Raw genomic sequence first — 72,089 nt, 5'->3', positions numbered from 1 at the left:
GACCAATTTGTGCAGAAATCCATATCATTCCAAAAGGGTTCACGTACTTTTTATTGCAACTGTAAGTTCATTTTTTTCCTCATTAATGTATACACAGCACCCCATATTGACAGAAAAACACAGAATTATTGATATTTTTGCAAATTTATTAAAAAAGAAAAACTGAAATATCACATGGTCCTAAGTATTCAGACCCTTTGCTCAGTATTTAGTAGAAGCACCCTTTTGATCTAAGACAGCCATGAGTGTTTTTGGGAAAGATGCAACAAGTTTTTCACACCTGGATTTGGGGATCCTCTGGCATTCCTCCTTGCAGATCCTCTCCAGTTTTGTCAGGTTGGATGGTAAACGTTGGTGGACAGCCATTTTTAGGTCTCTCCAGAGATGCTCAATTGGGTTTAAGTCAGGGCTCTGGCTGGGCCATTCAAGAACAGTCACGGAGTTGTTGTGAAGCCACTCCTTCGTTATTTTAGCTGTGTGCTTAGGGTCATTGTCTTGTTGGAAGGTAAACTTCAGCCCAGTCTGAGGTCCTAAGCACTCTGGAGAAGGTTTTCGTCCAGGATATCCCTGTACTTGGCCGCATTCATCTTTCCCTCGATTGCAACCAGTCGTCCTGTCCCTGCAGCTGAAAAACACCCCCACAGCATGATGCTGCCACCACCATGCTTCACTGTTGGGACTGTATTGGACAGGTGATGAGCAGTGCCTGGTTTTCTCCCCACATACCGCTTAGCATTAAGGTCAAAAAGTTCTATCTTCGTCTCATCAGACCAGAGAATCTTATTTCTCACCATCTTGGAGTCCTTCAGGTGTTTTTTTAGCAAACTCCATGCAGGCTTTTATGTGTCTTGCACGGAGGAGAAGCTTCCGTCGGGCCACTCTGCCATAAAGCCCGACTGGTGGAGGGCTGCAGTGATGGTTGACTTTCTACAACTTTCTCCCATCACCCGACTGCATCTTTGGAGCTCAGCCACAGCAATCTTTGGGTTCTTCTTTACCTCTCTCACCAAGGCTCTTCTCCCCCGATAGCTCAGTTTGACCGGCAGCCAGCTCTAGGAAGGGTTCTGGTCGTCGCAAACGTCTTCCATTTAAGGATTATGGAAGCCACTGTGCTCTTAGGAACCTTAAGTGCAGCAGAATGTTTTTGTAACCTTGGCCAGATCTGTGCCTTGCCACAATTCTGTCTCTGAGCTCTTCAGGCAGTTCTTTTGACCTCATGATTCTCATTTGCTCTGACATGCACTGTGAGCTGTAAGGTCTTACATAGACAGGTGTGTGGCTTTCCTAATCAAGTCCAGTCAGTATAATCAAACACAGCTGGACTCGAAGGTGTAGAACCATCTCAAGGATGATCAGAAGAAATGGACAGCACCGGAGTTAAATATATGAGTGTCACAGCAAAGGGTCTGAATAGTTAGGACCATGTGATATTTCAGTTTTTCTTTTTTTAATAAATCTGCAAAAATGTCAACAATTCAGTGTTTTTCTGTCAATATGGGGTGCTGTGTGTACATTAATGAGGAAAAAAAGGAACTTAAATGATTTTATCAAATGGCTACAATATAACAAAGAGTGAAAAATTTAAGGGGGTCGGAATACTTTCCTTCCCCACTGTATATGTACATAATATTGTGCTCCAAAATTAGTATATTTATTTTAAATATAATATTCAATATTTTTTTTCTAATACTTCATTTTTTTTTTTTTGCATAGGAAAGTCTAAACGTGGGAAACACCTTCAAGGATCACAAAAATCGCTTCTTTTGAACGATGTCAGTGTGCCACCCACCCGCCCCCAGAGTGCCAAGTCCATTGTTTCATTAAGAAAACCAGTATTAGATGCCCAGATACCTAGCCTCACATGAAACCCAACTTTTTCTATCCAGCACAGGGCATCAAGTTGTGTTATAGTAAAGTTAATTTATTGCACAATTAGTCTGTGTGTTGATTGGTCAGGCTGCCTTATATTACATAGCGAGTTGATAATAACTGGGGCAAATCTCCAAGGATGTTTCGTAGACAAAAAAAAGTTCATACAAAGTTCAGTTGTGTTAGGAGGCAGAGATGAAACTGCCTACAGAATAACTGGAGCTGAAAATGAGTCTTAAAGGCAGTGGCGGCTGGTGCTCAATATTTTGGGGAGGGCGGCAAACAAACCTGCCCTCTGGCGCTCGCTCGATCGAAAAAAGCTTGTTTGGCTGTACTTCTCCTGTGAATCACAGGAGTGCACTTCCTTCTGCACTCCTGTGACCCATTTTCAGCAGACAGCTGGCTGAAGTCCGCTGTTTGCTGACGTCGCAGAGCCGGTCCAGACTGGGGCAAGATCGCAACACTGGGGTCAGGATCCGCCCACATGCCTGGACTGGCACCTGGCTCAGCCTCTCAGCGAGCCGCTGAGAGCCTGAGTTGGCCTCTTCCACCCCCTCCACAGCCCAGCTCTCCAGTGAATGAGAAGGGGCAGAGCAGAGAGCAGTGACTGACAGTCAGCAGCTCTCTGCTCGGGGAACTGTGTCAACTGAGCGATCTGCGGTGTTTGATCAGCATTGGACCGATGCTGCATCCACCTAGATAAGTATAAATCTGCAAAAACCCAAACCCCATACTTCTCTTTTAAAGTCCAGTTCCAGCTTCCTTAAACATTAAATTGCCCAGTCATTGCTAAAATAAAAAAGCCCTTTTGGATGCAATACTCACCTCTTCTTCAGTGCTGTCCCCCTTCAGACTCACACTCTGTAATCCAGTGGTAGAAGTCTTCTGGGTTCAGTGATATATAGAATCACTCAACCCACTAAAGCTGGGTAAACACTGTTGGAATTTCCGCTGGTTCCTGAGGAACTGGTCAAAATTCACTACGAGGGTGGCTCTGTTAGCCACCTCTCACCAAACAAACACTCTTCAATTTAAAAATCGAAGGAGCCAGGCAAAATTTTTTTGGCTGAACAGCTGCTGCATCTAATAAAAAATGCTGCCTCTGCGGGTGCATCAACAGGTCACCCTGGACTCACAGGAGACTGTTGCAGAGATTGGTATTACATGGTACAGCGATCTGTAGCAGTCAGGATCTAGCCACCACCAGATGGGAGGAAAAGGGCCCGTATCATCACATACAAGAATAAAGTAACCTGGAAAAGAGTTACATATAAAGATTTAAACAAAAAAGGTGTGGGGTGCACAAAGGGGTGGGTAAGGCCAGAATAGTGCCTCCGGCATTAGATGTCAGTTATGTATGCACAACCAGAATGCAGAATCCTTTGTAATGGAAGATCATTCTACAAACATCCAAGTTGGCTCCAGGCAAACTTGTGAATGTTTGAACTCGGCAGGGGGAAATGCTGCATTACCAGCTCTCTTGATTGAAACATTTGTGATTGAATGTTAAAATTCATCCCTGCTGATTACATTTCCCATGTCACAGAGGTCCCTAAAAACATCTGAACAATTCCCAACCTTACTGGTAATTGCCGGCAATGTTCTGTAATATTTGTAGGCACCCTAAACTGGTGCCGCGGTCCTTAGATATGTCCCATTTATCCACATCAGCTTGCAGTCCTTGCTGATACAGCAAAATCCTGGACAGTTCTGGGTAAAGCTCTAGCACTTCCTGGTAGTGTCAAAATTTGCTGACTTCCTCTGCCTCCCACACATTTCTAATGGTCCAGCACTATGATGGGTTGCCTCACTAACCAATAAGAATGTGCATGAGAAACAATGGGGTGGGGGGAATATTTAACAGTACCAGTATGTGCTGGAGCTTTACTTGATTGACTAGATTCAGCAGTCACTACAAGAACTTCAGGCTGCTCTCATGCTCTTCTAGAGGCCTGAACTTTATACCTATTTTTTTATGATGAGTTATTTCTGGGTCCTTTAAATATATATAAGATTTGATCACTTACAAAAATGTTGTACTGTTGTAACTTGTAAAAGAAGGCCACAGCTCAAAGAATAGTATCCACTGTGGAGAATTAAAAACCTCAAACCACTTGTCTAAAACCTTTTAAAATATGTTAAAGGGAAATTAAGATATTGATGAACAGAGATTTAAGAAAAACTAAAAACATCTCACCTACACCCTCCTTCAGGCTCCATCACAAGGCTTAAAGCTTTTTTGCAAAAAGGGATTTCACCCTTTAACCAAGTCCACGCTTAATCGGCAGGAAAGAGTGGCCCTTGTTGGTTGGGATGCTCCAAAATTGCTCTCTAGCTTCAACTTCTCATTGTTATGCATGACATACGCTACTTGTGCTCTTGCACACTGAAATGCAAGGACTAAGCTGTGAGAGACTGTCAAGGGATCTTTGGGACTTCACCCACAAAAACAATTCACCTACAATTTACCTGTTATTGCTGTATGTGGTTCTACTCTATAACTTTTGATGACGTCTAATAACAATTACTTGGGGGGGGGGGGGGCAAAACAGTTTTAAACCACAAGGAGAAAGGGTCAACATGATTTTACACAATCGGGATCTTGGTCAAAACGTAGTCATCATTTTCTTATTCTGTCTTGTGCTGAAGATCCAGAACACGCATTAGAGGCTAAAATTAAGCTATTTAAAGACGAAAGAGAAACATTCCTAAAGCACTTCAGATCTTTAAATACAATCCAGAAAATGAGAGATTTAAACAAAATTGTGAATGCCCTTATTATAAACCTTTGCTAAAGAAGCAGAGTGAAGGGGAAGATTGTGTTTTAATCCTATATCTTTTTGAAAGCACTCATGACAGTTTTAGAAGATCTTATCATGTTTTAATTTTTTTTTTTTTTTAATAAGCTTCAAGTTTTTTCATGCTGCGAACAGTAACACTATGGGGAATAACTTCACTTCCATTTGCTCCTCCAATCTGCAGTCAACCAGCCATGTGACAGCACTCAGGCTTGGCATTTTGTGGAGTCAGGTGGCATCATATAATGTATTTCCCCACAGTGCTGCAAGGAAAATCTGACTGCTCTCAGCTACAGAATGTTGATAGGGAGCTTGGTATCCTCTTTTAACCATGTTCCTTGAACTGTCATGAATTGTAAACACTCCTCCACAGTCTGATAGACTTGAATTTGTTGTAAAGGACTTTCCCACTGTCAAAGATGGGGTGCTGATCAACCAAGACAAGGGAGATCTTGCTTGGCTGTATAAGAGCATTGAGTAGGTCAAGGGAAACAGCTTACTTTTTCCATGCTGATAGAATATTTTGTTGGAGAGTTCTTGAATGGAATTGGGTGAAAGGGTACAGCCTCAAAGGAGGCAACCATTAGACCATTATGGGGAATGAGATTTCTCTTGGATCTCAGTTCTCAAGCATGAGCTCTGAGAGAAAGAACTTTCTGTTCTGGAAGGAAGACTTTTGCTTAGAATGTATCCAGGACCAGACCCAAGTATTCCAGAAGGTTGGAGCACGTTATTTTTAATTGATCATCCAGCCAAAAGCCTGGAGCAGTTAAATTGTTTAGTGGACATTTTCTGTCAACTGGTCGGAGATGAATTCTTCAGCAAAAGGTCATCTAGATCAGGGGTAGGCAACCTTAAAGAGGTGGAGATCTACCTGAACAACATGGGACAAGGCAAAGATCACCAGACACAGTGTCACCTCCTCAAACCTGATTTAAACCTCTAATTGCCACACTGCAGTGTTGCAATAGCGTGCATTACACGGCAGTCATGGGTTTAAATAAGGTGGCGAGGAGGAAACATATCGCCTCCTCACCACCTGTCAAACATACTCGGAATCGCTTTTCAGAGGAGCAGCAGTGCCTGCTACATTTGTGAATGAGCCCTTAGTTGCATTGGGCAGCGGCACCCTTAGGGCTTGATCACACGTATATTTGGGGGTGGTAAAACCCTGAAGTTTAGTTGTGGTTTTACCGCCCCCCAGTCCCTACCCCCTTTAGCTGCTGAGCCGCAGCCAAAAGGTGTACACATGTCGCAGCAGCAATTAAGCCCCCCTTTTGCTTTTGGTGGGTGCAACATTCTGCCAATCGCGACCCATTCAAGTAAATATGGCCACTCTGCAAGTGCCCTGCAACTGCATGCTTCTGCGGGGTCTAATGGGTTAAAGCAGGTGGTGAGAAAGCAACACAACATTGCCTGCTTTAAGCCCTTGTTTGCTGTTCTGCACAAGGTTGCAGGGCACTTGCAGAGTGGCTTCATTCACTTGCATGGGTCATGCTTGGCAGGTGCTACACCCATCAACCATGACAGGGTGTAAAACTCCAGCTGCGACATGTGTACACCCCTGGCCACTGCAGCTAAAGGTGGTGCGGTATGAGTGGGAGTGATGAAAACATGTCTTAACTATGGGGTTTTACAACCCCCCAAACTGCAAATGTAAATGAACCCTTACTGTTCTGAGCTCCCTATAAAGCTGCCTTCACACTGATGTGCTGTGGTTTACCTGCACCATGGGTGCAGCGATGTGCATCTGCAACTTTTCTGGATTAGCGGTGCTTTGCCATAGACTTCTATTATATCCTGCAGGTGTGGTGCACTTTCTGAAAGTGCACCAAAACTTCTGCATTCAAGAAGTGCACCAAACCCACAGGATATAATTGAAGTCTATGGTTAAGCACAGCAAACCCGCAGGTACGCTGCACAGCATCCAAGGTGTGGGTAAACAGCAGCGCATCAGTGTGAAAGCAGCCTTATACCAGTGTTTCTCAACTCCAGTCCTCAAGGCGCCCAAACAGGTCATGTTTTCAGGATTTCTCCCAGATGAAACAGCTGTGGTAATTACTAAGGCAGTGAAACTGTTTAAATCACCTGTGCAAAATAATGGAACGTCTGAAAACATGACCTGTTGGGGCGCCTTGAGGACTGGAATTGAGAAACACTGCCTTATACTATTATGTCCAGTGTATTGCTTCACACTAACCTGAAGATCTCCTCTTTCCTGCTTCTGGCACCACTCTGGAGACCCCTAGCTGGGATAAGAGGTAAAGTGCAGTTGGTATTACTCTTCATGGGACAGGAGCCAGCACTACAGAGGAGGCATCAGCTTATGTGGCTCTTGCTCCCTACTACAGCCCCAACTTTACAAGAAGTCCCTCTGAATTGCACTCTGTTTGATGCTCTGGAATGGCAGGTCAGCAAGCCCAGACTGCAATCTGCCAGTCACCTGTGATCTACAGATTGCTGACCCCCCCATCTAGATGATATTCCATGACCTGAATGCCCTGGGTTCTGAGCAGGGACAGCAGAGGTGTTAAGACCTTTGTTAACACTCGGAGCAGAGGACTGGCCCAAAGGCAGTGCAACAAACTGTGTGTGATCTTCAAAAATCAAATATATGCAGTGCTACTATTGGTTGATCTACAATAAACTGCTTAATTGTAATACTGTTTGTTACCTCCTCAGTGCTATTTGTGATCCAATAAACAATTAAATCAATTCATAATATTACAGTGCTCCGTGACCATGTGTCAACTCATATATAACAATTTCATACAGTACATGAAATAAAGTGCTTTATGCCTAAAACTGATCTGCAAAAAGTCCATAAACATATATAAAATCTGTGGTGCTTCAAAGTGCCCTGTGATGTAGAATCCAAAACATTCAGTGTTCTATGTGCAAACCAACACTCCACGCTCCCCTCTTTTGTCTCCACACTTACCAGACCAAGATGATATGATCACTGTACATACAAACCAACAGCCTTCCCTTTGGAAACTCCCACTGCTCTTGTTTTGGATGGACAAGTACTTTTCTATGTTGCCCTGTCATGCATATAAATTTAAACCAGGCAATACCCCATAGCGTAATCCTGTTTTATTAATATTAAAAACTACTCACATTACAGTATTGCTCGCATCACATGAGCCGTAAGAGCATTCAGTATTGAATAACAGTTCTGGTATTTGGCGACCATCTGCGTTCCACAGACCGGAATTAAGTTGGCGTCACCTCCGCCTACCTGTTTCGACACAGACTTAAAGCTTGTGTGATGTGAGCAATACTGTAATGTGAGTAGTTTTTTTTTTTTTTTTTTTTATGTTATATATTTGTTTTTGGTTTGATTGGGATTGCCCCTTGGATGGGAGTGATCATTGTGCAGGCAGCTACACTAAGTACTTAACCCTTAGCGCTGAGTTTATCATATTTAACCACTAGACATCCGCGCTATGGCCGAATGACGGCCACAGCGCGGACCTGCATTCCCGGGAGGCCGTCATATGACGGCCTCCCCTGTGCACGCTCCCTGCGCGCGCCCTGCAGGGCGCGCTGTGATCACCGAGTCACTGAGACTCGGCTGATCACCGATCCGAGTAAGGGGCCGGTCCCGGCCCCTTACCATCTGATCAGCTGTCAGCCAATGACAGCTGATCACATGATGTAAACAGGAAGATCGGTAATCGTTTTTTTTTTACTCGCGCTGACAGCACGAGTAGAGAAAAAAGCCGATCACCGGCTCAGATGTCAGGGACATCGGTCCCGAAGTGGAAGCACAACACATTCCTCATCAGTGCCACCTAACAGTGCCCACAGTGCCACCTATCAATGCCAACAAGTGCCACCTACCAATGCCCACCTGTAGTGCCAATCAGTGCCACCTGCCAGTGCTGCCCATCACTGCCACCCATCAGTGCCCATCACTGCCGCCTCATCAACGTACATCAATGAAGGAGAAAAATTACCCGTTTAAAATTTTTTATAACAAAATATAAAAAAAAAAATTAAAAAAAAAAAAAAAAAATTCAGGTTTTTACATTTTTTTAACAAAAAGTAAAAACCACAGAGTATGCGGAAGATGGTTGGACTATACCAAGGACATCTCAGACAATTTTTCCAATCCCTAGTTTAGGTATATCATGAAAAGAGAGAAGAGAAGGGGGGGGGGGGAAATGAAGGGATCCCCCTCCCTCCTCAGTTGTAATGGGACTTTAAAGGAAAACACTGAGTTTCGTAGGTGAACATCAGACAAATTTGATAAAAAGTTAACAATATTTATTGAAATATGATTAAAATAGCATTTATCATATACATGTACAGACATATGACCATCCAGTAGTAAATATCAGAATTCATACGTGACTAAAGCCAACATGTTTCGCAAAAGGATTTTCGCTTCATCAGGGCTAGACACGATGTCATTGATTCATTTAAACTGTATAAACAATGAATAATCGCAAGTTACGTAATGGTCATACATGAAATCGAATCAAAACAATAGAAAAACATCAATTACATAGAATTATTGCTCACCTACTATTAAAATATCAAAGGAATAAGGCTATTCCCATCATTCACCGGACATCGACCGCTTAAACCACCGGCACGGATTGTCCCTGGGTGCCAGAACCCAAAGGGGACAATACCAGTAGGAGGACTGGACCGCACACTAAGGGCAATATAGGCTGGTGACCCGTACTGAAACAAAGACGGGAAACCCATAAGCTCCTCTAATTCAGAATAAATCATACATAATATTAAAAGGAAGGAAGGGAGCAGTCTAACCCAAATTCTGATAAATACTACATATATCAGCCCGTGTCTATAATGGCCCAATATAGTGATTTAAATGGGACAAATAATCCTAATGAGGCAATAGATTAAGGTACTGCAAAAAGGCAACAAACCTATAATAATGGGGGTGCAAGGGCTCTGCTACTTAAGTGTCCCTAAAATTATAATGGTCCCACATTAATGGAAACATCCACACAGGGTAGGGCACAGCAAGTTCGTCCAAATAAATCTCGACTTACCCCTAATTCTATAGATGGAGGGAAAGGAGCTATGATGGCTCCTAGTCGTATAGTTGTACGTCTGCCCGTCGCGATGGATGGTCGCAGGATGCGTCTATCAGATAGCACCGGCCCCTCCATCTTTTAAATGATGCGGTCCCACCGGAAGCAATCAGGTCAGGACTGACCTCCGGCATTGCTTCCGGTCCGGACGTCCCTGCCAGGATGCGCGCGCATCGAGGGGGTGGACGCATGCGCACTCCACCTCCCAAGATGCGCGCGCATTGCCCATATCACGCCAGCGGCGTGAAGGGCACAGAGGGGCGGAAGAGAGATAGCTCCACCCCCCACGCAGGGACGTCCGAGTCCTCCCACCTAAGGTATCCGTCGCCATAGGCAGCGGGAGTGATCCAGGAATAGGGGGAAAAAAGAGCATATACAGTGGTCCAAATGGGACAAATACCTTGAGTTATATAAATATCTATAAACAGCAGCAAACAATAAAATAAAACAAAGCACAATGTATGCATGGTGATATTCCAATCCAGACAGACACAATTGAGGTGAAGCAAAAGAAGATAAGGGAGCGGTCTATTGTTTTATGTAGATGTGGAGCTAGTCATCCTACATCTCTACCATCATATATGGAAAGTAGCGCCATCTAGCGGACATGAATATATTGTTTGTGAAACTGTGTAATTGAAAATAAATGAGGACCTGTCACCGGAATCGTGTATGTACCCTAGATAACAATTAGATGGATATAGAAACTCATAGCTTCTTGTGTATGTAATTTCAATTATTTGTTTGTGGTTTGGTAATTTACTACAGGGAGAGTCCTCACAGGAAGGGATTGAAGGAGAGCGCAGTGTTTAGGCCAGGCGGACATGTCGCACGCTGGTTGTATATCCATCTGGCCTCACGCTGCAGTATAATTTTATCCACATTCCCGCCCCTCTCTAAGTCAGGTATGACCTCTAAAGCAAAGAAGGACACATAACTGGGGTCAAAGCTATGTCGTAGACCAATATGTTTGCAAATCGGGGTGTAAAGTAACCCTGCGTCTAAATAATACAAGTGGTCCTGTATCCTTCTGGCAAATGGACGCTTTGTTTTGCCTATATAGAATGCGCCACAACGGCACATAGCTAAGTACACTATGCCCGTTGTGGTGCAATCGGCATAGCCTTTCAGCTTGTGAAAGCCTCCTCTTGGAAGAGGGCACCCGCTTCCTTCTTTTATCCATGGACAGAATTGACAATGTCCACATTTGAAGGTGTAAAACCCGTTTCTGCTGGTTGGGGACTATCACAGGACATATTGCACTTCTACTTATTTTTTTCTTTTTTCTTTATTTATGGTAAACCTTGAGTAATTTTGTATAGTTTCAGATTGTATGGTACCTTCTTCCTCTCTTGATCACTTTAGGTGGGGCCCTCCATCTCATTCTTTCCACGTATAGCCTAGTTCTTTGTTTCTAAGTAGAATCTTGTCCCTACTCCTAATAAGACATCAGTATCCAAGATGTCAAAATTTCTAGGATCTAACTGGGACCAATTCTTAGATAACATACAGAGTACATGTACCTCCCACACACAAACTGAAGTCAGTTTAGATGTCTTTTTCTTAAAACTAAAAAGACTTATGGAGAAAAAGTCCAACCTGGGTTGGCACATTCGCTTCTTTGACCGTTACTTAAAACATAGAATCAGCCCCCAGGGACTTAGAATTCATATATTCCCTTCTTTTGAGGTAACTGATTCCAAATTTAGAGAGGAATGGGAACAGAATTTGAACAGATGTTCCGCAGACCTAATTGAAATGCTAAAAAATAAATATAGCAAGGAATTGAATGACCTGGACAAAGAAATTGAGTCACTTAGAATAAACGGACATCAACTTACTTCAAATACGGACTTTCAAAGAAGAGAAAAAGAATTAATGCATTATTTGGAAAACTATAACAAAGAGATAGTCACGAAAAAAGAAAATAAATTCTATAAAGATAAACTTGCCTTCTCGGGAGGTTATGCCTATCGTTGGCCCAGGGGCCAAGACAATAGGCGGGGAAGATATCCCCGAACAAATAAGAACATGACAACATCATATAAATCGGATTCTGAAATCTCGGTGTCATCATCGTCAGCTTCATCATACAAACCACCATCTAAACCAACACGGGGGTCACATGGAAGGGGACGATTACCCAAACGAGGAAATATTAACGAACATCAAGGCCATGGAGGGCTAAATAAAAAACGTATGATGTCCCCCTCAAAATATCCGCCTACTAATCCGCATATAGATCAAGCGGAGGGGGCCACATGTGCCCCCCTTTCAGGAACTAACACACCACTTTCCATGTTTGAAGAAACAGGATCTCAACGGGAACTGGGTGCCGTACCCAAGGTTAACCAAGGTCGTAACTCCAACCAGGGCCCAGCCCCTTTAGGCAATACTCCCAATCCCCCTACCACCCCAATGATACAGCGCACGGGAAAGATGGATCCATTCGTGATCAAACAGACAACATTGGGTCGGGATTAGATGTAATCAACCTATCATCTTATCAACTTACATCAATTGAGCAGGAGGTTTTAAGGCTGGGACTCAGTTTTTGTCCCTCACAGCAAGTGGACAAGTTCACTCTTGTCAAGGATTTACATATGTTCGCAAGGAACCTTACTTATAAATACATATTTGACACTGACAAGGGTAAAACGTTAAATAGAGATGAAGACCTTTATAAGGGATTCAAGGTACAAGATTTTAGGGCACTCAAAACCCTAATTCAACTCTTGGATGAAAACGAGGGTTATGGAAACTCGGAAAGCTCCTCGTCCGAGGAGGAAGAAATAAGCCCAAGCATAACTTCAAGACCCTTGAAATTTAAAAACAAGTCCCAGAAGTTCCTGAACCTCCAGACATGCCCAGCTGTATGGGCCTTTCTAAAGCAAACCATGAAACAAATAGAAGCTATACAACTCCCAAAACATAATATAAGGAATCTGTCATCAGCACAACAGTCGGCTTTGGAAAATCTGATGAAGAGGGAGGAACTGGTAATTAAACCATCGGATAAAGGAGGGAACGTGGTGGTGATGAATAAGGATAGTTACATCGGAATGTGTTTAGATATTCTTAATAACCACGAATGGTATCAGCAGGTCCCACCGCAGAGACTCACTGAAGCGAGATTACACTATGTGTCCATCATCGATCGGGCACTCTCCCAGGGACTGATCGATGGAGACACCCGTGAGTTCCTTGAAGTGAAGTGGCCGGTAACACCAACCTTTTATTCACTACCCAAAGTCCATAAAAATATCTCCAAACCTCCGGGACGCCCAATTGTTTCGGGAATAGGGAGCCACACCCAGACTGCTAGTCAGTATGTAGATGGGTACCTACGCCCACATGTTACAAGTTTGCCATCATATCTGAAGGATAGGTTGGAATTACTTAATCTTGGAAGGCCTTACTGTACCTCCGGGAACGATCCTGGCAGCAATCGATATAGAGGCTCTATATTCAAGTATACCACACACGCAAGGTGTGGCAACAATTGCGGAGTTCTTGAGAGAAAGAGACACCAACAGCTGGGAGCTGGGTCAATTTATTACAGTTTTGTTGGAACATATCCTTACCAATAACATGTTTCTCTTTAATGGCGTTACCTACCTCCAGGTGCAGGGGGTAGCGATGGGGACATCTTGTGCCCCATCGTATGCCAACCTGTACCTGGGGGGATGGGAACGCACTCTTTTTTCCAGTGATGAGGCCGCAATGTACCTCCGCCATATTCTCTTGTGGCGGAGGTACATCGACGATTTCCTCCTCATTTGGACGGGATCGGCTGAGCTACTTAGCAGCTTTATGGAACTTCTCTCCCATAACAAATTTAATCTCAAGTTCACCATTCAATCTGACACAACAACTATTCCGTTCTTGGATCTACGACTGATTCTCAGAGAGGATGGCTCAATCTTCAGTACATTATATCGAAAGGAGACGGCGGGAAATACTATTCTACATTTCTCCAGCTCCCATCCCCGTACATTGATACACAGTATACCTTACAGTCAGTACCTCCGACCATGACGGAATTGTGCCAGGAACGAGGATTTCGAAAGAGAAGCCAAGGCACTCTATGACAGATTGCTCAGCCGAGGTTACAGCAAAAAAGTTCTAAAGAGGGCCTATCAGCGGGCCAAACAGAATGTACGTGACACTCTTATTTTCAAACAGAAGGCACGTGACCCGTATCCCACTACAAAACTAATCACAACATTTACAGCTCACCAACAGGAAATTCGAAATCTGATTAGTAATAATTGGCATTTTCTATCTGAGGATCCAGTCATCTCAAAATATGTGGCCAATAGGCCACAAATTACGTACCGGAAATCGCGGTCCATCAGAGACGCCTTAGTACACAGTCATCTGCAACCCCCAATACTCTTAGTCGGGGCGGGGGGTGGAAATGGCACCTTCAAATGTGGACATTGTCAATTCTGTCCATGGATAAAAGAAGGAAGCGGGTGCCCTCTTCCAAGAGGAGGCTTTCACAAGCTGAAAGGCTATGCCGATTGCACCACAACGGGCATAGTGTACTTAGCTATGTGCCGTTGTGGCGTATTCTATATAGGCAAAACAAAGCGTCCATTTGCCAGAAGGATACAGGACCACTTGTATTATTTAGACGCAGGGTTACTTTACACCCCGATTTGCAAACATATTGGTCTACGACATAGCTTTGACCCCAGTTATGTGTCCTTCTTTGCTTTAGAGGTCATACCTGACTTAGAGAGGGGCGGGAATGTGGATAAAATTATACTGCAGCGTGAGGCCAGATGGATATACAACCAGCGTGCGACATGTCCGCCTGGCCTAAACACTGCGCTCTCCTTCAATCCCTTCCTGTGAGGACTCTCCCTGTAGTAAATTACCAAACCACAAACAAATAATTGAAATTACATACACAAGAAGCTATGAGTTTCTATATCCATCTAATTGTTATCTAGGGTACATACACGATTCCGGTGACAGGTCCTCATTTATTTTCAATTACACAGTTTCACAAACAATATATTCATGTCCGCTAGATGGCGCTACTTTCCATATATGATGGTAGAGATGTAGGATGACTAGCTCCACATCTACATAAAACAATAGACCGCTCCCTTATCTTCTTTTGCTTCACCTCAATTGTGTCTGTCTGGATTGGAATATCACCATGCATACATTGTGCTTTGTTTTATTTTATTGTTTGCTGCGGTTTATAGATATTTATATAACTCAAGGTATTTGTCCCATTTGGACCACTGTATATGCTCTTTTTTCCCCCTATTCCTGGATCACTCCCGCTGCCTATGGCGACGGATACCTTAGGTGGGAGGACTCGGACGTCCCTGCGTGGGGGGCGGAGCTATCTCTCTTCCGCCCCTCTGTGCCCTTCACGCCGCTGGCGTGGTATGGGCAATGCGCGCGCATCTTGGGAGGTGGAGTGCGCATGCGTCCACCCCCTCGATGCGCGCGCATCCTGGCAGGGACGTCCGGACCGGAAGCAATGCCGGAGGTCAGTCCTGACCTGATTGCTTCCGGTGGGACCGCATCATTTAAAAGATGGAGGGGCCGGTGCTGTCTGATAGACGCATCCTGCGACCATCCATCGCGACGGGCAGACGTACAACTATACGACTAGGAGCCATCATAGCTCCTTTCCCTCCATCTATAGAATTAGGGGTAAGTCGAGATTTATTTGGACGAACTTGCTGTGCCCTACCCTGTGTGGATGTTTCCATTAATGTGGGACCATTATAATTTTAGGGACACTTAAGTAGCAGAGCCCTTGCACCCCCATTATTATAGGTTTGTTGCCTTTTTGCATTACCTTAATCTATTGCCTCATTAGGATTATTTGTCCCATTTAAATCACTATATTGGGCTATTATAGACACGGGCTGATATATGTAGTATTTATCAGAATTTGGGTTAGACTGCTCCCTTCCTTTCTGCAGTAGAGATATGGGCATCCTAAGCAATTAACTGGCCGACTATGCCCTACACCCCAAATAAGTCCCTCTCTCTGGCATAGATGTTTCTTAAACTCTATACTATATATATTATAAACATACTTGCTATGGAATGTACTAATTTGGGCGTCATATTAAAACTTCACTAACATGTAATGCTCTAGACCTGTTTGACCGTTATGGTCATTGTTAATATTATGTATGATTTATTCTGAATTAGAGGAGCTTATGGGTTTCCCGTCTTTGTTTCAGTACGGGTCACCAGCCTATATTGCTCTTAGTGTGCGGTCCAGTCCTCCTACTGGTATTGTCCCCTTTGGGTTCTGGCACCCAGGGACAATCCGTGCCGGTGGTTTAAGCGGTCGATGTCCAGTGAATGATGGGAATAGCCTTATTCCTTTGATATTTTAATAGTAGGTGAGCAATAATTCTATGTAATTGATGTTTTTCTATTGTTTTGATTCGATTTCATGTATGACCATTACGTAACTTGCGATTATTCATTGTTTATACAGTTTAAATGAATCAATGACATCGTGTCTAGCCCTGATGAAGCGAAAATCCTTTTGCGAAACATGTTGGCTTTAGTCACGTATGAATTCTGATATTTACTACTGGATGGTCATATGTCTGTACATGTATATGATAAATGCTATTTTAATCATATTTCAATAAATATTGTTAACTTTTTATCAAATTTGTCTGATGTTCACCTACGAAACTCAGTGTTTTCCTTTAAAGTCCCATTACAACTGAGGAGGGAGGGGGATCCCTTCATTTTCCTCCCCCCCTTCTCTTCTCTCTTTTCATAAAAACCACAGAGGTGATCAAATACTACCAAAAGAAAGCTCTATTTGTGGGAAAAAAAAAATGATAAAAATGTCATTTGGGTACAGCGTTGTATGACCGCGCAATTGTCATTCAAAATGCGTTAGCGCTGAAAGCTAAAAATTGGTCTGGATAGGAGGGGGGTTTAAGTGCCCTGTAAGCAAGTGGTTAATATATGTGATCTTCGCCCCTGTGAAGTGTTGGGTCAATGGGAACATAGAGATAGGCATCTTGGATGTCCACTGATGTTGGATATTCCCTTTGTCTCAAAGAGGCAATTACTGACCTTGCAGCTTCCATGTGAATTTTGGAATTTGAAGGAATCGGTTTAGCGATTTTAGGTTCAAAATGTGGCAAATATCCCCTTTAGACTGTGGTACCATGAACCGGTTTGAATAGAAACCTTTGAACCTGTCTTGTGAAGGTACTGATGCAATGATTCACTGGGACAACTGGTGGTGGTTCTGGACTTTTTGCAGATCCAACTCTCCTTGGGCAAATTTGAAAGAGGTGAGGGGACAGTGGAGTTTAGAACTTTATTTTGTACCCTCTTAACAGAGATCCCCCCAATATTAGGAGTGAGGAGGTCCTTTTATTGTGAAGAGAACTTTAGGGGAAGGCCTAATGACTTCTGTGGGCCAAGCCTTGTGCTGAAAGGGCTGGATTTAAGTTTTGAAGTTGAAGCCTGGGTAGAGCATGTAGGTGCTCTGCATTTTGAAAAGCTAGAGGATCCTGAAAAACAATTTTTTGCAATTTTCTTTTTGGGGAAGTAACACGTTTTCACTGGTAACCTCTTTGATAAAATGGTCAAGTGCCTCACCCAACAGATGTCGCCCTTGGAAGGTTATGTAAGTAAGGAGTCTTTTTGCAGGTGGCTTAAAGCGGAACTTTACCCATACCAACTTGATAAAAAATATGGTTCTTTAGCAAGGAACATACATTCCACACTAATAATTATACTACCAAAATGAGTGTGTGCTATAAATTGCCTCTGCATTGCTCCTGTTTCTTCTTGCTTGAGAATGGCATTTTGGAGAATGTCGGCTTTCCGGAGATCCCACAATTTCTCAATTTTTGGGGAGTCAGTCCTAAGCAAGGTCCCATATAGTGTAGAGAGCGGTTTCTGCAGACCCTCTTGCGAGAAAACGGTTTCTACGGGGTCTAGCTGGAGTAGAGGCTGAGAAGGGATTTGGGCTGTGGCAGCACAGCGAAGCTGGACGTATCTAAAATACATCCAACCTGGCAAGCAAAACGTCCGAATGATCTGGCAGTAAGTTAGCAGTGTGCCCTGAGGCATAATGTCCCGCAAGGTTTTGATACCAAACTGTGCCCACACTTGGGGGTCAGGGACCGATCTGAAGTGGGCAAGGTTCAGGTTCCCCCAGAGAGGTTGAACAGGAGACCAGCGCGCTTCTTGGAAAAACCGTTGCATAGCAGTAGACTAAGCACAGAGCGTGGTCCTAGTAGGGGTCGGCACGGTCGCATATGCTCCTGCTCCCCTATAAGCTAGGTTCTGTAACTCTGACAGAGATCCCAAACAAGGATAGGAGATTTTAATTCCGCTTTAAGGCTGAAAGCAGATCGGCCTCTACAAACTCAGCAGTGCCTAAAAAAGGAGAGCAACTGAGTATGTGCACAGTGGGATGAGACCGTGTAATACTGGACTTTTACAGTATAGGTACTTATTTTTAATGTTTTACATAGCTATACCTGTAAAAGGGGCCAGCCTGAAGTGATCTAACAGGACTTAAATGACAGCAAGCGCTGGTTGCAGGGCTGGACCAGGGCCAGGGCCAGGGCCAGGATTTAGAGGGTTTCTTCGTACCCAAAAGGTGCATGGCGAGATGGAGAAGTGTCAACCTGCACAATGCCAAAAGAGTAGAAGCATGATTTTTTTTCTTGTTCAAAAAGTTTTAGTAATGTTTTACAGGTATAGCAGTCAGTACAAAATCTACTGAAATAGTGAAACATAAAATAGTATAGTAGCATAGCATAGAATAGTACAAGGAGCTGGAAGACTGCAGAGCCAGTCAAATATTTACATAAGCAGTCCAGCCTTCTACAGCTGAGTGGTGCAATTATACTAGACAATTACAGTATAATACATTTTCATATGCCAATTACCAAAATAAACAGACATGACAGCTTAATACATTTTTATCTTGGTTTAATATATTATGTACAGTATATTTCTAATTTGACTCCCTCAAAATAAATAAAATTTTAAATTATTATTTGCATAAACACAGCAATCAAATAACAGAGATGATGATTAGTGCATGCTTAATATAGCAGGATGCAGTACAGTCTATCTAGTCTGCTATGATTTAGATGTGCAAGACATAGAATGGTCTTTCTAATGAGATCTAGAGAAGACTAGAAACTATCCTGCCAAAGGGAGTCTGCCATATGCTGATCAGAAATGTTAAGGCCAACTCTGGGCCAGTTTTGTAATTTACAAAATTCTCCCCAGCAGCTTAAAACAAAAAAGCATCCCAAGCTGCATACTTGCCTTTGACCTGGAGCTCTCCTCTGCAGTACTTCATTTTTCACTACAAGATGTCCTCAGCCCCCTAGGTTAAATGCCACCCAGCGTCATTCAACCCCTATGACTAAGGACATGGGCCCACCCCTGAGGGGGTATTACCACAGCACCCTTCATTCACAGTGTAATGATGTACAGAGTAGTGCTAATGTTATCACATAAGCATTGCTCTCTGCATCATCGAGGATCACCCACCAATGGAGAGCATTGGTAGAGGACCCATTGTGTCACTTGACTGGTCTGAAGACATATGGAAATGGTAAGTATTTTAAAAGAAAAGTAAAATCATACAGTGTAAGGGCCACTGAGGTCAAGTGGCTAGGCCAGGAGTTAGGCTTTAATGAGCTATGGGGTCTTACTAACAGGAAGACTATCTTCAGGAATGATACAGGATTAGTGTCTTTGGAAGATCCGGCTTCAAGTTAGGAAGCTATAAAGGAATGACAGGTTCTTAGTTGAAGGTGTTTTATTGGTTTTTCTTTTCATCCGGTGGAAAGTAAGGAGGTGGTGGAGGAAAATCCTGAAGAAAAAGAAAATATGGATTACACTATGGGGTACTCTAATGCTTAAGGTGGCCATACACATAGCAAATTGTGATCAATCTAGGTATTATTAATTGATAATAAGCGATTTCACATCGATCAAAACCCTAGTGCCCAACCTGTGGCCCTTTGCCATTCACTGTGCGGACAGCGGGGCTCGTGATAACCGTATTCTGTGTTTTACTTACTTGGTTACTTACTAAAGCCAGTGAAGGAAAAATATTCTTTAGATTGGATTCTAGTGGTTAAATGGCTAGTTTTATTTGTTTCACTCAATCTTACTTTGCCTGTGCTGTCCATCCCTTTTTTTTAATGTTTTTTTTCTGGGATCTTACAGTATATATTGGAAAGATCAAAATGTAGCACGTAATTTTTTTCCATTTGAAATGTGGGTAACAAAAATAGTGGCCACAAGATTTGGCCAGTGAGGCAATTTGACAATATACAATTTGTTAATGCACTTTGAGAATGACATACACAAGTCATTTTAAGGAGGTCTGCGGGGGGGCCACATGTAAAAGCACTTATTTTTAAGCATGCAGTGATAGCATTGATAGAGTATTGGTAACTGTAAGCGCAAACACACAAGTCCATATATAACAGGAGATATAAAGGGCTGAGCAACTTAGTCCATAGGGGACAGGCTGGAAGTTCAAGGGTTAAGTGGTAACCGGTAATGTAATGGTTAAATTAGGCTGGTAGGCTAGGTCGGCTGCTGTCCTCAGAGAGCTGGCTCTGTGATGGATGAGAGAGGGGTAGAGAAGGAAGCACCACCTGAGTGTAGTATTAACAAATGATGTTTAATGACACCAGGTAAAAACACACTTACAGGATAAAAACATATAAAAGGCTCATCTGTATAGGTATGCGGTCCTCGGTGTTCTCTGATCCTGTGGTGGTGACGCTGCAGGGATGCTGGGCTGCAGAAGGTGGATTACCAGCCAGGAGCTCCTTCTGTGGCCATCAGGAAGAGACTAGAGGCCGGCGTGGAGCGTGCATGACGTCACAGGTCGTCCGTCTGCTTCTGGGTTCGGTATCCAAGGGAGGGATCGTCCAGGGAGGAGGGCTAGCAGGGAGGTTGAGAGAAGGCTACGCACTCAGAGCCACTGCTTCTTCAATAGGCCTATTGAAGGAGCAGTGGCTCAGAGCGTGTAGACTTCTCATAACCTCCCTGCTAGCCCTCCTTCCTGGACGATCCCTCCCCTGGATACCGAACCCAGAAGCAGACGGGCGACCTGTGACGTCATGCACGCTCCACGCCGGGCCCTAGTCTCTTCCTGATGGCCACAGAAGGAGCTCCCGGCTGGTAATCCACTTTCTGCAGCCCAGCATCCCTGCAGCGTCACCACCACAGGATCAGAGGGAACACCGAGGACCACATACCTATACAGATGAGCCTTTTATATGTTTTTATCCTGTAAGTGTGTTTTTACCTGGTGTCATTAAACATCATTTGTTAATACTACACTCAGGTGGCGCTTCCTTCTCTACCCCTCTCTCATCCATAGCAGTGATGTCTCATGTCTTTTTTTTTTTTCTTATTCATGATTGTCTTCTGAAAAGGTGTCGCTAGTCCTGGGGTAGGCAACCTGGGGCCCTCCAGCTGTTGCAGAACTGCAAGTCCCATAATGCCTCTGGGAGTAATTGTAACTGCGAGTCTTGCAATGCCTCGTGGGAAATGTAGTTCCACAACAGTTGGAGGGCCCCAGGTTGCCTACCCCTGTGCTAGTCTATAAATATCTTCCAAAACATTCCCCCAGTCTCCATCAACTCCTACAGCAAGTTTGTTAGTCTCTAACAATCCCTTGGAGCACGATTGTAATCTCTGGCTACTGTATCTCCTGTTGTATGTTTGCAGTCTCTAACATCTTTTTGTATAATTACATTCATTGAATATTACGTGTGACCCTTTGGTAACATCAGGGGCTGCACATGAGGCCCCTATACTGTTGACCACCACTGGATTAAAAAATTGAATCACTCAACACATATGTACGGTTTCAAAACTGACCAGCCATAAATGTAAAAGCTAGATTAAAACCAAATCAGCCAGTTAAAGGAAAAAAAACTGACTAATCAGAGTGTCTAGTTTGTACTCCATGCAATCAGATTACGTTGTGTAATGTGGACAATCCGCGTTACCCCCAGTGAATACTAATGGAAAAACAATATGTAAAAATATATATAAAAAATGCAGTGAGTGTTAGTAATATGTGACGGTGCTGCAATCTACAAAAAAAAAATGGAATTTTCAGCTTGGAAGTAGGTGTAATGTAAAAAATAGATGCGCAACCCAAACAAAAGAAAGAAATTCAAATGTGTGCAAAAAAAAGACACAAATTAGTGCAATAAATGTCCGGTTAAAACAAATCAACCAAGTGAGAACAAATACCAGCAAAATAACGTCAAAAGGAATTAACATAAATTCAACCTGTGCTGAAATAAAGACATGTACTAGCAAAGACACGGAAAAAGGTCCCTAAAGTGTTCTATAGAGTCCAATAGAAGTAGATTTTAGGTTAAAAACCCCCAATAAATCCTTTTCTGAATGTAGTCCCACACGATAGCCAAAGGATAATAAGGAATGCCGGATGGCCACTTACCAGAACCGTAGGACCTCTGGAGCCTGGTCCTACCGGTGGAGGAGAGGGTTCGGACGGACGTTTGAATCTACCGTCCTTGCCTGAGTGTTTCCTCCTGTCTGTGCCCATTAGACCTCCGTAACAGAGGTCCTACAGTTCTGGTAAGCGTACATCCGGCATTCCTTATTATCCTTTGGCTATCGTGTGGGACTACATTCAGAAAAGGATTTATAGGTGGTTTTCAACCTAAAATCTACTTCTATTGGACTCTATAGAACACTTTATGGACCTTTTTCCGTGTCTTTGCTAGTACATGTTTTTATTTCAGCACAGGTTGAATTTATGTTAATTCCTTTTGACATTATTTTGCTGGTATTTGTTCTCATTTGGTTGATTTGTTTTAATGGGACATTTATTGCACTAATTTGTGTCTTTTTTTGCACACATTTGAATTTCTCTCTTTTGTTTGGGTTGCGCATCTATTTCTTACATTACACCAATCCAATTACATCACCACACTTGATTAACTTATCATATTGAGGCCACCATAATACTCATAATTAGTGTTACCTTAGTAGGCTTACCATTGGCATGAAAACATTGGGAGGGTTGGTACTGCTGTATCCACTGGCAGCTGCCTCTGCAGCCTTGGCCTCAGCTATAGGAAAAATAAATAAATAAATAAATAAATAAATAAATAAAAAGGGAAGCAATAATGTGTAAGAAAAAATTATTTAAGGATATTCAAGAATTCCTGTCAGAAAAAATTCCACTAGTGAACAGAGGAAAAAAATGTAAGCAAATTATATACATATATAAACTATATAACAAGGACATCTAACTTTACTTACTTTTTTCGGATAATGCATACTTGTTTGAAGTCAGTAACGAGAAAGTACAGAAACCAGATGGCAGCATAACAATCATCCCACTAGTATTTTCAGAAGGAGCTCAGTAATGGCAATGCCCATATTTCTCCTATGACAGCTTTACTTTAATAATGTTAAACAGGCAACTTATTTTTGTAAAGTAGAGAACACATATTTACCCTGTTTAGATTTTAAAGAATTTTATGAACAGAACACACGACTTGCTTTCTGCTTCTAGAAGGTGTAGAAAGACACAGTGGGACGGGACCTGCGTCCCACAAGTGACTTCAAGAAAAAATATTTTACTGCAAGTACTAAAAACATATTTTCTTTATCCCATGAAGGAACACAGGGATTTAGGAATACTTAAAACAGTCGGGATGTCCAAAAGCTTTCCAACTGAGGGGTGGACAACAGCCACTGAGAAATCTAACAGATGTGGAGATCTCAAAATTAGATTAAGAAAAGCCAAACCAAATACAGAAATTGTCACGACCATGTAGAAAGCATAACCGAGGATCAACCTTGGACCAGGACAGATCACCTGTAAAGGGAAACTGCTAGATGAATGAACAATCAACCTCAATAGCAAGTGGAAGACCAACCGACCATTCACTAAAAGAGGTGGAACATAATATTTGAACAGGAGAAAGCCAGACCAACATATAATGTTGTCAAAAAAAAGAAGAGGTTATTGGGCCAAGTCCCAGAGAAAACAGATTCCTAATGCCCTGTACACACGGTTGGATTTTTCGATGGAAAATGTGTGATAAGACCTTGTTGTTGGAAATTCCGACCGTGTGTAGGCTCCATCACACATTTTACATAGGAATTTCCGACACACAGAGTTTGAGAGCTTGCTATAAAATTCCGATCGTGTGTACACAAATCTGACGCACAAAGTGCCACGCATGCTCAGAATAAATTAAGAGACGAAAGCTATTGGCTACTGCCTCATTTATAGTCTCGACATACGTGTTTTATATCACCGCGTTCAGAACGATCAGATTTTCCGACAACTTTGTGCAACCGTGTGTATACAAGACAAGTTTGAGCCAACATCCGTTGGAAAAAATCCATGGATTTTGTTGTCGGAATGTCTGATCAATGTCCAACCGTGTGTACAGGGCATTGAAAATCTGAACAGACATACTATGTATAATCTAAAAAAAAAAAATCAACTGCAGGAAAAGTTTAAAGTGGCACTTTAGCCAGGAAATTAAGACTAGCCAGATCACTTCATAATGGCCGCTGTTGCAGGTACAGATAAAACATTCAAAATAACTGCCTATACTGATTAAAATCCAGTAATACACTGTCTCACCCTACTTTGCACATGCTTAGTTTTTCTCCCTTTTTTTCGGCAATGTGCCAACTTTGTAGAGGTCCATCTGCTGGCATTGATTTAACAGTTTCTAAAAACAGCTATACACTATACTACAAAAAGTATTGGGACGCCTGCCTTTACACGCACATGAACTTTAATGGCATCTCAGCCTTAGTCCATAGGGTTCAATATGGAGTTGGCCCACCCTTTGCAGCTAGAACATCTTCAACTCTTCTGGGAAGGCTGTCCACAAGGTTTAGGAGTGTGTCTATGGGAATGTTTGACCATTCTTCCAGAAGCGCATTTTGTGAGGTCAGGCACTGATGTGGACGAGAAGGCATGGCTGGCAGTCAATAGCCCTGAGTTACCGACCAACCCCAGGCCTTGGGACTCTGGGCTAATAATGGTCATTGGTAATATGCTGACCCGGAGCTTATGACCAGGTGGAGGGGGGTAACTCACTTTCTGAGCTTCTTGACCAGAGAACTCTGTAACCAGCTGCTTCCCAATACCCTGACCCACAAATCCCCCCGTGATGAGCTTGATAGTACCTCTCTCTCTCAGGTCCCTCAGTCGGGCAGGGAGGAGAAGTCGGCAGCTGATCTTTGCACACAGAAGATGATCTCAGGACCGGGGGGAAGTAGTATTAGTCTGGCCCAGCTCCTCCAATCCATCTCCCGACTGGAGGAACAACAGAGTCCTGTGGTGACAGTGCCAGGTGCCCGATCCAACCATCAGGCTCCTCCGATCTCCCAGATTACACTATCGAGTCCTTCCCTCTGAAGCTAAGCATGCCACGGACCAGGGAAGATTGAGGAGGAGGAGGTGGGTGGAGTTTAGCACTGGACCTCCTCCGCTATGAATGCCGAGGCCTCACTGTGTGTGCATGATGTCACTGGTTGCTAGACGCCAGGCGGTAGGCCTCCTTGCAACCAGTTAGTACAATGTAGCTGGTAGGGTGGCTGGCTGTGTTAGTTTCATTCCGGGAGACTGAATTGTCCCGGAATGAAGGTGCCTGGAACCTGAGACAGACATGCCAAGTGGCACCCTAAAACCGGTCCACTGAGCCACCGGCCCAACGGGAAACTCCCGGTATTCCTGATGGCCAGTACATGCCTGATCATGTGGAGCACCATGGCAGTTGCAGATCAAACAGATGATCGCTTCCTTGGATGAAAAAGATAGGAAGGTATAGTTCTGCTTTAACTGCTGCTCTGGGTTTCAACAAAATGGCAGCCTGCAGCAAGGAGGAACAGGAACAACGCTGGAGGCAATGTACAGCATACACTAATTTTGGTAGCATATTAATTCATGTTGAATGTGTGTTCATTGTTAAAGAACATTATGTTTTGTCAACTGTTATGAGTAGTTCCGCTTTAAGCCTAGCTTACCTAACCCTGATACTCAGAGCAGACAGAAGTACTGAGCTAATTTATGTTTTCCTGAAAAGACCATCTAGGGAATAGGGATAGGGAACTATTGTACACAAATATCATAGATATTCACACATAAAATATATAGCACATTACACAATTTGTTCTGTAACCTGGAAGGGGGATACAGAGTAGTAGCTTGATTAATAAAAGTCATTCTACATGTGGATGGGTCAATCTGTGGCATTTATCGGGATCCATATTCTGAGCATTACTTCTGACTGAGTTATTTCTGTAGTGCTGCAAGATGGTAAAAAGAGCCAGGTAGTTGGAGGACCCAATACAAAAAGAGGGTAAATCTTTTCCTTAGTGTTCTATTCAAGCAGGTAAAGACTCATATCGTATCACATATGCGTCCAAGAAGGATCGCGGGTCTTGTGGCTTGAAGTAATGCAAGGATGGGAAGATTTCTACTTCAGCCACTGCTCTTGGGGAATACCTAAAAGTCACTGGCTAACTTAAAGTAAACACATGGCCAGGCTATGAACAATTAAATCCACTGCTTGTTTTTGTCTAGAGCAAATAAAAAAAAAGAATAAATAAATAAAGGATTTACTTAACCGATCCTCCACTCCTCCCTGCAGTTAGAGCCATTCCCCTTCTGCACTCACATGCTCCACAGGTCAGGGTTCTGATGTCATAAAAACTAAAGCAGGGTCCATGAACATGAGAATGTCACCACCGGATTGTGGAGGGGCATCGCCTGCCAGGGAAGCGGAGGATCAGAAAAATTGAAACTAATTCTCCTCTCTCCAAGAAAAAATGAGCAGTTAACCCAGCCTCATTGCAAGGGAATATTTCTAATTTGCTTGAAGTTGACCTTTAATTACTTTTAACAGGCAGTATATGAACTTTACAAGCCTTGAGCGACCTCTAGCTGGGGGTACTGTGGACCAATTCATTCTCAAATTTCACAGAAAAATCACTGAAGCCATTCAGGTTGTTTTTTCAGCAGTTCAGTTCACCATGCTGCCCTCCCATAGCTCCTTCTTTTTGCTATCATTGATGATTACAGTCTGAGCCGCTGCACGGAGGGGAAACCGGAAGTAGTAAAGGACATGAAGGACTTTAGTGCTTCTTCTGTGAACTTTGAGGATGAATTGCTTTACACATTTTTGCAGCTACACAGCTCAATGAAAGCTCAGAACATGTAAATAATTATATGTATATTGCCTGGCCACAGGTTCACTTCAAACCTGTCTGCTCTTTGCACAGGCCACCCTACCACACCTTTTCACCACTTTCTCTTTCTATCTATCTTTCTATCTATCTAACAAACCTAGTAAAAAGGAGGACAATTGCCAGCAGGCAGCAAAGGGAATTAGAACTTTAACTAGTTCTAGTTTAACTCACTGATGGATGGAAGACTTGGTCAGAACCACAATGCCAAGCTCGTGTTTTTAATTGTCTACCACCATCAATGCTTGGGAACACACATGTGACCTAGGAGAAAAGGATCCTAACATTAAACTGTCCCTTACTGTAATGCCCCGTACACACGGTCGGATTTTCCGACGGAAAATGTGTGATAGGACCTTGTAGTCGGAAATTCCGACCGTGTGTAGGCTCCATCACACATTTTCCATCGGAATTTCCGACACACAAAGTTTGAGAGCAGGATATAAAATTTTCCGACAACAAAATCCGTTGCCGGAAATTCCGATCGTGTGTACACAAATCCGACCGACAAAGTGCCACGCATGCTCAGAATAAATAAAGAGATGGAAGCTATTGGCCACTGCCCCGTTTATAGTCCCGACGTACGCGTTTTATGTCACCACGTTCAGAACGATCGGATTTTCCGACAACTTTGTGTGACTGTGTGTATGCAAGACAAGTTTGAGCCAACATCCATCGGAAAAAATCCTAGGATTTTGTTGTCGGAATGTCCGAACAAAGTCCGACCGTGTGTACGGGGCATTAGTCTTCACTGGCTGTGACAACATACCTGCTGTAGTAGAAGGCAAGTCAGGAGCAGAAGCTGAGGATGAGGGGGGTTGCATGGGGCCTGGGTAAGGAGGAGGAGGGGGGTGCATGTATGCCATCGAACTGTCTTGCATTGGAGGTCCTGGGTAGAATTCTAAAAAGATAATATAGGCAAACAGAGAAATCAGAACACAAAGCATTTAAGATGAATATTTTATGGTTTTAATTGTACATTTGTGGACAATCATAGTATGAATGAATCACAGATGTTGCTTCTTATTGGTTGTGCAGTCTCAACCATAAAAGATGATTGAATGATAAAAGCCCAACTCCAGCCAACACATTTTGTTTTGAATAGGAGCAAAGAACGGTTACAGATTCTGTGATTATTTTTTCTGGTGCAACAAACTAGAAGAAGATCTAACAGCACAATATATAAAGATAGTGCACAAACCTTACATAATGTACATTAGAGGATTTACAGAACAGAATATATTTAAATACACTTTACAAACTTCAGTGAAAAGTGCTTGTCAGACACCCCCTGCGTACATAAGGCTTTCACACCTTGGACATTGGTGGAGCTTACAGCTAGATAGTTGACGGATGCCAGGATCAGCATAGAACAGGGCAAATTCACAGAAGATGATACTTGGAGGGTCAATGTTGCGCCAAAAGGGGTAGTAAACTAGGGAAGGGTTGTAAATGTTACCTGTACCTTTCTGTTTGGGTGTCAAGTATAGCCCATTTCATTTCCTTTTTCGTGTGCCTTTGGAGAGGCTTCATTCCACTACCCATCTGAAAACAGCAAGTGAGAGCAAATCTCTAAAAAGTGAAGGAAAATCCCTCTGTAGGAGGGTGTCCATATTGGAAGACTTCCCTTCTACTCCTGTTGTAGTGACACCTGTGACATTTTGGATTGGGCATCACATTCTGTACTGTTGACAACGGTCAACACACAAAAGAATGGGTGAATCTCCAAAGCAGGTACACAGACAGCAAAAAACCTAACAGGGGGTTTAGCCCCTTACTAAAATATTGAGACACTGGGGCATAAAGATTTACTTTCCCTCTCACTTGTTCTTCTGTTTATGGAATGGGGGGGGGGGGTGAAGGCTCCCCAGAGGGGGCACAGACAGATATAGGTGCTTACCTTTCATGGCTCTGTCGAAAATTAGAAAAAGTTTTGACTTGAGTTCAAATATTTCTTTAAAGTTTAACCACTTGCTGACCAGCATATAGATGTTTTACTGCTACAGGGAGACAGCTGTGTGCCGGATCACGTATATATACACACATGACACCGCACTTCCCCTTGCAGGGGGCGCATGCGCGCGCCATTTCTGCTGTGATTATTCATAGCAGAAGGCGATCTGCTGGTGCCGGACACTCGATGTCCGCTGGCACCTGGCGATCGTCGGCCAGAGACTGTGGACAGAGCTCTGCCTATATAAACAAGGCAGAGTTCCATTCTGACAGGGGGGGGGAAGGGATTGATTCTGTGTTCCTCCAAAGCAGGGACTATAATCCACCTCTTCCTTTAGTAAAAGCAGCACACGTAGTAAACACAAACACTGGCTAGGCACACGGTTAACCCTTTGATCGCCTTAGATGTTTAACTCTTTCCCAGCCAGTGTCATTAGTACAGTGACAGTGCATATTTTTACCACTGATCACTGAATTAGTGTCACTGGTTCCCACAAAATGTCAGTTAGTGGCCGATTGTCCGCCGCAATATCCCAGTCCTGCTATAAGTCGCTGATCACTGCCATTACTAGTATTAAAAAACACAAACCATTGCACTTTCTCCACTTCCCCTTTCCCCACCTTTATGTTGTTTGTCTTGTGTGTGTGTGTATGTATTTTTTTTTTTTGGTTGGTTGTTGGGTATGTACACTTTGTTTCACATTTGATGAGTAGGATGTAGGTCCTCGGGCCTTCCCTGAAAGTCTTGGGAGGGGGTGGACATGGCCTTCTGGCTTAGTTTGCACTCTCTTATGGGGTCTCCCTTCGGGGAGGCCCCTCCTAGTACTTGGGGTGGTCTGTTTCGGCAGACCTCCCAGAGAACGGGGTCTGTCTGGCTTCAGTCAGATGGACCATGTAAAAGTACCCTAGTCCCCATCTGAAGCCTAACGCCCCAGGGGAAATAAATATATACGCTACGCTTTCAAATATACTCTTGATAACCAAAGTGCAAATACGCGTGGGAATCACATACCGTGATACATCCAGTAACTAGTGACTGTAAAAAGTGACAATAGTGCAACAAATAGTTATGAATACTTAAAAATTAACATATAAATGAAAATAAATAATCACACTAGTAAAATGTGCTATAACGTACATCCATATGGTGATTGGTCGTATCAAAATTATTGTTCATAAAATCATATAGTGTTCATAAAAATATAGTGGACTCAATCCACTAAAACATATAGATGAATAAAAAGTGCTTCTATGTGCATATGTGTCATTCCAATTATTTCAATTCAAAAGTGCTTCTAAAGTCCATGCGATTTGGAAACTGCTATGTAGATAATCCAAAACAAGCCCGGGGGATCACGGCAAGCTCCCTCCATTTTGGAGGACCATATGTACACCCTGTGTGCTTTGTGTCTCACTTTTTGGTGTGCACTTTTTTTTTGCACCGGGTGAAGATTTTTAAGTGTGTTCACACACCACGGGTTTAAAAAAAATAAAAATAAAATAAAAATTCCAGTATACAATGCTGTGAAAAAGTATTTGCCCCCTTTCTGATTTTTTTTTTTTTTTTTTGCATATTTGTCACACTTAAAACGACTCAGATCATCAAACTAATTTTATTATTACACAAAGATAACCCGAGTAAATAAAAAATGCAGTTTTTAAATGATGGTTTCATTTATTAAGGCAAAAAAAAGCTGTCCAAACCTGCCTGGCTTTATGTGAAAAAGTAATTGCCCCCTAAACCTAATAACTGGTTGTGCCACCCTTGGCGGCAACAACTGCAATCAAGCGATAACTGGCAATGAGTCTTTCACATTGCTGTGGAGCAATTTTGGCCCACTCTTCTTTGCAGAATTGTTTTAATTCAGCCACATTGGAGGGTTTTCCAGCATGAATGGCCCGTGTAAGGCCATAATACAGCATCTCAATTGGATTTAAGTCTGGGCTTTGACTAGGCCACTCGAACCTAAATTTTGCTTTGTTTGAAACATTTGGCGGTGCACTTGCTGTTGAGTTATGCAGCAGGACAATGACCTGAAACACAAGTGCACTTGAACTTGAGGTCACGAACTGATGGCCTGACATTATCCTTTAGGATTATCTGGTAGAGCTCAGAATTCATGGTTCCATCAATTACGGTAATTCGTCCAGGTCCTGAAGCTACAAAGCAGCCCCAGACCATCAAGCTACCACCACCATGGCTGACTGTTGGTATGATCTTGTTATGAAATGCTGTATTTTTCTGCCAGATGTAACGGGACGCACACCTTCCAAAAAGTTACATTTTTGTCTCATGAGTCCACAGAACATTTGCCTAAAAGTCTTGGGGATAATCGAGATGTTTTTTAGTAAATGTGAGATGAGCCTTTGTGTTCTTTTTGGTCGGCAGTGGCTTTGGCCTTGGAACTCTCCCATGGATGCCATTTTTGCCCAGTCTCTTACTTATTGCTGAATCATGAACACTGATCTTACCTGAGGCAAGTGAGGCCTGCAGTTCTTTAGATGTTGCTCTGGGTTCTGGATGTGTCATCGTCATGCTCTTGGAGCAATTTTTGTAGGCCGGCCACTCCTGGGAAGGTTCACCACTGTTCCAAGTTATCTCCATTTGTGGATAATGGCTCTCCCTGTGGTCCACTGGAGTTCCAAAGCCTTAGAAATAGCTTTGAAACCCTTCCTAGACTGATCACGTCAATTACTTTGTTTCTAATCTGTTCTTGAATTTCTTTAGATTGTGGCATGATTGAGTGTGGCTTTTTGTAATCGGTTAGTGTGCTTCACTTTGTCAGACAGCTTCTATTTATGTGATTTCTTGATTTAACAGGTCTGGCAGTAATCAGGCCAGGGTGTGGCAAGTGAAATTTAACTCAGTTTTCCAAAAAATTGTGGTTAATCACAGTTCATTCATGATTCAGCATGGGAGGGGGCAATTACTTTTTCACAAAGGGCCAGGCAGGTTTGAACAGCTTTTTTCCCTTAATAAATTAAATAATAATTTAAAAACTGCCTCATGGATTTATTATCTTTGTGTAATATTAAAATTAGTTTGATGATCTGAATCATTTAAGTGTGAGCAATATGCAAAAAAAAAATAAAAATAATCAGGAAGGGGGCAAATACTTTTTCACAGCACGGCACATTAGAGGTCGACCGATATATCGGCCGATATTTGGCTCTTTTTATTAAAAAAAGCCGATTATACCTTCAGTGGGACTTGCAAATGACTTCTGTAATAGTCAATGCAAGTTGTCTGAAGTTTTCTTCTCTCCTCCACTGGGCAGCCTGCCAAATCTGATAAGAATAAACATTGTATCTCTTTCAGGTTCTTTTATCAATAGACTGAACTCCGTGGAGAAGTTCTCAGTTTAACCATTTAAAGACTAAATCTTTTCTGACACTTGTTGCTTACAAGTAAAAAGCCTGTATTTTCTGCTAGAAAATCACTTAGAACCCCCAAACATTATATATATATTTTTTCTAGCAGAGACCCTAGGGAATAAAATAGCGGTTGTTGCAATATTTTATGTCACACGGTATTTGCGCAGCGGTCTTTCAAACGCAATTTTAAAAAAAAAAATACACTAATGAAATAAAAAAAAAAAAAAAAAAACCAGTAAAGTTAGCCCATTTTTTTTTCGTCCAAAAGTTATGATTACCTGTTTTTGTGTATTAAATATTTAAGATATAGTTATTTTTTTTTAATCTAAATTATACATACAAGTGAAATGATTGGAGGTTTGTTTTGTTTAATAAATGTTTAAATATAAAAAATTTTCTGTATCACTTATTACTTAAGGCTTGATTCACACAGGGGCAACACGACTTCAACGCGACTTTGCAACGCGACTTTAACCCGACTTCAACACGACTTGTGGATCCGACTTTCAATGAACGGGGATCCGACTTGGATCCCCGCCACTGTGTTTGGTATGAATCTTTAGGGGGAACTCCGCGCCAAATTTTAAATAAAAATCCGGCATGGGTTCCCCCCCCCAGGGGCATACCAGGCCCTTGGGTCCGGTATGGATCTTGAGGGGAACCCCCCTACGCCGAAAGGACGGCGTGGGGGGTCCCCCCAATCCATACCAGACCCTTATCCGAGCACGCAGCCCGGCCGGACAGGAATGGGGGTGGGGACGAGCGAGCGCCCCCCCCTCCTGAGCCGTACCAGGCCGCATGCCCTCAACATGGGGGGGTTGGTGCCTTGGGGGAGGGGGGCGCGCTGCGGCCCCCCCCACCCCAAAGCACCTTGTCCCCATGTTGATGAGGACAAGGGCCTCTTCCCGACAACCCTGGCCGTTGGTTGTCGGGGTCTGCGGGCGGGGGGCTTATCGGAATCTGGGAGCCCCCTTTAATAAGGGGGCCCCCAGATCCCGGCCCCCCACCCTATGTGAATGAGTATGGGGTACATGGTACCCCTACCAATTCACCTAGGGGAAAAAAGCGTCAATAAAACAAACAGTACACAGGTTTTTTAAAATAATTTATTAGGCAGCTCCGGGATCTTCTTCCGACTTCGGGGGTCCTCTTCCGACTTCGGGGGTCTCTCCGCCGTCTCCTCCCGGTGTCCGCATCTTCTGCCGGCTCCTCCGCTATCTTCTGCAGCTCAATTGCTAGCGGTGGTCCGGACTTCTGCCTTCTTCTTTTCTTCCAAAGATGTTGACACGACGCTCTCTCCAGCCTGGTATGCCCCTGGAGGGGGAACCCATGCCGGATTTTTATTTAAAATTTGGCGCGGAGTTCCCCTCAAGATCATTTGAGCACAAGTCGCATGCCGAAGTCGGATCATGCGAGACGGCGATCCGACTTCAATGATAGTCAATAGGCTGAAGTCGGATCAAAGTCGGATCCAAGTAGTACGCTCTGAAGTCGGAGCGACTTCAGTAGTGTCTATTAAGACGCTCCCATGCACTGTAATGTGAATCTCTTTCTGGGGCGACTTGGGGCGACTTGAGGGCTTACAAGTCGGATCCCAAGTCGCGGTAGTGTGAACCGAGCCTAAGGCTGCTTTCACACTGGAGCGGGCATGCGTTGACGGTAAAACGCTGTTAGTTTTATCGGCGCTTTACCGTCATTTTAGCGGCACTTTTCGGCTGCTAGCGGGGCGCTTATAACCCAGCTAGCGGCCGAAGAAGGGATTAAATGCGCCCCTGAAGCGCTGCTGCCAAAACGCTTTGCAGGCGCTTCGGCAGCGGTGCGCATTCATTTCAGTGGACAGGAGTGGTGGAGGAGCGGTATACACCGCTCCAAAGATGCTGCTTGCAGGACTTTTTTTTAACATCCTGCCAGTGCATCGCCCCAGTGTGAAAGGGGTCTAACTGTTAGATTTTATGAGATGAAGGGAAAAAAAAAAAAAAAGAAGAAATCGGCCTAATATATCGGCCAAAAAAAATCGGCATCATATATCGGCCATCGACCACCGCGATTTCTAAATATCGGCTTTAGCATCGGCCAGAGAAAAACCCATATCGGTCGACCTCTACGGCACATTACATAGTTTGTAGGCACTATATCGTTCACATAAACACATAAACCAATCAATATACGCTTATTGGGATTTTTTTGTACCAAAAACATGTAGCAGAATACATATTGGCCTAAATATATGAATAAATGTGATTTTTAAAAAAAATGTATTGGATGTGTTTTATAGCAGAATGTAAAAATATTGTGTGTGTGTATATATATATATTAAACAAACGCAGTGGTGATCAAATACCACCAAAAGAATTATCTGTACAGTGTTGCATGACTGCACAACTATCAGTAACGCAGTGCTGTATCGCAAAAAATGGCCTGGTCATGAAGGGGGGGGTAAATCTTCTGGAGGTAAAGTGGTTACATTTTTTTTTTTTTTTGAGTGATGGGGAATAATTTCCTAATCAAAACAAACTGATTCAGGTGTAATCACCTAGACTCACATGCTCATAATTGCTCAGGTCTAAATTTAGCGTATAAGGGCCTGGTCTTTTTTTTATTTATTGGACAACAGTGTAATGGCATAAGTGTCTAGGACATGTGAAAAAGTCATACAGGTACACTAAATACTCACCTGTAGGTGGTGGAAAAGGGTACCCAGCAGCAGCAGGAGGGGCAGGATACATGCCATTGGCTGCTGGAGGTGGGTAGGCATAGCCTCCATTAGGCATATAAGGAAATCCACCTCCTGGAGGTCCTCCTCTTGAAGCTGCACAACACAGAATATAGTTTAGAAGTTGCAACATCAGTCATTTAACTTTTATTTGTAACGTAGATCGTGACCCTGTTGTTTGATTTGTGAGCAAATGATGTGCCTCATCGTTTTTTTTTGTTTGCTTCTGAACCACCACACCATGTGTCATGGATTATTTTGCCCCCTTAAAGCTAAAGCTTATGTATGTTTTCATGTTCTTTTTGCATAGTTGCATAGTCTTAGCCATCCAGTGGTAACAGCAATCATTGGGGTCCAGTGCCGAGTGGCTGCAGTTCTGGATAGTGACCACTTGCATTGCCACCATTCTGAGAAAGCCTTGTATTTTTTTTCAAGCAATACATAGTTCTATACCAAAAATACAAAAAGTGTCTCAGTGCAGCTTCTCCCTTCCCAACACAAAGCAGCTGACATCAATATGTATTTCACTCACATACTACAGGACGGTGACGTAACGCGTAAGATGTGCGGCTACTCCCTCCCGGTTTTGACGTCATCACGCTTGTCCAGGAAAGCTTGTTCCGCATTGTGATACAGTGTGTTTGCATGTCGAACCTGTCCACATTTATTGTCAGTAGTTTTTTTTAGATGTTAAAGCGGACCTTCAGTCATTTTTTTCAAATTTCCATCTATTAAATCTTCTGTCGTTGTTTTAACTTTGGATAGTAAAACATTTGTTTCTGCCAGTAAATGTCTTATACAGCCAACTTCCTGTTTGTCTGGTCTGCAGCTTTCATTGGCCCTCTTATGACTCATCCCTCCTCCCTTCCTGGCAAACTCACACAGGAGTGAGAGAGAGAGCTGTGCATGATGTCATAAGCCTAGGCTTATGACATCATGCACAGCTCTCTCTCTTGTGAGAGTATGCCAGGAAGGGAGGGGGGATGAGTCATAAGAGGGCCAATGAAAGCTGCAGGGCTGCAGAGCTGGAGGTGTGCCTCTGTGTGTCTGTATAAATCCAGGAAGTGCCCACGGTTAAAATGACTGCAGCCAGACTTGGTGGAGGGAGATTTCTGCAGCATATTTGGCAAGTACAGAATCACTATATATATAATGAAAAATATGAAAAGTGGTTGGAGGGAAGCTTCAGAATGACAAAGATGTTTTATTACAAATTAAGTAAATAATATGGATACCACTAGACTGGGCTTGTTTTTCTTTACCTTACCTGCATTTTAGGGAAACATTCTCGATGTCCCTTACACATGCTGTGGTTTGCAGAAGAGGTTATATTAAGCTACAGAGAGAGATCATAACCCTGTAAGATTCCTGGAAATTGTAGTGTGGTTGTGACCTCCTATAACTTAGGAGGTCTAAATTTCTGGTGAGCATATAGACACTATATTACCAAAAGTATTGGGACGCCTGCCTTTACCCACACAAACTTTAATGGCATCCCACCCTTTGCAGCTATAACAGCTTAAATTTTTCTGGGAAGGCTGTCCACAAGGTTTAGGAGTGTGTCTATGGGAATGTTTGACCATTCTTCCAGAAGCACATTTGTGAGGTGAGGCACTGATGTGAACGAGAAGGCCTGGCTTGCAGTCTCCGCTCTAATTCATCCCAAAGGTGTTCCATCAGGGTGAGGTCAGGACTTTGTGCAGGCCAGTCAAGTTCCTCCACCCCAAACTCACTCATCCATGTCTTTATGGACCTTGCTTTGTGCACTGGTCCAAATCATTTGGTGGAGGGGGGATTATGGTGTGGGGTTGTTTTTCAGGGGTTGGGCTTGGCCCCTTAGTTTCAGAGAAGGGAACTCTTAAGGTGTCAGCATACCAAGACATTTTGGACAATTTCATGCTCCCAACTTTGTGGGAACAGTTTGGGGATGGCCCCTTCCTGTTCCAACATGACTGCGCACCAGTGCACAATGCAAGGTCCATAAAGACATTGATGAGCGAGTTTTAGGTGGAGGAACTTGACTGGCCTGCACAGATTCCTGGCCTCAACCCGATAGAACACCTTTGGGGTGAATTAGAGCAGGGACTGCGAGCCAGGCCTTCTCGTTCACATCAGTGCCTGATAAATGCGCTTCTGGAAGAATAGTCCAACACTCCCTTAGACACACTCCTAAACCTTGTGGACAGCCTTCCCAGAAGAGTTGAAGCTGTTATACCTGCAAAGGGTGGGCCAACTCCATATCGAACCCTACGGACTAAAACTGGGATGCCAATGTTAAAGTTCATGCGTGTGTAAAGACAGGTGTCCCAATACTTTTGACAATAGTGTATTTTTTTCACAGGTGGTGCTGAAGGTGACAGTCATCTTTTTCTACTGCATGTTTTTGAACACTAGACATTTTTTTTTATAATTATTAGAAGAAATCTGATGCTAAATTGAAAGGACTATACAGTATATCACACTGATATATGTTGGCTCATGTAAGTATTGATGAAGGACGGTTTCTTTATAGTTGAGATAGTAGTGGGTGGTACACAAGAGACACAATATTGATTTATTTTGCACATATTCAGCACTGCATATTTTTGTTTTATAATTAATGCATAGTGTTTTCTGATTGGACAAAAGGTGGAGAGGCGAAGTGATGATGTCACAAACTCCACCTCATCTAAGCAGAGCAATTTGGGGTTGATTTGGACCCCTTTCACACTGAGGCAGTTTTCAGGTGTTTTAGCGCTAACAATAGCACCTGAAAACTGCCTCTCATGCCTCCCCAGTGTGAAAGCCTGAGTGATTTCACACTGGGGCCGAGCGCTTGCGGGACGGCAAAAAAAGTCCTGCAAGCCGCATCTTTGGGGCGGTTTGGAGCGCTCTATACAGCGCTCCTACACCGCCCCCGCCCATTGGAATGAATGGGCAGCGTTTCGGGAAGCGCCACAACACGGCCGCTATTAACCCCTTCTTCGGTGAAAAGCGCCGCTTAAAGAGCTGTAAAGCGCCGCTAAAACTAGCGGCACTTTACCGCTAACGGACCCGAAGCCCCAGTGTGAAAGCAACTTTACTAAAACTGGGAGATTGCAAAACCTGGTGCAGCTGTGCACAGAAACCATTTAGCTTCCATTTTTTTTGTTTAATCAAAGCTTAATTGAACAAGCTGAAGTTAGAAGCTGATTGGCTACCATGCACAGCTGCACCAGATTTTGCCCTCTCCAGTTTTAGTAAATCAACCCCTTTGTAGTCATTAAAAAAAATATAAGGCATTCTCTGAATGGTGGCAGTGCCATGTGATGAAGAATTGCAGCTACTCAGCACTGGACCTGGAATACTGCTACCATCACTAGTAATGGTGACTATTACAGTTTACTTCGTCAGGTCAATGTAACTACCGTGTTTCCCCGAAAATAAGCCTGGTTCTTATATTAATTTTGGCAACAAAAGACACAGTAGGGCTTATTTTCGGGGTAGGTCTTACCATGTAATGTGTTGCCTTCTCTCCCCCTCTCTCTCCCTGCCTGACAGGAATCCCCAGTGTGAACAGAGTTAAAATGCTTGTAAAATCCTATAATCCACTCTATTACAGTAGTATATAATGTATAATGTGTGTGTTTCTGTAATATAATTGTGCCAAATACCTTCGTTAACCACCTGGCATCCGCGCTATAGCCGAATGACGGCTACAGCGCGGACCTACATTCCAGGGAGGACGTCATATGACGTCCTCCCCTGTGCACGCTCCCTGCGCGCGCCCTACAGGGCGCGCGCCGGGCGCGTTGTGATCACCGAGTCACTGAGACTCGGCTGATCACCGATCTGTGTAAGGGGCCGGTCCCGGCCCCTTACCATGTGATCAGCTGTCAGCCAATGACAGCTGATCACATGATGTAAACAAAAGATCGGTAATCGTTTTTTTTTTTTTACTCACGCTGACAGCGCGAGTAGAAAAAAAAGCCGATCACCGGATCGGATGTGAGGGACATCGGTCCCCAAGTGGAAGAGGCACATCTGCCTCATCAGTACCCAATAAAAGTGCCACCTAATAGTGCCCACAGTGCCACCTAATAGTGCCCCACAGTGCCACCTAACAGTGCCCACAGTGCCACCTATCAGTGCCCACAAGTGCCACCTATCAGTGCCCACAAGTGCCACCTATCAATGCCCACCTGTAGTGCCAATCAGTGCCACCTGCCAGTGCTGCCCATCACTGCCACCCATCAGTGCCCATCACTGCCACCCATCAGTGCCCATCACTGCCGCCTATCAGTGCCCATCACTGCCGCCTCATCAGCGTACATCAATGAAGGAGAAAAATTACCCATTTAAAATTTTTTAAAACAAAATATAAAAAAATAAACTTTTTTTTAAAAAAAAAATCAGTTTTTAAAATTTTTTTAATAAAAAGTAAAAACCGCAGAGGTGATCAAATACCACCAAAAGAAAGCTCTATTTGTGGTGAAAAAATGATAAAAATTTCATTTGGGTACAGTGTTGTATGACCGCGCAATTGTCATTCAAAGTGCGTCAGCGCCGAAAGCTGAAAATTGGTCTGGATAGGAGGGGGGTTTAAGTGCCCGGTAAGCAAGTGGTTAAAGCACCACTCTGCACTTCTGTGACCCGCCAAAGCTCTCTTCCTCGCAATTATATTACAGAAAACACACACATTGTACATTATATACTACGGTAATAGAGTGGATTATAGGATGTTACAAACATTTTAAACTAGGGCTTATTTTCGGGGTAGGGCTTATATTGCAGCCCACCTGGAAAATAACGCTAGGTCTTATCTTCGGGAAACACGGTATGCAATAAAATTCATACTTAAACTGCAGCTTTAAGATCTTAGAAGCCACTGTTTTCTTACCTTGCACTGAAGAGTGCTGCAAAGACAGACAACAGTATGGAAACTAGAATAAATGGATCTATCATTTTAGCTGCATTGGTGCAATATAGCGTCTATTCAAAGTGCACAGTTGGTCACTTCAGCAGTCATATGCATGTTTCCTCATACTATACTTATATGAGGCTTCTCTTTTTTTTTAAATTCCAGAAGTTGTATTAAAGGAATGGGGGTATCATGGGGTGGCAGAATGAACTTGGATAGTGAAGGGAGTATATCCAGGGAAGAAAATAAGTGAGGATGAGCAGCTGATGAGATCAGTATTAAAGTGAACCTTTTGCTTTGCCTTAAACAGGCACATAGGGCTCCATTTTTAGGCTGGGTTCACATCTATGCCAATTGGATGTGGGTTTCTCCGCATCCAATTGGGGCTGCAACTAACGATTATTTTCATTATCGATTAGTTGGCTGATTGGTGTTTCAATTAATCAGTTGATAACCTTAAAAAGAAATGGTGTATAATTTAGTTAATATGTAAAGTTTAAAAAAAAGGCAATTTATTCCTAAATATCTCTATACGCAGGGGTAAATATAAATAACCAACTATATGGTTAGGGAGTAAAATCTATAATCCACTGAGAATAACAGACAGAAGAGATATACTCTATATACTATTAGAGGTTGAATCTGGTAAATATCATCAGACTCCGATCAAATTTTTTTGTTTAAAGAAAAAAAGTTAAAAGACTGTTTTGCAGATTTTCAAACAGAACTGTAATATATTACATGCTGGCCGTACAAAAACAATGTCTTCCTTAAAAAAAAAAAAAAAAAAAAAAAAAAAATATGTAATTTTAAGAACTTTGTTCGATTTTGTAACGGTTCGTGTGGTCAAATCGATGTTTGTTTTCAACGACAGTGATGGGAAAATGTAGAAATAATAGTCTTCTTGGTGAAAGGAATTTTCAGACAGTGTATGAGGTTTTTGTTCAGAAATTACATTCATTTTAAAATAGAATGTTAAAAGCAAGTGAAAATTTCAAACATTCTTTCATTCAGTGAATGTACAAAGATTTTTCGCATGAATAATCTCGTTTGAAAAGTGATCCGTGTGGCCAGCATAAGGCTCAGTACACACCTATGCAGTTTGCTTTTGATCAGTTTATGCAGTGCTTTTTGCTGTGCATGTTGATTTTTACGCACGTGATTTTGCTGTGATTTGCATTTTTGCTTTTTTTTATGCCTTTTTTTTTTGGCTAATTTGTTGTTGGCCAGATTAAAAAAAAGACAAATTGCTGCAAAAACGCATTACGTGCTTTTCTGCAGCTTCTCCGTTGAAGTATATTGGACCAATGAAAAAGGTCCCTGACCCTTTCCAAATATGCAGCAACTGAATAAAGCATAGATGTGAACGTTAAATGAACTGTAGTGCGTTTCTGCAAAAAGCACCAGAAAACACGGGTGGGAACCAGGCCTAAGACATTTAGTAACATAATGGAGTTAAAAAAAATTAGCCCTTGATAGTACAAAAAGAGCAAATAATCGCTACTGTAAGGGGTTCGTTTTTTTACTGTGCAACAGTGAAAGTAGTATTTACAGTAGCGATTATTTTCTCTTTTTGTACTATAAAGGGCTAATTTTAGTTTTTTTAACCCCATTATGTTACTGGCCGATTAATCGATTATGAAAATAGTAATTGATTAATTTTATAATCGATTAATCGATTCGTTGTTTCGGCCCTACATCCAATTCGCATGACAGGAGATTGTGACCGCCTCTCTATGGAGCCGGTTCACATATCTCCATTGTGGCTGCAGAGCGGCTTGCACAGGAAAGCTGTGCGTCTTTGGCTCAGTTTCAGGGCTGAATTCAGGCAAAAATTCAGCCCGGATTCATCCCTGAAACAGAAAACTGGGACACACCGGACCCCTGCTGCGAGCCGCATCTGCCGGAGGTGTGAACCCAGCCTAAAGGGCATTTTATCACATAATATCTCCCCTTCACATATTTCAAGTTACTTCACAGAGAAGCCCTCATATTTAATTATGAAAATTTAAGCACTCAACTGCAATACTGCCAATGGGAAACCTGAAGCCGCTGCTCCTCGGTATCTTACCAATCAAACCACAATACAAAAATATGTACAGAACAATATTCATTTACAAAGTAAAGGCAAACTTAAAATAAACAAAGTCAAAACTTATATTAACATTTGCAATGCTAATCCTAAAATAAAATGTGACTTTGATCAGGAGAAAGGATTTAGCATGGCACTCCAACCCATATTATATTGGTTTGGGACAGAGTGGGAAAAGGTCACGTTAGATATGTATGTTCCTTGTCTGTGTCCTCACTGGGAACATATCACAATGCAAAAGGAAGAGAGGGGAAATCTCACCAATAATGGCCCAGACAACGATAAAAACCTTACTGGTGTGTTAACCCGTCCCCACTCTACCCAAAACCAAATACAATATTAAAATGGAAATTTAATTTAAAGTGGTTCTTGCACCTAAAAAGCGAAGTTTACGGTTTAAGTATGACCCCACCTTGCTGGACTAATGGAATAATGCCCTGTACACACGGTTGGACATTGATCGGACATTCCGACAACAAAATCCTAGGATTTTTTCCAACGGATGTTGGCTCAAACTTGTCTTGCATACACACGGTCGCACAAAGTTGTTGGAAAATCCGATTGTTCTGAACGCGGTGACGTAAAACATGTACGTCGGGACTATAAACGGGGCAGTAGCCAACAGCTTTCGTCTCTTAATTTATTCTGAGCATGCGTGGCACTTTGTGCGTCGGATTTGTGTACACACGATCGGAATTTCTGACAACGGATTTTGTTGTCAGAAAATTTTATAGCCTGCTCTCAAACTGTGTGTCGGAAATTCCTATGGAAAATGTGTGATGGAGCCTACACACGATGGGAATTTCCGACAACAAGGTCCTATCACACATTTTCCATCGGAAAATCCTATCGTGTGTACAGGGTATAATAAGGAATAAAAAAATAAAATCACAGGTTTGCACTTTTCCCTGGCTTTCGCTTGCATTGCCTAGGCAAGGGTGAGGTCATCCACCTTCCAGCAATATCTACAGAATGTAGATTATTTCAAATCTCACTGATAAGAATCTCCCAGTGGCTGCTTGTAAGATTTGGAGTGCTCAGCATTCCTCAGGACCTTGTTGGAGGATGCTGACGTCACCCCCTGCAACACACCTTCCCGCTATATATTTTATAGCTTTATTTTAAACAATTCATCAAGGGAAAGGGGCAGCAAAGGCAAACAGCGGACCCCGCATGTAGTGCAAGGTATCACCTGTGTAATCTAAACTCAAGAATAAATATGTTACATCTTAACAGTCCTTAAGAGTTAAAAATGCATTTGTTTGCAGGGCCAACATGGGGGAAGCCCAGGAAATCGGCACTGCACGTAGTGATTAGGGTGTGCCTAAGCACACCTGGCACACCCCCTGCGCACACCTATGACAGGGAGTCTTGTTCTGTGGTCAACAGAAAGTACTGGGCAGGACTGATAATATGCTTGGACATTCAATGCAGTAGAGGCTCACTGGATTTCTAGAAGATCAACTAGTAGGTTTCTTTATTTGCAAACTTTTTAAACAAAAACATGGGGAAATAATCATGTATTCAAGAGGTGTACTAAAGATGTTTGTTTTTTTGCCCATACACACACACTTTAATTAAATGCTACTTACCTTGAGAGGCCACTTGTAACATATACTGTCCAAACTCTATGGCTCCCCCAGCTGGAAAACTGAGTTTAAACGTGGCAGTGCCTTCCCAGCCACCTGCAGATGAAAAAGTACAGAATGTGACCATTTGAACATTTTGCTTTACGTCGGTGGTCTCCAAACTGCAGCCCAGGGGCCAAATGCAGCCCTTTGCTGGCCTTTATCTGGCTCTTGAGACACTAGTCCTCTAACTGACAACTATGATGGATTTCATTCCTCCCACTGAAACCACTGATGGGGCACTATTCCCCCCCCCAAAGCCAATTAGAATTCTCCCATGGGGCATCATTTACTCCCACTGGCCACAATCTGGCTCCCCTAAAGCCTGAAGGACAGTAAATTGGCCCACTCGTTTGGAAAGTTTGGAGACCCCTGGTTTAAGTATAAGGACTGTGAATGTGGTTCTTACCACCAGGTTCTGCTTTCACAGTGCCTTTGATGAAGTTAGCCCCAAAAACTGGTTGCTTGATTTCACAATCCTTCATCATGTAGAAAGGCATCATAAATGACTGCATTGGATCCCTTCCTTTGGATACAAATATCACCTGTGGATTTAAAGAGACCCTGTCACCAACTTGCAGGCAAAAGCACAGCCAATCAAGTATTGTGAATGCTTACTTGCAGTGTCTTTCCTTTCATAAATTATTTTTTATTTACTTGCAATGTGCCTTTGAGTCAATTCCCTAGCATAGGATAAGGCCAAGTTAACCATCTAGATTCACATTATAAAAACCCATAGGTTGCATGATTACTCAGAGGTATGTCGCACTGCCTAGAAATTCATTGATCATGTCCTACCGTGGGACCTGGCATTCTTTTTTTCTTCACCATCACCAGATCTCGAGGAAGACTTAGACGTTCCATTTTGCCATTACTGCTTGCAGCAGCAAAATGCTCTATCCTGCTTTTTTGGAAACAGACACAACGACCTTCTATCTCTGTTTGGTTGAAAAAGCTTACTGAAATTACCAAAATGGAAGATCTGGTGGCCACGAAGAGGTGCCTTCGAGAAAAATTCTTCAAAAAGTGGTTTTACTGGCACAACTTCACTCGGTCTATACAGAGGGTCAGAGGTCCTGGATCCTGATAGGACAGCTCAGTGCAGTATAAAAAACTCCTCCTACAAGCTTTAACCAGGAACTGATAAAAGTCACAAGACTACTATATACTGCTGATAAGAAAAAAGGTAATTAGCTGTTTATAGTTACTAAAACTATTGCATTTCCATGTTCTGTGTGAGACCAGATATAGTGAATGCAGGCTCCTGGGTTTAGGAATTTAATTTGAAAAACACAGGGTACAGAGACGACTGCCAGAGTAGGCCCCTGGGGTTACTTTACATATATTATCTGTTCAATGCCTTTAGGGGGCATTGCATTAAAGCACACTGTGCATATGTGGTAACATGGTTCCTTATTTCTGAACCCTTATTCGGACATGACACCATCTCGCCATAGCATATGCAATGCGTTCCCTTTATTGTTACCTTGTGCCAAAATAAAGTATTGAAAAATGTTTTAAAAAGCCCATAGGTTGTCTTTGAAACTATTTTTGAAAGGATTCTTTTTTTGTTTCGTTAGTTAAGTTGATTAGAACAATAAGATTGCTCTAACATGACATGGCTAGATTTATACTTTGTACAAAGCAATGGCCGGTGCTGCCACTGTTCACATATAACCGCTCATCGGAGTGGTAACATGCAATTAGGAGCTCAACAAACTGGCAACAGGGTCTGGGCAGCCAAGGCTCATTGGTGCAAGTGGGGAGCGAACACTGGCCCGAGTAGTCTGATCCAATAGAAGAGCGACAGTAGCTCAAATTGCTGAAAAAGTTCAGGCAGAAAGGTGTCGGAACACACACTGGGCGTGATTTACTATAACTGGAGAGTTCAAAATCTGGTGCAGCTGTGCATGGTAGCCAATCAGCTTTGATTAAAAAAAAACAAAAAAAAAAAAAAACTGGAAGCTGATTGGTTTCTATGCACACCTGCACCAGATTTTGCACTCTCCCAGTTTTAGTAAATCAACCAGTGCATTGCAGTTTGTTGCTTACAGGACTGCATAGCCAAAGACCACTCAAGAGTGCCCATGCTGACCTGTGTCTGTAGCCAAAAGCACCTCCAATGGGCACGTGAACTTCAGAACTGAACCAGGAACAATGAAAGAAGTTGGCCTGGTCTGATGAATTCAAGAATGGTTTGGAAAACACGAGTTCAAGGTGTGGATTGGCCTCCAAATTCTCCAGATCTGGATCCAATTGAACACTTGTAGAATGTGCTGGAAAAACAAGCCCGATCTATGGAGGCCCCACCTTGCAACTTACAGGACTTAAATGATCTGCTGCTAACAGCTTGGAGCCAGATACCACAAAATGCCTTCTAGAGGATGCCTGTACAGGTTATAGTGGGTGGTCAAAATTGTATGGTTGATTGGTGTATATAAACTCACAGCATGGATTGTGGAAAGCTATTTTTACCACCTACCTGATTTTCTTTCAAAGGACTTCATTGATTTTCCAAAGATAAATTAAATACAAATATTATAGGTAAGGAGCATAAAACAAGTTGATTTAGCGTAACAATGGGATCTGATACCTTCTAAGAGTATTAAAGTGGAGTTCCAGGTATGGCGACTTTTGCAGTGTTACATGGGCCCGGCCTGGACCAATTTAAGTATGCATGTGCCATTCCTGTGGGATCCCCGAGGAAGTGAAATCACTGTAAAAGGTACTACTACTACTACTACAGTAAATGCCTCTGGCTTTCTGGTTCCATGCTGAGCTGCTTAGTGAACACAGGAGGTCACTCGCTAAGCATTGGCACCATTTAAGAAACACTTTGCATTTTCTCAATGGTACCCATGCTAAGTAAGTGACCTCCTACAGAAGGGCGACTGCTTGGCACAAGATCCGGAAGCCAGAGACAACCATTGTAGGAGCACTGCTATCCTATTTCTAGCCATACCTGGAATTCAGCTTTAACATTCTCTGTAAAGCATGTATTCATGTATCAGAAATAATGAATGTATTTCATCCTTCAGAGTTAGCTCAATGTTGTTTACAGTGGCTAATAGTTTGGAGTCTTAGGGTACATTTAGAGGGGTATCAAATGAGCTTTTCGGGAGGTGAAGGGTCTACATCTTTGAATTGTAAGATAATAAGGTGTGAAGATAATTAGAATGAAAGGAAGTAAAGCTGGCTATAAACTAGTAGACTTTAATTTGAAATGTTTGTTTTAAATGACGTTTGTTCGATTCTCTAATCATTAGTTGGTCCAATCAACATTTGTTTTCAACCACACGGATGAGAAAATTTAAAGGGCAACTCCATTTTTCGTGGGGGAAATAAAGGAAAAAAATTAATATAGCATGTACAATTGCGATACAATTCATTATGTAGTTGAATGTTAATAAAAATTACCTTTCCTTTTCAATCTGCAGCCGCTGTATTTATCTATAAATGCAATATGGCTACATGGAGTTGTTCTGTACACAGAATGTGTACTGACCACTCCCCAGATACATCTTTTCCTGCTTGTGTGATTGGCTCACAAACTTTCCCAGAAGTCTGCCTAAGATACAAGTCAGATTTCAGGCATCCCCTGCAACAAAAATGTCATTTTTGGTGAGATATTTCCAATAGGAACATGTCTAAAGGGATGCAGGCCCAGCAGATTTCCTCAATAGTGCCCTGCAGTTGCACAGCTGATGGATAATTATGAAACCACTCCCATTAGACCCACTTAGCACAGAGGCACAGACAAACACACAGGGATTTCTTCTAAATAACAAAAAAGGTAGGAATCTGCGACAAAGGTTGTTATAATCCTTGCAATGTACATAGAGGGGGGGGGGGGGGGGAATGTTTTTTTTTTCTCAAAAGTGGTGTGGAAAATTTTTCTTGAATGAACCATCTTGCTAACAGTGTATTTGATTTTCGTTTGAGAAAATTACATTTGTTCCAAAATTAAGTGTTATAAGCAAATTAAAACTACTTTTGAATGGTATTTGTCCAGTCTTTAAGCCTGGGTTCACACTAGCGCAATGTCGGAGCTCACATGTAATTCGCACCCACACCGCAGGTGCCGATCACATGCGATGTCTGAGCAATGCGAGTTCAGCCATACATTTGTATGGCTGAACTCGCATAGAAAATAGTGCAGGGACTTGTTTTTCCCCGCACTAGAATTGGATTTCATGAGTGTTGTCACCTATGCGATCCGATTCCTGTGCAAGTTCGCACTGCGATCTGTGAGCTAAACTGGGGGTGTCATTAATTTTGTTAAGGACACCTGCAGCGGTTTCTTACAAAGCAGTGTGAACTGCCTGTGGGAGAGGAGCGATGCGGGAACCGGCGCTGGAATCGCGCTGGTTCCCGCATCGCACTAGTGTGTGAACCCAGAGTGAAGGTACAAGGAATTTTTGCACAAATGTTTCTAAAAATGTTCATTTGCAAATCTACTAGTGTATAGCCAGCCTTAGCCAAAGCATGAAAAGCAGATGGAAGGTGAAAAGGGGGCAATCATCCACCAGATTTTATACACACAATATAGAATATGTAAAAGTGGTTATAAAATTGAAATGTTTTTAACCTTAATCCATTCTCTGCATAAAGGTAAAAAAAGTTTTACTACTTCTTTGACCCTCCCTCCCAAACACTTACCTGACAACTCTCACCACTCCAGCGCTGTCCCTGGCAGCAGCAGCGCTGCTCTCTTCCTGGGTTACATAGAACAACGGGAGTCATAGGTTCCTGCTGCCGTCAGTCAAATCCTGCGAGGAAGGGGTGGAGGGCATGGCTGAGCTGCGCTATATGCATCTATGGACACACAGCTAGGGGAGCACGCCCGTATGGGTGCCCCATAACACGGCTCGCTAAAGGTACACTGGGAAGAAGGAGCGGACAGCACCGGCAGGGGACCACCAAAAAGAGGTAGAGGACTGATCTGTGCAATATCGTTGCACAGAGCAGGTAAGTATAACATCTTTTTATTTTAATAAAGAAAACATTTTGCCTTTTAATATCACTTTATATAAAACTAAAAGTGAACGCTATATAAAATACCTGGATCTGATTATTAAATTAAAAAAAAAAAAAAGAAAAAAAAAAAAAAAGAAAGAAAACAAGCAAATCTATCATCACTATTGATAAGTCGATTTTGTAATTTATCTCTTTTGTATCACAGGTGACAAAGGGGACGTTATAGGATCTTACCCTGAATGGCGTCAGCATTATCGTGCCTTTCTTAGTCCCCCGAAAAGCATCTGAAGTGCCTGCCATGTCACTAAATGTAAGCTCCACATGGTCATAGGACATCAAGACACTGAAAATAGAAAAAAAGTGAAGTGTGATTTAAAAAAAATATATAAGATTTCTATTCAGAATAACTCTTTCCATAAAATAGAACTTGATTCTTATAGTCATATGTCATTAAACTTAAAAAACAGTCCTTCCTGCAATTATTCCTTATTCAACCTGCTGCCCTTGCCACTGATCTTTGCCTACTTTAGGGTGAGGCCCAGTTCACACTGATGGGACAACTGACTTTGGAGCACTTGTTGCATCAGAAGTCGCAATGGAATTGTTCTAATCGGTGCGACTTGAGTCGCTCCGACTTAGACCGCTTTCACGCTGAGGCGCTTTGCAGGTGCTATAGCGTTAAAAATAGCGCCTGCAAAGCGCCCTGAAACAGCGGCTCCATTCACTCCAGTGTGAAAGCCCGAGGGCCTTCACACTGGAGCGGTGCGCTGGCAGCGCGTCAGAAAAAGTCCTGTCAGCAGCTTCTTTGGAGCGCATTAGGAGCGGTGAACTCACCGCTCCTAAAGCGCCCCTGCCCATTGAAAACAATGGGGCAGCGCTGCTATACTTCCGGCAAAGCGCCGCTGCAGTGGCGTTTTGCAGGTAGATTTAACCCCTTTTAAAACCACCCTGCTAGCGGCTGAATAGTGCTGCTAAAGCGGCGCTAAAAATAGCGCCGCTTTACCGCTGACGCCCGGGGAGGCTCAGTGTGAAAGGGGTCTAAGAAAAGTTGCGGCACTACTTTTGGTCTGACCTGAATTGACTTCTGTTAAAGAAGTCACATGCAAGTCATGCTGACATTGTGGGCAGTGTGAACCTGGGCTAAAACTTAAAGCGGGAGTCCGGCGACCAATTTTTTTTTTTTTTTTTTTTTTTTAGGTCATTGAGACACTTTGCTAATCCCAAAATAATACTCACAGTTTGGGTGTAATATTTCCGCCTCTGTCTGTTTTCGTACTGAAGAATAACTTAAAAAATGTGATGCTGGCTGTTTCCATCTTGCTTGTGGGCATGTGAAGCCCACAAGCATTGATTTCCTGGATGCGGTGAATGCTGTTCATTCACAGCTTGTGGAAGCCTGACACTAAGCTCCCAGGAGACAGTGTGGCGCCGGGGAAAGGCAATAAACACGCCTACTCCCATGGGAGGAGAGACAGGAAGTGCCACAATAAAGTACAATATAAAGGTAATTACAGCGATAAAAAAAAAAAATTTCGTGTGGCATTTGAACATCTATGCAATTAACTGAAGGGGGTAAGATTAAGTTAAAAATTTGAGTGGAACCCCGCTTTAATGATCTTGCCTCCCTCTGCAGTCTTTGGTTTCCTCTGATGCTCCCTACATCACTACAGGACACAGTAATGACATAGGGGCTCAGGGGATCGAACCAGAGCATGCAGCAGGGGGACCATGCATCCAATAAATCAGGAAGAGTGCCGCAGGTAAAAAAAAAACTGTTTGTGTCACAATAGTGACCCCCATGTCTGTTTATCTTACTGCATATGGGGCAGTTTGCATCACTTTGTGACATGCTAGTTTTAACTTGGAATATCATGTTTGGCAGGCTACTAGAAAGTCAATGGGACCACACCACAACTGTGTGACAAACGTATTGTGGCACGGCATTTAAATGCAAAATCCCCGTTTGGGGAAAAAAAAAAAAATAGGCATTCAGTATCGCCTCCCGAACTCCTGTATACTGCTATCTGAAAAGTGATTCACCGCGGATCAATTTTCAGAGCCTGCTGTCTGTGTGAAAGAAGCCGAAGCGTGTCGGATTCTAAAGATTCTTCTGCCACCATAGATCTCCAATGTTTAGGCAGAGTGCAGTTACAGGATTTTCTTAAAGCAGGGATTTGCATGCATGAAGGTGGTGAGTCTACCAACCTTTAATCCTAAATCGATGGATATCTTTCAACAGAGTAGGTAAGGACCTTTCACACAGAAGCACGAGCAACGCCTCATGGCATCTCATCTCACAGGTCCTAGTGCACCCCATCACATCACCTATGTACTGGCTGTGTCATGTCCCCACCAGATCACCTGGCTGCAAAAAGCCGTCCCTGCTGGCATTTCCCCAGGTTCTACAAGGCTCTTTATAGGAAAAAGTCACATGGAGTCTGACAACTGTTACCTGTAAAGTGCCCGACTTCACGCTCTGTTCTCCAGCTTCTTAGTGTGTATGACAATTTCATATAACATGTAGTTGTTTACATTCCAATAATTGTAGGGCTCTGTGATTAGCATTGTTATGTACCATTTAGTACATAAATGTCAGTGACTGAGAAGTTACAAAAGCTGGAAGCAGGCACCCAGCATATTCAGGAGAAGGTCACGGATGAAAGCCTCAATATTTCATTTTCAATTCAAAAGTATACATACTAGGGCTGCCACCCTTTTCTTCAAGTCAAACCCAAACACTTCAGCGTCGCACAGCAATTTTTTTTCATAGTATGCATAGATAAACTATGCATAGATGTTGCTATTAAATAACAAGAGTCCCCCTTTACATCATTGTCCACAGAGTTCCCCCTTTACATCAGAGTCCACAGAGTTCCCCCTTTACATCTGAACTCTGAGTTCCCTTTAACTGTAAGGGGGGACTCTGCAGACTCTGATGTAAGGAAGAACTCTGGGGACTCTAACATAAGGAATGCTCTGGTGTACAAAGAGGACTCTGATGTAAGGGGGAGCTCTGATGTAAGGAGTGCTCTGAGAACCCTGATTTACCTTAGTGTACCCACTTAGAGGCAGGAGAGAGAAAGGGGAGATTTAATCCAGTCTGAATAATGTGTCCGGGTCTCAGACAGTCTGAAACCCAGACGCATAATTCCAAACCCAAACTGTCCGGGTGAATCCAAACAGGTGGCAACCCTAATACATACATGTAGAAATAAGAGTGCCCAACATGCAGACCCAGGTAAAGAAAAGTCTGACCAATCTCCAGGACCTGGGACTTCCTGTTTAAACTAGAGATACTAGGCAATTACCTGTGCTGAGCTACCTACACACTGCACCGCATGAGTGCTGAGCTACCTACACACTGCACCGCATGAGTGCTGAGCTACCTACACACTGCACCGCATGAGTGCTGAGCTACCTACACACTGCACCGCATGAGTGCTGAGCTACCTACACACTGCACCGCATGAGTGCTGAGCTACCTACACACTGCACCGCATGAGTGCTGAGCTACCTACACACTGCACCACATGAGTGCTGAGCTACATACATAGTACACCGCATGAAAGTTATGAAGTGGCAACCCTAGATGACAGAGCGGAGAGGCGACAGAGCGGAGGGCGCAGCATGTGGATCCCGGTGCACAGATAGATGCCCCAACTGAACTGCACTTTACTGAAGGTACAGAGGCAGATATTATAGAATAGTGCTATGCAGCACCTGTAGACTGCTGTAATTGGCAAGTCAGTACAAACAGCCATGTGACAGACAACTATACAGCAGCTACTGTACTGTAATCATAAGGATGATGATCATAACCAGTGAGATGCTTCCTTTTTGGTATCATCTATAACTGTTTGGAGGGGTAGTAAACAGACACAACAGAGCCCCCAACCACTCCCCCTTATCCTACAGACACAGTGCTACCATCATACATAGTATGGCATTGGCAGTGGGGGTCACACACACACAGGGAGTGTATATAAACCCCCTACCAACCCCCCACCATACTGCAGTGACAGTGCCTCCAGGATAAGAGGGGCTTAGTCAGGCATTTTTACTGCCCCTCCAACCACAAGTGTAAATTACGACCTAAAAGAAAGTATCTCACTGAGTTCGTGTTATCCCAGATTGACACTGAAGGTGGAATTCACACAATTTCAAACCCACATCTCAGCCCGACTTCCTGTCCAGCTCCTCCACAGATGTCTATTGAAATCGCCCCGGAGGTGCATGAACTACTTTTTGGAATCAGTGCGGAGCCGCAAAGTCAGCGTTGCACCAATTCAGACGGTGCAGTTGCCGGTAATAGGTGGCGATTTGACAATTCGGCCCGATGTGAACGAGGGGCTAAATCTGGTAATTTGGTTGTGAGATGGAAACAATCTGGCAGCTGTGCAGCCGCCCGGATCGCTTCTACAAACCGTTATGGAGACCCCTGATGTAAAGAGAAATTGTCACCAAAAAATGCATCACATATGGAACTTTTTGTCCCCATATGTGATGAAAAAAAAAAAAAAAAAAAAGTGTAGAAAATGAAAATTACACCCAGGCACTTAAAGAGGAACTGCAGTCAGGTCACATAATTTGTAATAAAACCATCTTTGCCATTCTAAAGCTTCCCTCCAACCACTTTGCATATTATTTTATATATACTGTAATTCTGTACTTCCCAAATATGCTGCATAAAACTCCCTCCACTGAGTCTGCATCCATTTTAACTGTGGGCAGCTGAAGCTGCTGCCTGTTCACTTCCTGCATTTACACAGAGGCACACCTCCAGCTGCAGCTCTCATTGGCCCTCTTATGGCTCATCCCCCCACCCTTCCAGGCAAACTCTCACGAGAGTGAGAGAGAGCTGTGCATGATGTCATAAGCCTAGGCGTTTTTCCAGACAAGAAACAGGAAGTGGGCTGTATAAGGTATTAAGACCCCTTTCACACTGGGGCGCTTTGCAAGCGCTAGAGCGCTAAAAATAGCGCCTGCAAAGCGCCCTAAAAGAGCCGCTGCTGTGTCTCCAATGTGAAAGCCCCGAGGGCTTTCACATTGGAGCGGTGCGCTAGCAGGACGGTAAAAAAAGTCCTGCTAGCAGCATCTTTGGAGCGGCGAAGGAGCAGTGTATACACCGTTCCTAAACCGCTCCTGCTCATTGAAATCAATGGGGCAGCGCGGCTATACCGCCGGTGGTGGTTTTAACCCTTTCGCAGTTGGTTTTTAACCCTTTCTTGACCGCTAGCGGAGGGTAAAAGGGCCCCGCTAGCGACCGAATAGCGCCGCAAAATTGACGGTAAAGCGCCGCTAAAAATAGTGGCGCTTTACCGCCGACGCAAACACCACCCCAGTGTGAAAGGGGCCTTAGTGGCAGAAAAAAAAAATATTTTACTATCGAAAGTTAAAACAACAACAAGGGCAGAAGATTTAATAGATGAAAAGATGAAAAAAATGACTGACGATTCGCTTTAAAGGGCAAGTTCATCTTTACAGAAAAATCTGTAAGGTGAACTTACACTGGATCCCCTCCTCCCCATCGCACGTGGTCTCATAGTACCTGAAGCCAGCAAACTCCCACAATGACATGTCGTAAAACCGCTTTACCAGTCCGGGGGATCAGAAATCCCCCCACGGCTTAATCTCCTAAATGTACCTCGTAAAGGTACGTATAGGAGGCATTCTGATTGGTAGGCGCAGACCAATCAGAACCCCCGTAGCCCATCCTGTCACTGCTGCAGAAGAGGACCGGACCGGTAAAGTGGCTATTCGATATGTCAGTGCGGGCCTCGGCCTCGGGTACTGTAGGACCGGGTGCGATGGAGTCCAGTGTAAGTTCACCTTACACATTTTCTGTAAGGCCTCATTCATACGAGGCGGATCCACTGCCACGGAGTCCGCCAACTCTGAGGGAGATCTCTCCATTGATCTCCGCTGAGCCGGCAGATGACAGGTCCCTCTCTGATCACTGAGCGGGGAGGGGCTTGTCGAGCGCCGCTGGTCGCTATGGAGAGATCGGGCGAAAACGAACAGCATGTCCATTTTCATCAGATCTCACCCGATCCAATCCGCCAGGGACGGATCTGAACGTAGGGCCATCCGTCTGATTTTAACGGATTGATGTCAGTGGACATGTCACCGCTGACATCCGTCGCTCCATAGACTAACATGGAGCGCCCCTTCAGGTCTGCCGAAAAAACTGACAGGTGGACCTGAACGGTCTGCCCGTGTGAAAGGGGTCTAAAGGTGAACTTACACTTTAAAATCCCTCCCCCCCACACATTTTTTGAGTTGCACCCCCACATACAAACATGTAGAAATGTAAATGTGTGTGTCGGGGGTGTCTACACACAAATCATGCTACTCTTGTTACATATCACGACACATGCCAGAGTGAGATCAATCATTTTCGGCCCATTATTCATGGTTAACTCTAAACTGATGTTCTGTGTGGGGCTTTTAAAGTGTCACCTATGGAAAATATAGGGGGCCAAAGTTTGTTGCTATTTGATGGGTGTATGTAAGTTTAAGACTTGACATGTTTGGTATCTATGTAATCGGAACAACCTCATCTTTTGTATTATTACCAAAAATCATGCAATATATTGCATTTATGTGCCCTATAATTAATTCTATGTATGTGCGGAGTTATTTTCAATTTTGAGTTTCATAAATGTTGTGTGAATATCATCCCGCTAATGATTGGTGGAGAATTGTGATCAGGGTGGGGGCCCCTGTCACATAGCTTGTACAGGGCCCCATCATTTCTTATTGACGCAGATACAGGGAGTACATGCAAACTCCATGCCGGTGGTCCTCTGGTCATACTGTACTATATCAATGCTGAGCTACACACACGCTGTACTACATGACTGCACTAGTGAGCCCACGACTATAAAACGGTAAAGACATTTCTGCTTTCCTGATTGGTCCGCCCGCCTATCGATCAAGTCAAGCCCCGCCCCGCTGACATAATTTACTGTCAGAGGTCGGGGCAATGAGTCGTAGCGGTCCGGGTGTCGGGATAAATAAAGTGTAGCTCGGGGCCCGCACAGGACGTCTGCTCACCTCTCACAATTATTAACTACGACACCCCCGCCGTCCGTGTGGTTCCTGTTCAGCGCCATGTTGCGGATTCTGAGGGACACGCCTCCCTCCCTGCGAGCCCAGCCACTGATACCGTCTCACAGCAACCGGTCAGCCACGCCCCCCTGTCATCACTGCTCTATGCTGATTGGTCGCTGACTGCAGCAGCACGCGCACAGCCAGAGGTGCAATGTTCCTGTGCCCGGTCATCCCAATCAATAATTGATAGAGGGCGGAGCCCTCCGTGTGACCGGATACCGGGGATCACCCGCTGATAAGTGCCAATCCTGCTGAGTGCAATGTCATCGGCAGGGGAGGCTTTCCATCACTTCTCTGCGGTTCCCCAGGAAGTCATTGATGGGACGTTTCTGTGCAGAATCCCATCTGATCGGATCTTATCCATTAACCACTTGTCTACCGAGGCAATGTTCTCATTAAAAATCTGCGTTTTATTTTTTATTTTTTTTATGGAAATTACCCTAAACCCCCAAACATTATACATTTTCTGAAAGCAGAGACCACAGAGAATAAAATGGCGAAATATTTTAGAATATTGGCACAACTCTTTAGCAAATGCCTATTTTCAAAAAATAATAATATAAAATGAATTATGATGAAAACAAACGCAATATAATACCCATTTTTTTTAAATATAAAAGATGGGTCTGTGTTAACTAAATAAATACCAAACATGTCAAACTATAAACTTGTGTGCATATGTGAAATAAAACAAAAAATAAAAACACAGCACTCAAAATTCTTGTTACACATGGGCTGTCCAATCAGGTCCGTGTGTCAGTTTTCCAGGCGGACCTGATTGGACCTTTCACTCTCTCCTATGGAGCAGCGGATATCAGCGGACATGTCTGCTGACACCCGCCGCAATTCGATCCTGCCCGCAAAATCCAGACGGATGGTGGTCCTATTTTCCAGTCATCTATTAGATTGGATAAAAAAAAAAAAAAACGGAAAAAAACGGACAGGCGGTTCATTTCCACCCGATTTCCCAATAGAAGACAGCGGTACTATGTCCGGGTCTGCCCTGCACAGTGGAGCGGACAGGACCTGTCATCCGCCTGCTCAGCAGGGATCAGCAGAGGCCTAATGCTCCTAAACGGTCCTAAAATGCTACTACAAAAAGCTATTACCAGCGTTTTTTCCAAAACGCTAGTGTGCATGAAGCAATGCTCCTAAAAGCTTTTTTTTATTCTTCATGTACTATAAAAATGTTAATGCTCCTAAAAGCTTCTAAACGCTTCTAAAAGCTACTAAAATGCTACTAGAAGCTGGCACAAAAATACTATTATCAGCATTTTTTATCCAGTGTTTTTTTCTACCTTATTTTGAACTTATGAAAAATGCTAGTGTGCATGAAGCCTTAAGGGGCACAGTTAGGGCTTTTTTTCTCAGAGAATGGGTGCAGGAACCCCCCCGTCTAAGTCACCCCTTGTCTCTGCCCCTAACCAACTCTGACCACCGTCCCTTGATTCTACCCACCTACCAGTACTGCCCCTTTTAGAGAATACAGAACCAAGTATCATTTTGTGGTGCTAAATCATTTGTTTAAAACATGTTGATGATAAAAAGAAAAGAAGTAAAATAGATCCCCTGCAGCCAGCAACAATAGAATCCCAGCAATAGATCCCCACACAACAATAGACTCCCCCAGCAACAATGGACTCCACCCCAACAACAATAGATTCCCTGCAGCAACAGTGAACCACCCACAACAAAATATCACACCCAGTAACAAAATATCACACCCAAGCAACATTAGACCCCCCACCCCAGCAGCAACAACAGATCTCCCAGCAGCCACCATCAATAGATCCTCCAGTAGCCAGTAAAAATAGACCTCTCCCTCAACAGTAGATCCCTTCCAGCAACATAAGACCCCCCAGCAACAACAGATTCCCCATCAGCAACAATAGACCCTCGCACAAAATCAGATGCCCACCAGTGACAATAGATCCCCCAGTAGCCAACATCAATAGACCCTCCAGTACACCCCATGCTATTACATACATTCAGTGTTGGAGGTGCCGGAACTGCATTCCCCCGCGTTCCCGCTGAAAAAAAGCCCTGGGCACAGTTCCTTCCAATGACACGAAGAATTGGGCGCAATAACAGTAACAATGGAGCACAATTCCTCCCACTGACACCAACAATGGGGCACTATTCCTCCCAATAACACCAACAATTGGGCCCAATGACACCAATGTTGGGGCACAATTCCTCTCAATGACACCAATGATGGGGCATGAATCCTCCCAATGACACCAACAATGGGGCACAATTCCTCCCACTAATACCAAAGATGGGGTACTGTTTTTTCCCACTGACATTGGGACCTTTTCTAATCCCAATGGCCACAGTCTGGCCCCCCTAAAGTCTGAAGAACAGTAAACTGGCCCTTTGTTTAGAAAGTTTGGAGACCCCTGTTCTAGTTGATATGACACACGTGTGACACAGTTTTTGTCCAAATACATGGGCATGCCCTATGCTGCACATTTACACTTGGGTGTGTGCAGGGGTTCTTTTAATTTTTTTTATTGGTTGTATAATAGTTTCATTTTTTTTCTTATTGCCATCACAAGGGGGCTTACAAGCCCCCTATGTGATAGCATTGGGCAGGTGAAAGACCCTCTTTATTGAGACACCAGAGGTTTCCCTCAATGTCTCTGGTGCCTTCCACTGCAGTTAATCAAGCACATTATATCTTTGATTAGCTGCTTCTACAGTAGCTGAGGAATAACAGCTCTGAGCCTAGAAGTGACTTATACATGATGCTTCCAGGGCCATTAGGTGCAGGGGGAAGCCGGTAATGAATGTTCCCTGATGACCTCCTGCTTTTTTAGTTAATGCTTTTTGCTGCAGTTCCCAGGCTCTCCTGTTTCTCTGGAGACCACCCTGGCCACCCAGGGCATCAGGGGAGGGGGCAGCACCTTTGGAGCCCTGTAAAAGTGATTGGGCAGATCACGTTTATGTTAAAGTCTCTTGCCCATCAATACCAAGCTCATGGTTGCTGCAGTCTAGGAAAGGGAGTGAGGACCTGTCACTGAGATGTCTGCACCCACACCAGAGTAGAGAGAGACTGAGCCATTGGGAAGCCTCTGTTGTGCTAAAGACTGGAGTTGCCCCAGGCAACCCAGAAGTGACTGGATGGTGAGCTACAATATCGCTGAGACTGGTGAGCTGCTGCTGTGCGGATTTACTATCTGCTGCTAGAGAGACTGAGCCCTTTAGGAACTGGCCATACAGCTATCTAGTAACCTTATTGCTACCTGCAGGCTTGATAGAGAGTATTCTTGTGTGCACTAACGGTACAACTGGGCCTCAACGCCAGATGGCTGAAAAGTTAGAACTAAAGACTGTCCCTTTACAGCTGTTATACAGAGACCTTCATCTTTTGCTTAGGCTAAGAGGTACCTCTCAGGGGGCATTGCATCATATGCTAGCCATTCTCTTATTGTGCACTAGTTATAGTATTTGTCAGGTCACCTGGGACCAGGTGACAGATGCACTCTGTAGGAGTCAGAAGTGCACCGCTAAGATATTGGACCCTAGGACTGACTGCTACGGATTGAACCCTGGGAGGTTCAGGAAGCAGGTCTACTGGATCACTAACACAGATCCCACTGGGAGCTAGAGCATAGATTCCCCAGGGTGCGGAGTCTAAGAGCCAGCAGGTGTACACCAGAGCCTCTAGTGGTGAGGATAGACTCTGCTGCAGTCTGGCTCCAGGTCACGGTCCCCAGGGTCTCACAGCTCACGCTCACGGTAGACTACAGAAGAAGAGGAAGGAGGCAGCAAGCTGGAACGACAGGGAAGTAAGGAGTAAGCCAAAGGTCAGGGCGACTAGCAGACAAGGATAAACATAACACGCCAAAGGTCAGGGTAACAAGCAGACAGGGAGAGTCGAGAACAGGCCAAAGTCGGTAACAGGAATCAGACGTAGGAAACACAGCAACTACACACAGAGGCTAACACACAATGGTTGATCAGCACTGCTGGCTTACAGTGCACAGGTTAATATAGGGTTCCCTGATAGGGCCTGGGGTGGGGCCATGCTTAGAGTAGAGGTTATAAAACCAGTCAGGTGAGAGGCAGCTGGTCTTTAGAAATGAACACATGGAGACAGGTAAGCTGACAGAGAAAACTCTATTGCATAACCATGACAGTATTATTACTCACATTGCAGTTTAAGGGGTTGTAAAGTCAGAATGTTTTTATCTTAATGCATTAAGATAAAAAGCCTTCTGTGTGCAGCAGCCTCCCTCGGCCCCCCTAATACTTAGCGATGTCCACGAGTGTCTGAGCCGTTCGGGATTCTCCCTCCTGGCTCCCGCTGCTGTCAAAGTCAGTTAGCCAATCATGAAAGAGAGGGGGTGGGGCCGAACCGCAGCTCTGTGTCTGAATGGACACATGGAGCTGCAACTTGGCTTGGGTGCCCCCATAGCAAGCTGCTTGCTGTGGGGGGGCACTCAACAGGAGGGAGGGGCCAGGAGCACCGAAGAGGGACCCAAGAAGAGGAGGATCTGGGCTGCTCTGTGCAAATCCACAGCAACAGAGCAGGTAAGTATAACATGTTATTTTTATAGAAAGAAAACAAGACTTTACAATCACTTTAATGCTTATATGTACTGTTTATTGCTGACTTTGCTGAATCATGAGTTAGTTACAGTCTGCTGGTACAGAACTCTATTCTACAGTAAGTTACCTTGGAATAGAAGTAGTTGTAAAACTATTCCCATAAGATGTTGGACCGGACACCGTATGCGGTCTCGTCTGATGCATACTTTGTGGTCCACACAATGCAGCAGAGGGATGCAAGTGTTAAGTGAATCTTTAATAAAGGAATATCAATAGTGAACTTCTTCAACTCTTCCATTGCAACACTGAAGATATTGGAGCCGCCTGGCCTTGCTCTTTTAAATGACTGCCCCAAACGCTGGTCAAGTAATACTACTAGTACCCTGTTTCCCCGAAAATAAGACCTAGCGTGATTGTCGGTGATGGCTGTAATATAAGCCCTACCCCCCAAATAAGCCCTACCCTGTTTCCCCGAAAATAAGCCCTACCCTGAAAATAGGACCTACAAGGACTTTAACTAGAGCTTATTTGAGGGGTAGGGCTTATATTGCAGCCATCACTGACAATCACGCTAGGTCTTATTTTCGGGGAAACAGGGTACATTCAACATGATCAAAAGACTCCTCAAACTCAAAGTCAGTCTGCCAAATCGCAAACAACATGGGATGGGACAGCTTGCTCCCTAGTTAAATGGAAAAAGCTCACATCATTGCATGACCTACTGCTGCCTTTTGCAGAACATACTAAAACCCTCCAGAGTGACACCATGTCCATGTCCCTAATGTCAGGCTAGAAGCAGATAACAGGTAACAGTTCAGGTGTGCTGATTATGAAAAGAGTTCAAGCACATACCATGAGTAGGTCTAAGCAGAGCAAGTCAGCTGGGACTTTTAGTTTCCCGATGCAGATGAAGGTAGATAGACATGTGCGCCGTCAATAAATTTTTTTCGTTCCGTATTAAAATTAATTCGTAATTCATGTCCAAAATTCAATTCGCATTCGTATGAAATACGAATTTTCCTTAGGTTCGTAAAATTTTTCGTAACAATAACGAAAGTTCGTTATGATAAATTTATCATTATGAGGGACTCCCACCATCCCTGTGCTGTGCTGACTTCCTGGGTTTTTAACTTTAGTTTCGTTAACTCTTCGTAACAATAAGGAAAGTTCGTTATGATAAATTTATCCGACGTTCGTAAACGAAATTTCGTACAAAATTGGTATGCATAAAAATTTGTATTTAGAATCCGTACAAATTTCCGATTCGTATGAAACTAATCGCACATGCCCAACTTAGGTAGATGTTGGCTGGTGCTTGCAGTTCACAGCTGCAGATGTAGGTAGGTGTTGGCTGGACCTTGTAGTTCACCACTGTAGACTAAGGTAGATGTTGGCTGGTGCTTTTAGTTCACCACTGCAGATGAAGGTAGAGATTGGCTGGGCAGCCAAGTAGTAATGCTGAGTCTGGTACTACAGTAGGATTAGGCAAGCTTACTTGGATAATGGCAGGCTTACTTGGATAATGAAGATGGAACTTCTGAAGTCGGTCAGCATGAAGATCACGAGCTGGGACCCAAGATCGATCCTCTGGGCCGAAACCTTTCCAGTGAACGAGATATTGTAAGGAATTGCGTACTCATCTGGAATCAAGAATAAATGCCACTTCATATTCCTGACTGTCCAACACATCCACAGGTTCTGGTTCATTTACTTGGAAGCTGGAATGAACAGGTTTCAACAATGAAACATGAGACATTTGGAATGCGCATGGATGGGGGAAGTTTACAGGCCACAAGATTAACAATCTCTGAAATTTCAAAGGGCCCGATGAATTTTGGGCCATGTTTTTTTTAGGAGGAACATGCAGGGACTACTAGATGATGGCAACACTTTGTCACCAACTTTATATCCTGGTGCCTTTGAGAGCCTCTTGTCAGCCATTTTTTAAAAGCCTGCACAGAGCGAGAACTAGCACGATTAACAATCGGACCAGATTTTGGAGAAATTTTCAATCGTAGTGTTGGCATCTGGAACATCAGAGGGTGGTAGATCAAAGGAGCACACACAAGGATGAAACCCGTAAACACAGAAGAAGGCAGAGGTCCCTGTAGATGTGCTGGCAAACTCCACCCACAGAAGGATGTTGACCCACTTCACCTCATCATTGGCCATCAGATAACGTACCATCTTCTCTAGAGTCTGATTAGTCCTTTCTGTTTAGGTATTTGTCTCAGGATGATTTGCTGAAGAATATGATAACTTTATCCACAGCAGAGAGCAAAGGGCCTTCCAAAACTGGGCTATAAACTGAGAGCCACGGTCTGAGACAATGTTATTGGTGCCCCATGGGAGCCTGAAAACATGTTTAATGAATAAACATGCCAGTTCTTTAGCCGATAGAAGTTTCGGAAGCGGAACAAAGTGAGCCATCTTACTGAACCTGTCTACCACCACCCAGATCATGGAACACCCCGGGACGGAGGTAAGTCAGTGATAAAGTCCATAGATAAATGAGTCCAGGGACAGGTAGGTATTGGAAGTGGACGTATCAGACCGGAGGGCTTAGAGGTACTGCTCTTAAGTCTGGCACAAACATCACAGGCCTGGACGAAGGCTAACACATCCTGCCTAATGGATGGCCACCAGAGGTTGCAAGAGATAATCTCAAAAGTCTGTCTAAATCCTGCAGGCTTTCGATGCATGTACCTGATTCAATACCTGCAAACGAAGAGCCAGGGGCACAAAAAGCATAACAGAGGGAGTGGAGGGAGGGGCTTCAAACTGTGCAGGTAACAAGGTCTCAAAAGGTGTCAGTCTGGGTGAAAGCCAAAATCCTATCCTCAGGGATAATGGGTTGTGGAGGAAGCGGAGGAGGAGACTCTGATAAAAAGCTTTGAGAAAAGGCATCAGCCTGAATGTTTTTTGGCCCTGGTAGATAAGAAATTGTGAAGTCAAATCTGAAGAAGAACAATGACCACCTGGCTTGAGGTGAGTTCAGTCTTTTAGCAGAACGGATGTATTCAAGGTTTTTGTGGTCAGTCAGAACTATGAATGGATAGCGAGCTCCCTCCAGCCAATGTCTCTATTCCTCCAAAGCTAGCTTTATGGCTAGAAGTTCTCTGTATCCTATATGATAATTGCACTCTGCTGGGCAATATTTACAGGACAAGGCAGCACAGGGGTGGATGGCAGCATTTACTTTGTGACAAAAGCGCCCCCTCCCCTACTTCAGATGCATCTACTGTACCTCCACAATAAAAGGCAGCTCAGGAACAGGATGGCGTAGAATTGGTGCAGAGGTAAAGGCTTTCTTCAGCAGAGTGAAGGCCGCCTGGGCTCCAGTAGTCCATTTAAACTTAGTCAGAGTCGTTTTGGTGAGAGGTGATGGGATGTGCAATGGTGGCAAAGTCCTTGAGAATTTCCGATAGAAATTAGCAAAGCCCAGGAAGCGCTGAATTGCCTTCAGGTCTGAAGGTGGTGCCCAGTCTAAAATGGCTTGAATCTTGGCTGGATCCATGGTGAGGCCTGTGTCAGAAATTAGGTAACCCAGGAAAGGTACTTGTTTGACATGGCATAAACATTACCAAAATGGAGTGAGCCTTTAATCAGGCCAATACCGAGCAGACGTGCCACTGATGTGTTTCAAGATTGGAGAGTATATTAAAATATCATCTAAATATACTAGCATGAAGCAACCCAACAAGTCACAAAAACTGTCATTCATAAACTTCTGAAAGACAGCTTGCACATTCCTGAGACCGAAAGGCATGACAAGACATTCGTAATGGCCATCCTTGGTTAAAGTCAGTCTTCCATTTGTCTCCTGCATGGATGCGCACTAGATTATAGGCTCCCCTTAAGTCCAGTTTGGAGAAGATTTTGGCTCCCTGGATTTGGGAGAACAACTCTGTGATGAGAGGAAGAGGATACTAATTGGGAACAGTTATCTTATTTAGACCTCTGTAATCAACACAAAGCCTCAGTCCCCCATCCTTCTTCAGGACAAAGAAGCATCCTGCACCTGTGGGAGAAGTGGAGGGACGGATGAAACCCTTAGCTAGGTTTTCCTGGATTTACTCTTGCAAAGCAAGATTCTCTGGCTCAGACAGTGGAAAAACTCCCCCTCGAGGAGGTGTAGTGTCAAGCAAGAGGTCAATAGGACAATCATAACTGCGATGAGGTAAAGCATCAGCAATACCTTTAGGAAACACATTCTGAAAGTCCTTATAACAAAGCGGAATCTGTTCCATTCCCACTTGACAGGCAGCAAATCGAACAGGGTGCTGGATGCAGTGTTTTACACACTCATTGGACCAAGCCAGAATATTTCCTGTTCGCCAGTCATTTACTGGCTTGTGCTTCTGAAGCCAAGGAAGGCCTAGGATCAAAGGAGTGGATGGAGAGTCAATGACAAGGCATGAAATCTTCTCCCAATGCAAGGCCCCCAATTGTAACTGGAAAGGGTCAGTGGATTGGAGCACTAGATCTTGTGAGAGAGGCTGATTATCCACAGAAATCAGGCAGACTGGGCAATCTAGAGCATGAGTTTCCAGGGACATAGAGGTAATCAGAGTCTTATTAATAAAATTCTCAACAGCTCCAGAATCTACAAAGACCAGCAGTTCATGAGCCCCTGTCCCAAAGTGAATAAGTGTAAAGAAGTATAGGATTGTCCTCCTGGGCAGATGAAAGAAGACCTAAGATGACCTCCCCACAATCACCTAGGTCCTGGAGTTTCCCGGACGTGTAGGGCAAGAACGGAACATATGACCATTGAGGCCACAAAAAAGCAGAGTCCCATGTTACGCCGGCGTGTGTGTTCCTGGGCAGATAAATGGGTGGAGGTAGAAGGGAAGCTGTCGCCACAAAGGGACCAGCCACCTTTACCAGGGACCACAGTGAGAAACTGAAGCAAGTACCAGAACCACATTCTCACTGAAAGGGCACGGTGGGAGAATCTGGAAACTTCAGGCGGTGATCAAGTCAGGGACCCCACCTGTGGAGGAGACGCTTGCAGGGCAGCCTTGTGAGTGAAGTCAGGGACCTCGCTGGTTAGCAGGGGTGAAGCTTGAGAAGTATCTGGAGTGCCAGGCTACGATCCAAGCAGGGAAGCGTGGCTGACGCTTGAGGGGATAACACCGCGAACCTTGGAGGAGCTCAAGGGATTCAGAGTTAGTGAATCAGTGGGTCTAGTGAGAGACCAGGAGCTCAGTGTTGAAGAACTATAAGAGGCAGTTGAAGTGAAGCTGAAAGGACTGTTACGTTTGAGTTAGGAACTGTTAAGGACTGTTACCATAGGAGACAGCAATCCTGCATGTGCAGGTGTGACTTCTTGCTGGGGCCTTCCTCAGATCTGGCACTGGAGGTGGAATAATCAGGTGGAAAGGGAGGTATATAATTTGCCACAGCCGTAGGGAATTCTCGCCTCCTCTCCCATGGTTAATTCTAATGGCTAAACACATAGCCTCCTCCAGTGAGGCTGGGTAGGAAAAGTTGACCAGAGCGTCCTTAATTGCACCTGAAAGGCCTATTCTAAACTGGCTGCGGAGAGCTGCATCATTCCAGCCAGATTCCGGGCCCACCTGTGAAACTCTGAGCAATACATTTTAGCAGCGGTAGTTCCTTGCTGTAAGTTATGCAGGGTTGATTCTGCAGTAGCAGCAGGATCTGGATCATCATATAGCAACCCGAGGGCTTCAAAGAAGGCATCTACTGTTAGCAGGGCTGGATGGTTTGGTTCCAGGTGAAAGGCCCAAGCCTGGGGGTCACCCTGTAGTAGGGAGACAATGATCTGAACCCCCTGAGTTTCAGAGTCAGACAAGGATGGCTTTAACTTGAAATATAATTTGCAGCTGTTTTTAAAGTTGTGTAGCACCCTGGGATTTAGTCAGAGAGCTCCTCGCAAATTTACTTGCCAGGAGTCGTTACCATGGTCGATAGGGAGAAATCAATAGATCTCTGTCAAAGTTTGGCTTTGTTGCACTTTTCTCTTCTACCATTAGGTGGCTGGGTTCTTGGTGGTACTAGATACGAGAAGGCCAACCCAAGGTCAGGTTATGGGTATATGGGGTATCTCAGCCAATGTACAGGGGTTTTCTTGAATCCCTTGGTCTGCTGGGAGCACCTATATATATGTTCGTGTGAGGTCAGGTGATCTATGTTCTGTGCCACCTGGACAGCTGTCTGGGTGGACGTGTGTCGTATGCCCCGGGCTGCTAGGCCAGAGATTGGGCCTATCCTGGGGCCATCTGGCTGCTAGGCTGTTTGAGGGCCTGTCCAGAAGTAAAGAGAGCAGCACAGGGTTGGGATTGCGGATTGAAATTAAATCAAAAGTGGCGGTTCTGCCGGCCGGAGAACCTGTTGGTCGGAGGTAGAAGGGAAGCTGTCGCCACAAAGGGACCAACCACCTTTACCAGGGACCACAGTGAGTAACTGAAGCAAGTATCGGAACCACATTCTCACCGAAAGAGCACGGTGGAGAATCTGGAAACTTCAGGTGGTGATCAAGTCAGGGACCCAACCCGCGGAGGAGACGCTTGCAGAGCAGCCTTGTGAGTCAAGTCAGGGACCTCGCTGGTTAGCACGGGTGAAGCTTGAGAAGTATCTGGAGTGCCAGGCTACGATCCAAGTAGGGAAGCGTGGGTGACGCTTGAGGGGATACCACCGCAAACCTTGGAGGATCTCAAGGAATTCAGAGTTAGTGAATCAGAGGGTCTAGTGGGAGACCGGGAGCTCAGTGTTGAAGAACTACAAGAGGCAGTTGTAGTGAAGCTGAAAGGACTGTTACGTTTGAGTTAGGAACTGTTAAGGACTGTTACCATAGGAGACAGCAATCCTGCATGTGCAGATGTGGCTTCTTGCTGGGGCCTTTCCCTGCACGGCTGTCCTCCTATTGAAGTCTCAGAGTCTGTCAATTGAATTTGTAACTACCTAATAGGGATGAGCCGAACACCCCCCGGTTCGGTTCGTACCAGAACCTGCGAACGGACCGAAAGTTTGCACGAACGTTAGAACCCCATTGACGTCTATGGGACTCGAACGTTCGAAATCAAAAGTGCTCATTTTAAAAACTAATTTGCATGGTATTGTCCTAAAAAGGGTTTGGGGACCCGGGTCCTACCCCAGGGGACATGTATCAATGCAAAAAAAACTTTTAAAAACGGCCGTTTTTTTCGGGAGCAGTGATTTTAATGATGCTTAACCACTTGACGACCGCCTCACGCCGATGTACGTCGGCAAGGCGGCACGGACAGGCAAAATCACGTACAGGGTACGTGATTTGCCTTCCGCGGGTGGGGGGTCCGATCGGACCCCCCCCCCGCCACCCGAGGCGGTCCCGTTCTGTCCCCCGGCGATCAGAGACGAGGGGGAGGCCATCCGTTCGTGGCCCCCCCCTCGCGATCGCCGCCGGCCAATGGGAACACTCCTTTGCTGCTGTATGCTAAACAGCAGCAAAGGAAGTGATGTAATCTCCCCTCGGGTCGGTAGTTTCCGTTCCGGCCCGAGGAGAGACGACATGTGAGTGAGTGCACCAACACACACACACACAGTAGAACATGCCAGGCACACATTACACCCCGATCCCCCCCCCCGATCGCCCCCCGATCCCCCCCCAATCACCCCCCCCCCTGTCACAAACTGACACCAGCAGTTTTTTTTTTTTTTTTTTTTCTGATTACTGCTGTGTCAGTTTGTGACAGTTACTGTGTTAGCAGTTACTGTTACCCCCCTGTAGGTCTAGGGTACCCCCCTAACCCCCCCTAATAAAGTTTTAACCCCTTGATCACCCCCTGTCACCAGTGTCGCTAAGCGATCATTTTTGTGATCGCTGTATTAGTGTCGCTGGTGACGCTAGTTAGTGAGGTAAATATTTAGGTTCGCCGTCAGCGTTTTATAGCGACAGGGACCCCCATATACTACCTAATAAATGTTTTAACCCCTTGATTGCCCCCTAGTTAACCCTTTCACCACTGATCACTGTATAACCGTTACGGTTGACGCTGGTTAGTTTTTTTTTTTTTATAGTGTCAGGGCACCCGCCGTTTATTACCAAATAAAGGTTTAGCCCCCCGATCGCCCGGCTGTGATATGCGTCGCCCCAGGCAGCGTCAGATTAGCGCCAGTACCGCTAACACCCACGCACACAGCATGCGCCTCCCTTAGTGGTATAGTATCTGATCGGATCAATATCTGATCCGATCAGATCTATACTAGCGTCCCCAGCAGTTTAGGGTTCCCAAAAACGCAGTGTTAGCGGGATCAGCCCAGATACCTGCTAGCACCTGCGTTTTGCCCCTCCGCCCAGCCCACCCAAGTGCAGTATCGATCGATCACTGTCACTTACAAGGCACTAAACGCATAACTGCAGCGTTCGCAGAGTCAGGCCTGATCCCTGCGATCGCTAACAGTTTTTTTTGTAGCGTTTTGGTGAACTGGCAAGCACCAGCCCCAGGCAGCGTCAGGTTAGCGCCAGTACCGCTAACACCCACGCACGCACCGTACACCTCCCTTAGTGGTATAGTATCTGATCGCATCAATATCTGATCCGATCAGATCTATACTAGCGTCACCAGCAGTTTAGGGTTCCCAAAAACGCAGTGTTAGCGGGATCAGCCCAGATACCTGCTAGCACCTGCGTTTTGCCCCTCCGCCCGGCCCAGCCCACCCAAGTGCAGTATCGATCGATCACTGTCACTTACAAAACACTAAACGCATAACTGCAGCGTTTCCAGAGTCAGGCCTGATCCCTGCGATCGCTAACAGTTTTTTGGTAGCGTTTTGGGGAACTGGCAAGCGCCAGCGGCCTAGTACACCCCGGTCGTAGTCAAACCAGCACTGCAGTAACACGTGGTGACGTGGCGAGTCCCATAAGTGCAGTTCAAGCTGGTGAGGTGGCAAGCACAAGTAGTGTCCCGCTGCCACCAAAAAGACAAACAGGCCCGTCGTGCCCATAATGCCCTTCCTGCTGCATTCGCCAATCCTAATTGGGAACCCACCGCTTTTGCAGCGCCCATACTTCCCCCATTCACATCCCCAACCAAATGCAGTCGGCTGCATGAGAGGCATTTTCTTTATGTCCTCCCGAGTACCCCTACCCAGCGAACCCCCCAAAAAAGATGTTGTGTCTGCAGCAAGCGCGGATATAGGCGTGACACGCGCTATTATTGTCCCTCCTGTCCTGACAATCCTGGTCTTTGCATTGGTGAATGTTTTGAACGCTACCATTCACTAGTTGAGTATTAGCGTAGAGTACAGCATTGCACAGACTAGGCACACTTTCACAGGGTCTCCCAAGATGCCATCGCATTTTGAGAGACCCGAACCTGGAACCGGTTACCGTTATAAAAGTTAGTTACAAAAAAAGTGTAAAAAAAAAAAAAAATATGAAATAAAAAAAAAAATAGTTGTCGTTTTATTGTTCTCTCTCTCTCTATTCTCTCTCTCTATTGTTCTGCTCTTTTTTACTGTATTCTATTCTGCAATGTTTTATTGTTATTGTTATTATGTTTTATCATGTTTGTTTTTCAGGTGTGTAATTATTTATACTTTACTGTTTACTGTGCTTTATTGTTAACCATTGTTAACCATTTTTTTGTCTTCAGGTACGCCATTCACGACTTTGAGTGGTTATACCAGAATGATGCTTGCAGGTTTAGGTATCATTTTGGTATCATTCTTTTCAGCCAGCGGTCGGCTTTCATGTAAAAGCAATCCTAGCGGCTAATTAGCCTCTAGACTGCCTTTACAAGCCGTGGGAGGGAATGCCCCCCCCACCCCCACCGTCTTCCGTGTTTTTCTCTGGCTCTCCTGTCTCAACAGGGAACCTGAGAATGCAGCCGGTGATTCAGCCAGCTGACCATAGAGCTGATCAGAGACCAGAGTGGCTCCAAACATCTCTATGGCCTAAGAAACCGGAAGCTACGAGTATTTCATGACTTAGATTTCGCCGGATGTAAATAGCGCTATTGCGAAATTGGGGAAGCATTTTATCACACCGATCTTGGTGTGGTCAGATGCTTTGAGGGCAGAGGAGAGATCTAGGGTCTAATAGACCACAGTTTTTTCAAAAAAGAGTACCTGTCACTACCTATTGCTATCATAGGGGATATTTACATTCCCCGAGATAACAATAAAAATGATTAAAAAAAAAATATGAAAGGAACAGTTTAAAAGTAAGATTAAAAAAGCAAAAAAATAATAAAGAAAAAAAAAAAAAAAAAAAAAAAGCACCCCTGTCGCCCCCTGCTCTCGCGCTAAGGCGAACGCAAGCGGCGGTCTGGCGTCATATGTAAACAGCAATTGCACCGTGCATGTGAGGTATCACCGCGAAGGCCAGATCGAGTGCAGTAATTTTTCCAGTAGACCTCCTCTGTAAATCTAAAGTGGTAACCTGTAAAGGCTTTTGAAGGCTTTTAAACATGTATTTATTTTGTTGCCACTGCACGTTTGTGCGCAATTTTAAAGCATGTCATGTTTGGTATCCATGTACTCGGCCTAAGATCATCTTTTTTATTTCATCAAACATTTGGGCAATATAGTGTGTTTTAGTGCATTAAAATTTAAAAAAGTGTGTTTTTTCCCCAAAAAATGCGTTTGAAAAATCGCTGCGCAATTACTGTGTGAAAAAAAAAAATGAAACACCCACCATTTTAATCTGTAGGGCATTTGCTTTAAAAAAATATATAATGTTTGGGGGTTCAAAGTAATTTTTTTGCAAAAAAAAAAAACTTTTTCATGTAAACAATAAGTGTCAGAAAGGGCTTTGTCTTCAAGTGGTTAGAAGAGTGGGTGATGTGTGACATAAGCTTCTAAATGTTGTGCATAAAATGCCAGGACAGTTCAAAACCCCCCCAAATGACCCCATTTTGGAAAGTAGACACCCCAAGCTATTTGCTGAGAGGCATGTCGAGTCCATGGAATATTTTATATTGCGACACAAGTTGCGGGAAAGAGACAAATTTTTTTTTTTTTTTTTTTTTTTTTTGCACAAAGTTGTCACTAAATGATATATTGCTCAAACATGCCATGGGAATATGTGAAATTACACCCCAAAATACATTCTGCTGCTTCTCCTGAGTACGGGGATACCACATGTGTGAGACTTTTTGGGAGCCTAGCCGCGTACGGGACCCCGAAAACCAAGCACCGCCTTCAGGCTTTCTAAGGGCGTGAATTTTTGATTTCACTCTTCACTGCCTATCACAGTTTCGGAGGCCATGGAATGCCCAGGTGGCACAAAACCCCCCCAAATGACCCCATTTTGGAAAGTAGACACCCCAAGCTATTTGCTGAGAGGTATAGTGAGTATTTTGCAGACCTCACTTTTTGTCACAAAGTTTTGAAAATTGAAAAAAGGAAAAAAAAAATGTTTTTTCTTGTCTTTCTTCATTTTCAAAAACAAATGAGAGCTGCAAAATACTCACCATGCCTCTCAGCAAATAGCTTGGGGTGTCTACTTTCCAAAATGGGGTCATTTGGGGGGGTTTTATGCCACCTGGGCATTCCATGGCCTCCGAAACTGTGATAGGCAGTAAAGAGTGAAATCAAAAATTTTCACCCTTAGAAATCCTGAAGGCGGTGCTTGGTTTTCGGGGTCCCGTACGCGGCTAGGCTCCCAAAAAGTCCCACACATGTGGTATCCCCATACTCAGGAGAAGCAGCTAAATGTATTTTGGGGTGCAATTCCACATATGCCCATGGCCTGTGTGAGCAATATATCATTTAGTGACAACTTTATGAAAAAAAAAAAAAAAGTGTCACTTTCCCGCAACTTGTGTCAAAATATAAAA

The 72,089-nt window shown here is 44.0% G+C and overlaps 2 protein-coding genes across 2 annotated transcripts in view; one reads left to right on the top strand and one right to left on the bottom strand.

Moving 5' to 3' along the window:
- QRICH2 (glutamine rich 2) overlaps positions 1-4,190 on the top strand; it is a 131,018-nt gene extending 126,828 nt beyond the window's left edge. The window contains 1 exon segment of the mRNA XM_073606189.1: positions 1,714-4,190. Within this exon segment, the coding sequence (XP_073462290.1) occupies positions 1,714-1,865 (152 nt within the window). The 3' untranslated portion in view covers positions 1,866-4,190.
- Positions 4,191-18,689: 14,499 nt separating this feature from the next.
- On the bottom strand, positions 18,690-55,846 carry WBP2 (WW domain binding protein 2). Its single transcript, XM_073606188.1, has 8 exons — positions 55,690-55,846; positions 48,868-48,976; positions 44,066-44,201; positions 43,621-43,713; positions 35,019-35,153; positions 27,786-27,917; positions 22,793-22,866; positions 18,690-19,604 (listed from the first exon to the last, which is right to left on the bottom strand). The coding sequence occupies exons 1-8, from the start codon at positions 55,746-55,748 to the stop codon at positions 19,551-19,553; spliced, it is 792 nt and encodes a 263-aa protein (XP_073462289.1). The 5' UTR covers positions 55,749-55,846; the 3' UTR covers positions 18,690-19,550.
- Between the last annotated feature and the right edge of the window lie 16,243 nt (positions 55,847-72,089).

The sequence above is a fragment of the Aquarana catesbeiana genome, linkage group LG12, assembly GCF_042186555.1.
Source record: "Aquarana catesbeiana isolate 2022-GZ linkage group LG12, ASM4218655v1, whole genome shotgun sequence".
Classification (NCBI taxonomy): Eukaryota; Metazoa; Chordata; class Amphibia; order Anura; family Ranidae; genus Aquarana; species Aquarana catesbeiana.
The sequence above is the reverse complement of the archived record's forward strand: the minus strand, read 5'-3'. Positions and strand labels throughout refer to the sequence as shown.

Excerpts from the sequence above, each read along its gene's own strand:
- WBP2 (XM_073606188.1), bottom strand. The coding sequence starts at position 55,748 with ATGGCGCTGAACAGGAACCACACGGACGGCGGGGGTGTCGTAGTTAAT. Across the intron at positions 48,977-55,689 it reads GTAGTTAATAATTGTGAGAG|TGTCTTGATGTCCTATGACC; the intron begins GTGAGCAGACGT and ends TTCTATTTTCAG. Across the intron at positions 43,714-44,065 it reads TGTGAAAGCAGAACCTGGTG|GTGGCTGGGAAGGCACTGCC; the intron begins GTAAGAACCACA and ends TTTCATCTGCAG.